Source organism: Oryctolagus cuniculus, chromosome 2 (assembly GCF_051225735.1).
Source record: "Oryctolagus cuniculus isolate XC-2025 breed Fujian yellow rabbit chromosome 2, ASM5122573v1, whole genome shotgun sequence".
In the NCBI taxonomy this organism is placed as follows: domain Eukaryota; kingdom Metazoa; phylum Chordata; class Mammalia; order Lagomorpha; family Leporidae; genus Oryctolagus; species Oryctolagus cuniculus.
Window position 1 is genome coordinate 110,457,765 of NC_142868.1, and position 72,089 is coordinate 110,529,853.

General features: G+C 40.0%; 2 long non-coding RNA genes across 2 annotated transcripts; both read right to left on the bottom strand.

Annotated features, from left to right (window-relative positions):
* Positions 1-11,939: 11,939 nt before the first annotated feature.
* On the bottom strand, positions 11,940-15,638 carry LOC149127987 (uncharacterized). Its single transcript, XR_016230188.1, has 3 exons — positions 15,451-15,638; positions 15,190-15,380; positions 11,940-12,544 (listed from the first exon to the last, which is right to left on the bottom strand). It is a non-coding gene; the product is annotated as an uncharacterized LOC149127987 (long non-coding RNA).
* Positions 15,639-22,905: 7,267 nt separating this feature from the next.
* Positions 22,906-32,610, bottom strand: LOC149127988 (uncharacterized). Its single transcript, XR_016230189.1, has 3 exons — positions 32,502-32,610; positions 29,317-29,392; positions 22,906-23,260 (listed from the first exon to the last, which is right to left on the bottom strand). It is a non-coding gene; the product is annotated as an uncharacterized LOC149127988 (long non-coding RNA).
* Positions 32,611-72,089: the final 39,479 nt, after the last annotated feature.

The window sequence follows — 72,089 nt, forward strand, 5'->3', positions numbered from 1 at the left end:
TCCCAGAATCGAATCTACATTCCAAGTAGGACAAAAGGCAATAAGCTTTCTTTCAATGAGATTTTACTTTTTCACTTGGGATGCAATGGCTTCCATGGCAGCTTTTGCCTACATTTTTTTGTCATGATGAATTATTTATTAGTTTATTCAATAATTAATCATTAACTCTCCATCCAGCTAACTATGATGCAATCTACTTATGATTTAGTAACAGCTAAAACACAGCAGACCCTCCCATTAATAAGATTACAATCTAAAGATAGAGGCAGATTGTTACATAAATAATCACAACAAAATGTAATAAATTTCACTGTATTGATGAATAGAATTTAATGGGAGAAGATAGTGGGGGTCTAACAAGCTAAGAAACAGTCCCCTGCTGAATTGAAGCTTAAAATACTATTCAAGGAATAAATAGGAACAACATCTACTGAGAAAAAAGAAAGGTATATGTAAAGTCCCCAAGTGAAATGAGTATATATTTGAAAACAATGCTTGGTGACATGACTCTTGGATGAGACACTGGTGTCTATGCTGGACCACTGTCAATTCACTTAGATGCCGAACAGAGAGGAGACACATACTGAGATGGCACCAGCCTGAGTGGGTTTGAAACGTGAAGTTTGATCTGTATCCGGGATCCATAGGGATCGATATATTCCAGTTGGGAAATGAGCAGAGAGCTACATATCAGCTTTGGAACCTTGCATAGTTAAGGAATGAAGGTAGAATTTTAGGGCTTTTCTGGATTTAACTAGGTGTTAAAGTCACAGAAATAAATGAAGTCTCTTGGGGGAGTGCAGGTGAGGGAAACTTGTGGAATGAGGACAGATCAGGGCTGAAGATGGATTTTTCATGAGCACTAACTTTAAGGAAAAGATTCTCAAGTAGATTGCCTAATCTAGTATCAAATCAATGCTTGTTGCATCTACAAGAGAATATCTTACAGTGGGACCCATGCAATTTGTATTCATATTAAATCTTAGGAATCAATGACCTGAGGATTAGCCAAAAGAAAAGAATTTGGAAGGGGTTTTGAAGAGAACAAATGGAAGAATGTAAGGAAACATGTTGCAGGGTGAGACGGTTTCAAAAAGAAGCAGTGGTTAATTGTGAAGAACGTGCCTGGGGTTTTTAAAGAAGGATAAGTTTGGAATGGCTATTGTATCACATATGGGGATTTTGTTGGTATCCCTGATAAATGAAGATTTAGTGCTATCAGAACATGAGAAGACAGACTGACCTGATGGAGTGTGGGGATAGTTCAGGAGGTGGTCAGAAGAAATGACTAAGCAGTATGGCTGTGCAAGGTAGACCAGAGATCCAGCAATGGAAGTGAGGGAGCCTTCTTACAGGATGGGAAAGACTTGAGTGTCAATCGTAAGAAGTGGAGAGAAAGTAGTTAAGACATGAGGGATGGATCCTGACCTGATGTGTGGAAATTGTTTTTTTGGCAATAAGGAGGATAGCTCATCTGTTGTGACAACAGGGAAGGGAAAAAGAGGTTGGACCCTCAGGCTTTTGGAAATTTAGAGGTAAAATTTTCCACTTTTCTCTTCAATCAGAATAATCAATTATTTTGAAGTTCTTCTTCTTTCTCATTTTGTTGAGTGGTTGCTTTTTCCCTTGTACATGTGGTATTTATATGAAGTTTTAGTATCCAGAATTTGAATTGGGCAGCTTTTAAAATGAATCAAGTTACTTGAAAAAAAAGTACTTTGGAATAAATTATGTAGCATGCAAATTGTCTGTTTCTGTTCTGTTTGTTTCTGTTTTTGTGGAAGTCAACCATAGGTCAGAATATTCTTAGCATTGCAATATGTGCTTTTTACTAATTCTCAAAATAGTCTTGATAATCTACTTTGTGTTAAAAGAAAATCTGGACTTGTTTCCAATCTCTGGCAGAGGAAAGACACTCAATGAGCATTTTGAATGAGTAAAGGAGCAAATCAACCTCGCTTTCCAATTCTTCCTTGAAATGCACCCGCCTCCTGCTTTTACAGCTCATTTTTCTACCCGAGGAGGTGCGGAACCATGCAAGGAACATTCATTGAGCCTCTTCTACTTGCCAGGCAACTTCAGATAAAATTAAAATTATCTTCTCCTCACCCTACATGCCCTCTGTGCACCTGTGCTTCCAAGGTCAGGACCTGCACTCATGAAAGCCTTGGATTTCTGCTTTTCCTTCTATGCCCTCAGATCCTGCTTTAGTCCTCTGCCTGATGATCTCTTGTCTGGACACCTGAGCAGCCACCCAGCTGAGCACCCCTGCTGCCAGTCTCGCTCAATTCTTAAAGTGATCCTTAGCAATTTTAGAAGAAAAATCCAAACTCTACTGCTGGCTTTCATCAGGTTTCTGTTGCTTTAACAAATACCTGGAGGTTAGGTACTTGATAAAGTAAAGAGCTTTATTTTCCACAACATTCTGAGCTACTACTGGGCAGATTCCAGCACTGACTCAGCTCTGGTTGAGGACCCCATGGAGGATATCCACAAGGCAAGAATACCTGTGAAGGTGATCTCATTAGAAGACAAGAAGCCACAGAGTGGGAACAAACTGAGATCCTGCAAGAAGTATGCTAATTCCTTTTTTAAAGATTTATTTATTTATTTATTTATTTGAAAGTCAGAGTTACACAGAGAAAGAAGGAGAAGCAGAGAGAGAGAGAGAGAGAGAGAGAGAGAGAGGTCTTCCATCTGCTGGTTCACTCCCCAATTGGCTGCAATGGCTGGAGCTGCGCCGATCTGAGCCAAGAGCTTATTCTGGGTCTCCCATGTGGATGCAGGGGCCCAAAAACTTGGGTTATCTTCTACTGCTTTCCCAGGCCATAGCAGAGAGCTGGACTGGAAGTGGAGCAACTGGGACTCGAACCGGCACCCGTGGGAGATGCTGGCACTGCAGCTGACGGCTTAACCTGCTATGCCACAGTTCCATCCCTAGCTAATTCCTTTTGAGAGCAGCACCCCTACTCCCAATGATCTAACAAACAATCCTCATTAGACGCCCATCTCTTAAAGATCCCACCACTTCTCACATCATTCCACTGAGGACCAAACTTCCAAAACGTGAGCCAATAAGGGACAAACTACACCCAGATAGTAGCATCTGTCTCCTCTTCATTCTGGTCTATCTGTACCTGTCTTCATTTCTCAGTTCTCTCCTATCACACTTCTTTCTGCCTCTTACTTACTTTCCTGTTGTTTCCTAAATCATTTCAGGTTCCATGTCCTTGCCTCTGTTTAGAATGTCCTTTCCATCTTTTACTTCTCATAAACTTCTGAAAATGCCAGCTCAGAAATAACCTCTTCAGGGCAACTTCTCTCATGTCCCCAAGTACCGTTATTTCATTTTTCTATAGTGACACTCATCAGGCTAAATTTTTATTTGCCTTCAGCAAGGAACATCCTAATCCCATTGCATTCCCAGTATCTAGAAGATTTGTTGCTTTCAACGTTGTATTATCTGTCTAGGGCTTCCAAGAACAGCGTCTCTCTCTCTCTCTCTCTCTCTCTCTCTCTCACACACACACACACACACACACACACAAACACACTGGGTGATTCAAACAACAGAAATGTATTTCTCAGTTGACTACAAGTCCAAGAACAAGGTGCGGACAGAAGCAATGCCTGCTGAAGGCTGCGAAGGGAGAATCTCTTCCAAGCTTCTTCTTTCCTTGGCTTGGAGAAGATCATTTCATACCTGTGCCTCTCATGTCATCTTTCCTTTGTTCATGTTTGTCTGGCCCCACATTTCCGGTTTTTATAAGGACACTAGTCATACTAGATTAGGGCTCATTTCATTCCACATGACCTCATCTTTACTTAATTCTTTACATCTGCAAGGACCCTAGTTCCAAGTAACGTCACATTCTGAGGTTCTGGGAGTTAGAGCTTCAGCATATGAATTTAGACAGGAAATACTTTAATCCATGACAAATGCACTCAATAAATGTGTGTTGAATTACCGAATGAAGGCACAATCAAGAATTAATGAAGTGCTGCCATTTTGTTGTTTGAAACATATCCCATTGTTTCCTTTCCTTCCTAATCCCACTATTTTCTTTATTTTATCCAGATATTTTTATATTGACACTTGTTATGTTTTCTGTTCTCCAACCTATTCCTCATAGCACTGTTTAATTACTTTTTTAAAGTGATTTTTGCCATCAGCTCATTTATCTGCTTCAGGCTCTTTTGTGGCTTACCAACTACTGCTTTATCACATCTAAATCTGCCTTAGTTCTGAGAACCACTGGAATCTGAATTATCTACTTCATTATATTTTAAGCAGTTTCTGAACTTGGACTCTATAAACAATCACATTGGGATGGATGGAGAAGTCTTAATGGAAATAATGATATAAAAATTAACTATGTATTTAGGTAGACATCATCTAAAGTAGGCCTGGAGAATATCTGGGGACCAATAGACAGAGAACTATCTCATAGATATTTGATGATGAAGAAACAGAAAAATGTCAATGTACCATCCGTAGGTCCAGCAAAAGTGGCAATGGGTACCAAAAATGGATGCAATCTAGAAACAGGAAACCTAGGTATAAGCAATATCCAGGTAGGTAGGCCAGCCAAGAAAGTATGTCAGTGGATTATAAAGCATGAACTGGGGGTGGGCTTTTGGCCCAGTGGTTAAGATACTTGTTAAGATGCCTGAGTTTGATACCTAACTTCAGATCCTAACTCCAGCTTCTGACTAATAGTGTAAACCCTCGGTGACAGTGGTGATGGTTGAAGTGATGAGAACCCTGCCTCCCATGTGGGAGACCTGGATTGAGTTCTTGGTTCCTAGTTTTGGCCATTGTGAACATTTGGGGAGTGAATTTAGTAGATGGGAGTTCTCTCTCTCTTTTTTCCTCTCTGCTTCTGAAAATAATAACAACAATAAAAAGAATGATGCATTGGGTTAAAGTGTAGGAGGACACTCCAGGTTTTCTGGAAGAGCCACTGGGCTCATTAGATCCCGGTGTTGGAATCGAAGTAGGAACAGTAAGTACAGAGAAATGAAATTAGTCCATTCCATTCAAGTTGACCACAACCAGAATAATGGAATGGCACAATAATGTTAATGAAAACTATGTTTATATAATCAATCTTCCCTTCCAACTAAAAATGAAAAAGATAAATTAAAATCATCCTTTTGTGTTAAATTTTTGAAAGGATTACAGAAGTTTTCTGGTCTTAAAAAATTGCCACATGGGTGTCACATTTCTGATATGAGAGCAAATGTTTCTCTAAATATCAATAGTTTTTCTCAAAAACCAGTGATTACTGATGAGGAGAAACACAGCAGTATAAGAAGAATGGGCACTGATTTTGAGACTACCTTTCTAGCTCCTGTGTAAACTATTAATCCTTTTTGGCCTTAGGGTCTTTTCATATAAAAAGTGGTAACAATCCTGAGCTTTACTCTTAGCTGATAGGGCAGTCTTATGAACCCAGTGAAATAAGGTGTGAAAATTGCTATGCTGACTATAAGACAGACACTCTTCAAAAGCAGGTCACCCTCATGGATACTAGCATATAAGTAGCAATATAAAAGTATCTAAGAAAGTCCATGGCATAGATACAGAGAAGTTTATTTCAGTATGAAAACATCTTGAAATTTGTGTATGATTTCTGTAATACACCTTTTCCATGAACACTGTGAAAACTGCATGGATACTACTAAAATCCTAGTGGCACCAGTAGAGGATTAGTATTTGAAATCTTTGCTGTTTAATTCAACCTCACAGAGGTATGATTTTCTGCCATTCTTCGTTAGCGCGATGCAAGTTTGGCCCTTGTCCAAGTGGCGGAGCAGATTTGGAAGGATGACCGAGATTCACAAAGGCAGGATGTGTTGCAGAAAGATGACGCACACTGTGAGGGCTCTTTCCCTCCCTCCTGCCTCTCCCCATTCCCATCTCCCTTGAGTGCGTCTCTCCCAGCAGGAGCTCCGCTGCTCTGCCAGTACCACAGTGACAATATGAGATATCGCATCCGAAGAAGCGCAGCCAAATATTTGATTTGGACGATTGCACTGAAGATGCCTCATCACAACTGTGGGTGCCCAGATTACCAACTCCTTGCTCTTGGCTTCGGTACATTTTGCAGTGAGTACAAACTGCATAGAAGAGCTCGTTACAACACTGATGGATGAGATCCCAAATGGCTGATGTGGAGTGTCTTGTTTGGGGAAGAGTTCACTGATGAGGAATAAGCTGAGGAGGCAAGATGCTGTTGTTTTTCCTGTCAAGGCAAATGGTACTAAGAACATGGCAAGCGTTTTTTGATTTTTTTTTTCCTTTCTAACTTGGATTCAGAAACCGTTGGCGATGATAAGGCAATTGCTTTTCCGGGGAGATCACAGAAGAAAGAAGAGTCACAGTGACTCTTAGCCTTCCCTCTTTGGTGGGGATTGTCTCCATTTCACTGAGCATTTGTGGTCAAAATTACAGATCTGGGAAGGATGTCGTCTTAGCTGCTTCTAACATTCTGCTATGTTCAGCTTCTACTCCAATTGAAACAGAAGCCATTATGCATAATTAGCACCAAGTAGTACCTTATTTATGTTTTCCTTCTACAAAGGATAATGACTCTTAAAGTCTATGCAGAAAACTTTAGAGCTCCCCAGAGAGAAAAGAAGGCCTGTACTTCCTTTATTTCTTCATTATTGATTGAGAAATGAAAGACAGAGTATTTCCCCCATTATCTATAGTTTCAGTTTTTGCAGTTTCAATTATTAATCATTATCTGAAGTCTGAAAATGTCAAAGGAAAAATCCAGAAATAAGCAATTCTTAAGTTCTAAATTTTACACTGTTCCAATCAGAGGGATGAAATCCTTACCCAGGATAGGATTTATCTGGCTATCCAGTGTATCCACGATATATACACTACTTGCCTGTTAGTTACTTGGTAGACATCTCAGTTACCATCTAGACTCGCAATATTGCAATATTTGTGTTCAAGTAGTCCTTGTTTTATTTCATAAGGGTCCCAAAGCATAAGAGTACAGATCCCAAGGAGACACCAGGGTATAGAACATGGAAGGACAGATTAATTCCAGCATTAAATAGCTATACCATGAGGAATTAGAAAAACCATAGTATATATGAAGGTTCACTAGTATCCACAGTTTCAAGTGCCCACTAGAGTTCTTGGTATGTATCTTCTGCAGATGGGGTACAGGGTGGGCACTGTGTACTGTATTTTATTTTCAATGCATAAAAGTGTATTTTTATTTATCAATATCCATTAATGGGACTAGCATTTAGCCTAGCAGTTAAAATCTCCATATCCCATATCACGGAACCTGGTTTGATTTCTAATTCCAGCTTCCTGTTAATGCAGAAAGTCATTGCTGGGAGGCAGCAGAAATGATGCTAGTGATTGGGTTCCTGCCACTTACATGAGAAACCTGGATATCATTCCTGGCTCGTGATTTTAGCCTCAGTCCAGCTCTGGCCAGTTGTCAAAGGCATCTGGGAAATGAAATGCAGATAAAAGTTCAGTCTGTAATAATTGTTTTACAAATATGCAGTCCTTTTATCATTAAAATTTCAGTGGTAATTTTAGGAATTATATAACTTAGAAGATTTATAAAATTGCAATATTGGTTTGGTCACTATCATATTTATACAAAGACCTTGCAGTCTTTGTATATTGACATACAAATATACAATATTTGTATATTTGATTTATTGATATCAAAACAGAAATAGAGGTGCTTTTATCAATGCACAGTTATGATAAAGTTCAAATTTTATAACTTTGGTTATTTGTGTTTGCACTTATGGTTATATAAGTACATATCTTCGTGTGTACATACAAGCATACATGCACATGAAAACACACACATGTATATATAGGTATGTGTGTAAATACATACCAAAGTTGAAGTCTCCAGAATGATCTAGAAAAAAATGGAAGTTTTGTAGTATGTGTGTATTTTAACAGATTTTCCTATTTGCCTTTTATAATCTGCCTTGAAAAAATTAAATCATATGAGATGAATCTGAATATTATGCTTCTGCTGTCAACTAGCTCATTAGCTATGTGCTAATCTGCAAAGATCATGGGTTCAGACACCAGGTGGTTCATGTCTGTTTGCACTGCTCCACAGAGTGAGACTGTAGTTCTAATCCCACTAAGAAAGGCTTAGGGGTTTAGAATGTGAGCTCTGGAAGTAGGTTTCATAGATTCAAATTCTAGCATTCCACTTTCTAGATGTGTGATTTCCAATTAGTTACTCAACTACCAGGTGATGGCTAATTTTAGATATCAATTTAATTGGATTATATATCTAGAAACCAAGGAGCTCATTACTCTGAGTGAGTCTGTAAGTGTGTTTCCAAAGGGATTAGCATGTGAGCCTGAGTGTATCAAGTAGAAGTCCTGCCCTCAGTGTGTGTGGATGCCATCAATTGGCAGAGAGTCTGGAGAGAACAAATGTAGAATGTGAATGAATTCTCTCTCTCTCTGTCTTTCTCTCTCCTTCTCTTCACTTCACTCCCTCTCTCCCCACCCGCTTCTCTCCCTGAGCAGAAATATGCTTCACTCCTTGCTTGGATATCAGAACTCCAGGAATGTTGGCCATTAGACTCCAGGACTTAGACCAGTTTCCGCATTGCCATTTCTCAGACATTCAGCCTTGAATTTATATGCTTAGCTTCCCTCATTCTAAGGCCTTTGGATCTGGAAGTAGCCATGCTACTAGCATCCCAGAATCTCCAACCATAATTATGTGAGTCATTTCACTAACAGATCACATATATGCATATCTGTTTCTTTATCTACATATTTCTACATAGAAATACATATGTGCTACATAGAACACTGAATAATACATACCACAAGCTTCCCTACGCACCTCTGTCAAACTGAAATAATAATCATATTTATCTCATTGAACACTGGGGAAACAAAATGAAATCACATGGAGCAGGGCTCAGAGTAAAGCTTAAGTGCTTAAATTGGGGCTATGTGGAGATGCAGTGATAATAATTTGGTCACATGAAAACTAAGATGTGATGTTAAATGGGTCATATAACTTCTGCTCAGAAACCATGACTTTGTTGGAAAAATTAAACTCAGAATCAGGAGTTTGAGGAATTTGTTCATATACACCAAAACTAATGGAACAATATTTAACTTATTTCCCAGATTTCAACTCCCTATTATTTAAAAATTTCCCAAGATGAGCTCCATTTGTCTAATAAATGCCAAATCCAATCTATTGTTAAAAAGTAAGAAAACATGCTATATAGTGTTCATTTGACATATGTGTGTTAACATTATCAAACAAAACTATGTGATGATAGAAAGTTAATTAACTGCATCCTATGTGCAATGATATTTTAATTCTACCTCTCTGTTGAAACTTTTCCATCAAAATTGCTTGTCTTATTTCAGTGACTCCTACAAAAGGCTGGTTCTAGATATTTTAGTATGAGATATAGTCAGGTTTAATTACTTTATCCAAAGTTTTAATTCATGATAGCCATGCTATAGTCATAAATAAGACAACTGCTGAGTCTTAATGTTCTTCAGACAAGTATATAATTTTTCCATATGTTAAGTTTCTTGATATCCTTAAAGAAAAGTCTATGTTTGTTTTCAGTTTAAGATGTACAACAAACGCATATCTTTATTTTCTTCCTGTGTTTACTAATGCTTCCATTTCATCTCATAATATTGAATTGTGATTCTTCCTAAGATAAATTTTCCCATAGGTTTTTGACTTCTCCTCCAGAGAAATCAAGATCACATATAAACAAAACCTCAATTTACTATACCTGAAAAATTAAATGAATTATTTTCTACCCTTAATTTTGTTTCTCCCATAGAGTTAATCTTAAATAAACTCAACTTGTGATCACTCAAATCATCTATTTTATGGACAGTTGTAACACAAACTAAATCTTTTAAAAAAAAAGTCTTCTGATAAAAACTCTACCTTCTCTAAGATATTTGGAAGAAAATTTTTCTAGCATTTAGCAGCATCTTTTCACAGAGAACAACCTAGAAAATTGTTGACTCTAAAAGGCTCAGTCTAATTTAAAATATGCTCACACGACTGATTCATCCTGCATTTCATAGCTACATGTGGTGTTATCTATGCAAATTTTACCTCCTTATATTCTTTCACTATAATTTTACCTAAGTTTCTATTTATTCATTCCAACTCTTTTCCTTTTTAACATAGCAATCAAATGAAAAATCAAAATTTAAACAAAAGAGAATCTCTGCTCCTTGTAACAGGAATAAAATCAAATAATGAAGTGGTGCTTTAATTCTTGCCTGATACCAAAATACCAAAATGTTTAAATCTGACAACAGACAGTTTTATAAAAGGATTATACCTGTTTTAAAGCAAAATATTATTCCCTGCATTGCTGCTAAGTGTGATATCATTAACATTTAGCTCTGGTTGTAGAAATGAGAAAAATTTCCGAGTGAGGCTTCGTCTTCAGTTTTTAAAGATAGGAGAGAAATAACACTACCATGAGATGCTATTTGGTAAGATGCTGATTATTCCTCTTGGGGGTTTTCCTGACAGTTTTAATGAGGCTTCCTGAAAATAGCAGCTGGCATATTAGATTGATACTGGCCACACAAGAGAGCAAAGCACTACATCCTGGGATAAAGAAGGCCAGAACTCTCCACCTCCCTCCTCCATAACTCCACCACTGCTTGGCTAGGATGATCTGTAGGTTTCTGCCATCATGAGCATGTTCCTGTGAATTGCACTGTGAATATAATTAAGACAGAACTCTGAGCCTACAGGGAATCCACAAAGGGTGCTCAAGAATTTGAGAACACTGCCGAGGTCAAGTCAATACCTCTTCTGCCTTTTTTGGTTACAGATCATGATTTCAGGGCCCACCATCTGTGGTAGACTGTATATACTCTTCCACACATGCCAGGTTAAGAGCACAGAGTTTTATAAAAAGAATATTTTGGGGACCAGCGCCGTGGTGTAGTGGGTAAAGCTACTGCCTTCAGTGCCAGCATCCCACATGGGCGCCCATTGGAGTCCTGGCGTTCCACTTCCAATGCAGCTCTCTGCTATGGCTTGGAAAAGCAGTAGAAGATGGCCCATGTCCTTGGGCCCCTGCACCTGCGTGGGAGACCCGGAAGAAGTTCCTGACTCTGGATCGGTGCTGCTCCAGCCATTGCGGCCAATTGGGGAGTGAACCAGCAGATGGAGGACCTATCTCTTTCTCTCTCTCTCTCTCTCTCTCTCTCTCTCTGCCTCTGCTTTTCAAATAATAAATAAGTAAATCTTAAAAGAAGAATATTTTGTTAATAATAATTTGATATCAATTTGGGGACTGGAAGAAACAGAAATCTAGCACAAATAAAAATCCTTCCTACTAGTACAATTCAATCATAGGCCAAGGTTGAGAAACAAGGTTGTTATTTGTATCAGCCTTGGAGTGGATTATTTTACAGCTTCACACTTCAATTTTTAACCCATAAATTTTGCACATGGCAAAAAAGAATGAATATATAAATAGTATTTAATGGTGAATAATAGTCCGAGGGAGAGCATAAAGCTACAGGGAAGGTGGAAAAGCTTCTCTTAAGATTGAATGATTGGTGGGAAGTAGATTCTAAGTGTTCAAAAAGACAAGGAATTACAGAAGTCAAGAGCTGCTGAGGAGATGTTGTCTGCATCATCAGTGGCTGAAGTGGGTTTGTGTGATCGTCCCTGCAGTACAGCACCTACCATATTTTGATGCTTGATAAATATTAATCAAAGATGAAAAATGCATGAAGAGACAGACTGCAGCCTAGTGCCAGAGAAGAAGAACTTGAGAACTTGAGAATGCATGCACTCCCATTGTAAGTTAGATAAATAGAAGTCGTTGGAGGAGCATAAGGAAATTCTCAAGACTGAAATATGGGGCTGGGTAGGGGTAGGAAATCGAAAATGATTTTTAATTATTCTAAGCCTGCTTATCACACTCTGCTTTTTGAGAAGAGATTCCTGATGAGTTATTCTTTCCAACAATGCTGTGAAGAAGAGGAAGGCATGCAAATCAAAGGGCAACTTAGATCAAAAGTATTCAGGAGTTAAGTCCAACTTTGGAGAAAACACAATGAAGACACAGAGAAACATAAAATGCATAATATTCTTAAGTATGATAAATAAGATTCAAAATACAAACATCAGAAGATAAAAGAGAACATAGAATTAAACAGTTTGCTTTTAGCTCTTGTTTTTCTAATTGGCACTAAAGGCCATGCTTAGTTAGGGTTTTGGTTGTGGGAAGAAAACATGTGTACTGTCACTTCAAGAGACACTGTCCAAGAGATAGCCAAATCTTTGCAGTTTTGCTGATTGCATTTCTTGTTGTCCCTCTGGTTGAAAGAGGCCCTGTGATCAGCTTTGACTGATGATGCATGGCTCCTTGGGGTCAGGGCAGTTAAGTACAGATGAAATACCCTGCTGAACTCTCTGCCAATGGAGCTGATGGCTGCTTTGTCACACAGAGTCCTGCAGTGAGGTGGCCAGAGCCTCCAATCATGATATTCTGCCTAGGAATCATGAATAGGAAAGAAAACAACTCTGTTTTAAAGCAGGTAGATCAGCTTATTTACCACCACAAAATAACCTGCTCTGATCAAAGACATCATTCAGAACTCCATCATGTAGAGGGAAATTATCATAATGACAATTTTAATATGTAAAAGTACTAATAATTACTCATTAATTGTAGCCATTGAGATTCTACATTGGAATGAGCAGCAGACATTTCACCTGTCTCTATTTAACTTAACCCCTGTATTTTACTCTGTGTGGTTTGGCTGTTTGGTCTAGCCTCTGCTGAGGTTTCCTCTTCTCTCACCAGGTCTGTTATGTACCCCAAAGGTTGATGTGTTGGAAGTGTAGCAATGTGGAGAAATGATGGGGTCATTTAAGACATAGGGCCTAAGTGAAGGTGGGAATGCCATTGGGATATCACCCTCAGAAGGGATTAATGGAGGTCAGTGCTGTGGTGTGGTGGGTTAATGCCCTGGCCTGAAGCGCCGGCATCCCATACGGGTGGTGGTTCGAGCCTCTTCCTATCCAGCTCTCTGCTATTGCCTGGGAAAGCAGCATAAGATAGCCCAAGTCCTTGGGCCCCTGCACCCGTGTGGGAGATCCGGAAGAAGCTCCTGGCTCCTGGCTTTGGATCCGTGCAGCTCCGGCCATTGTGGCATGAACCATTGGATGGAAGACCTCTCTCTCTCTCTCTCTCTCTCTCTCTCTCTCTTTCTCTGCCTCTCCTCTCTCTGCGTAACTCTGTAAAATAAACAAAGCAAACAAACAAACAAAATGAGGGGATTAATGCAAGTCTCACAGAATGAGTTAATTCTCCTGAGAGGACGAAAGAGAAAGATCGCCACGGATGTCTCACTGACTTTCTGTGTTCCGTGTGGCCTCTTTCCTTGGTGCTTCCACCATGGTGTTGCCCTGCACGGTGAGGCACTCACCAGAGGCTCAGTCAATGGGATCACCTAACCTTGAACTCTGTTCCAAAGCTGGGAGCTAAATCAATCTGTCTTCTATATAAAGTAACTAACTCCAGGTGTGTTATAACAATGGAAAACAAACTAGCACCTAGCCTCATCATTTCTATTTTTAATTTTGTTACCCTCATTTCAACCTTTATACTATCCTCCATCTTTCAGTCTTTCTTGGACAAGAGCAGAGATCACATCAATTGCACTGGAACCCAGCATATAGTATAGACAAATTCCCTCTGCCCCAGATCTCTGCCCACTGGGTGAGACTGAGTCCTCATATCAAATGGAGACAGGAATATTGTGCATAGTTCCCAAACCTCTGATCCACTGCAGGGATCAAGTGATAAGCAAAACAGCTCAACACTTCAGAGGTATCCCCTCCAAACCTTGACCTGATTCTCTGACACTTTAGAAAGAATGACCTGATTCTATGAAAATCTCAATCCGCCTAGTAGTTCCAAACAGTCCTCCTCCTCCCTCCACTCCCCGCAACAACTCCATATCCCCTCTTAGACTATGTTCTTTATCACCAGCCCCTCCTGGGAGAGGAAGTCCTATCATACTTCTCAATCTGAAGAAGGGGATTAGCAAAAAGTATGTTGTTCTGGGGTTGAATTGTGTCCCTTTAAAAAAAAAAGCTGGAGTCCTAACTCTCAACACCTCAGAATGTGACCTTATTTGTAGATAGGGGCCTTATAGAACAATCAAACTAAAATGATGTCTTTAGGGTGGTCTCTAACCAAAAGACTGACGTCATAGATATACAGAAGACAGTGGAAGGAGATACATGGAGGAGAGAAATGTGAAATTCAAGGACAAAAAACTGGAAGAGATTCTTCTCCAAGAGCCATTGAAGGAACCCAGGCACTCGAAATTTTGTCCTGGGAGAAAACACTGGTCTGCTGTTTAAGCCGCTTTGTTTCAGCAGGCCCAGCAAACAAATAACTCATGTTCAGAATTTTATATCACTATAAAAACTCATGATTAGAGAAATTACATCAACTCAGACCTTTAGTTGTGTTATTCAGTCTTGGAATCAGGACCGGACAATGACTTTCATGGTCATTCCCAAAATTTGCATCTTGGATTCTCACAGCATCTCTGCTGGATTCCCCTAACACATCCTGTTCCTTGTGACAGGGACCCTGCAGTCCTCTGGACTCCCACAGTGTCCATTGTCCTCAGCCTACCTCAGCAGTTTCTCTGCTTTAGATGGAAAGCAAGCCCTAATAAAACATCTCAGATTTTAAATAAAAAAAATTCACAATATTCCCCCAGCTTCAGTGCCCCAGATACCTACAGAGTCTATTGAGGATCCTGAGACAAAATGAAGGTTTAGCTATTTGTAAATCCTCAGTCTAATAAGTACGCAAGAAGGCGTGTACTTGCTGGACAAGGGAAATGTGGGGAGCAACAGGACTAAGTTGTTCAAGGGACTGAGGTAGCAGTTACTGAATATAAGAGGTTAAAGTAAGTTATCGCTAGGCAGAGAAAAAACCAGGTCAAGATGGCAGAATAGTGAGGGCGCGCACCGACAGTCCGGGAAAAGATAGTTTAATAAAAGTGGAGTTACGGTAGCTTCAGGAAAAGGATCAGGGAAAAATTGCAGAGGAAACTCTTCCGATCTAGTGGCTGTGACTCGGAGGACCTATGGGGAGAGCAAGGTCGCCCACCTCATGGAAGCTGAGCCGCGGGAGCCAACGGGGCCGCAGGACCCGCTGGAGCCGCAGAGTCTGCGCGCCAGCGCTGGAAGGGGAGGTGAGCTAAAAACCTCTCGGTAACCCAAGACATTGGCAGGGAAAGGCAGAAAAAGGCTGCAGAGAACGAGGCCTGGAACCCCATTGGGGAAAGTTCACCAGGCTGGCTGGAGGAGAGAAAAAAATCGATTAAATAAGGGGAACCAGCATGGACATTTAGCCTCTCTCCCCACTCACCTTACAAAGTTGAGCAAGACAAAGGGCAGGCTCCATTTTACTTAAGTAAAGTGGTGCACGACATTTTGCATATGTAAAGCGGGTGCCCCTCATTAGCCAAGCAGAAAAACCTGACTCTGGTAAGCAAACGAATACCCACAGGGGCCAGATTTCATACATCAACTACTCTCAATTCCACTCAGCTGTGTGGAATTACTTCCCAATTGAGTCAAAAAAAAAAAAAAAAAAAGAGAGAGAGAGAGAGAGAGCGAGAGCGAGCAAGAGAACAATCAGGGTGAATCACCTTTGGCACACCCTTAACCCTGTAGAACCAGAGCTCTCTGGCCACACCCATCACAGCCTCTAAGGATCCATCAAAAGCAGACAGTCCTCTTAATCTAGAGTCACAGTATAATGAGAAAAAAAAGAATATCTCCAATATGCCAAACAAATGCAAAAGCTGAGGTAACAAGAACAAGGAAGACACTATGACGCCCCCAAATGAAAGACACCCCAGTGCAAGATTGTGAAGATGATGAGATAGAAGAAATGCAAGAAACAATCTTGACACAGGATTTCCTCAAGGCACACACGATGTGTGCTGTTTCCCAGTTGCAGCTCTGAAATCACCTGATTTAGCAAATTGCAGAATCTCGTGATGCCTCAGTAAATTATTATTGTGAAATTCTACAAAGAAAATATGTCATAATTTCCAAAATGCAAAGGGCACTTTTAAGTGTTGACAAAATGTAATATCATTTAATAAAGTTTTATTGTCCACTGCTTTGAAATTGCAAATATCAACATTCTAAGTAAAAGATCCTGTACTTAGCCTAAATTCAGAAAATGTTCAGCCCATATCAAATGGCATGTATGTTATTTAAACCCTCTGATAATACAATAAAAATAATGTCATAGTAGGCTGACATAAAGTTTTGTATCACTCTCATCTTTTTGCTCCCTACAAGAAAAACACATATTATATATGTATATGCACTCAAGTAAGAGTAGAATAAATACCGCTACCCTAATGTGATTGTTATAAAAGTTCAGACACAGAAAAAAAAATTATTTGCTTAAATTTACTTAGCACAGTCTTGCAGAGGCAAAAATTGGAACAGAATTCTGTGTCCCCCCCCCCCCCATTTCACTGCTCAGCAGTAGATTTTTTTTTTTTTTTTTAAATTTTTTTTTTTTTGACAGGCAGAGTGGACAGTGAGAGAGAGAGACAGAGAGAAAGGTCTTCCTTTGCCGTTGGTTCACCCTCCAATGGCCGCCGCGGCCGGCGCGCTGCGGCCGGCGCACCGCGCTGATCCGATGGCAGGAGCCAGGAGCCAGGTGCTTTTTCCTGGTCTCCCATGGGGTGCAGGGCCCAAGCACTTGGGCCATCCTCCACTGCACTCCCGGGCCACAGCAGAGAGCTGGCCTGGAAGAGGGGCAACCGGGACAGAATCCAGCGCCCCAACCGGGACTAGAACCCGGTGTGCCGGCGCCGCTAGGCGGAGGATTAGCCTAGTGAGCCGCGGCGCCGGCCAGCAGTAGATGTTAACATCACTCATCATCATTCTTGGGCGAAGCACCTCAAAGATAAGAATAAAGTCAGCTTTGATAACACAAAATAGTTCTATTCTATTTTTAAAAAATGGGAGGGGAAAAAGGAGCCCTGAGAAGACATCATTGGCTGATGTGCTGTGTCCCTAACACGTTTTTCTTGAAAGCTACCCTGATAGAGTGTCACTGCTTGACAGCCGAAATGCCTCTTGCTGTGTAGGATTGAAAGAGAAAGATAACCAGGTAACTTAGCTATGTCAATGGCAAAAAAAAAATAAAAAAAATTAAAAAAAAAAATCCTGTATCTCTTTCACCTCCAAGTCTGAAAGCCCTTTGAATACATGGGCTAAGATCTCCTAAGAGGAATCTATTTTCCATGTAATGGTGTGAATTACCCACATTGAAACTAAATATTCATGACTTCGTGAAAAAGCTAAGCTTCTGTAGGAAAAAAATAGATTCTAAGTCCGTCTTATACATTTTGGACAAGCTAGTATTTGACATACTCTATATGTTCTGAATAGTATTATAATTTCAAATAAATCTCTACTGACATCATTTCAGTAATGTCATATCCTTACAAACCATCTGATAGGTGAAGTGCCCTTTTTCGTGGATTAACCAAATAGATGTACAAGAAAGGATGTAGGAGAGACAGAAGAAGAGGCAAGCCAAGAAGGCAGCTCTCTCTCATGTTCTATGCTGAGATCGCCCTCACGTTACAGCTTCTTTTCTCTCTAAGCTGCTCAAACAACTCCCAAGGAACTCCTTTATGGCTGGATGCCTGCGGCGTTTCTCAACACACGTGTTGAACAGTACAGAGCAACACATGCTCTCCTTCTCCGTCTGGGGAGAAATATTAAGCAAAGTATATTACACAAGCCAAACCTATCAGAGGGCTATCTTCTGGCCCCATTGAGTCAGGTAGGAAATGAAGTGTGGCTTAGGCAGGCAGCCACCAAAATGCTTTCATGAAAGCCAATGGCTTTATTAAACTATATCAAACTGTCAGAACCTCATTAGAGTATACTTTGCATGTAGAGAAAAATACTTGCTTCTCTTTGCAGCACTCCATCCCCCAGGAACTAGTCTGATACTCCCTGTAAATATAGTCACTGATGTTTTTTAAGGATTACACAAATTGCTCATTTCCAAAATATGATGGTTGATGTGATGTTGCTGAATCTGTAATTCTTTGATGCTATGTTTGACAAACACTATCAAGAAACTTAAGAAACAGTGCATTTATGTTTTTAAAACTACAATCTCAAAATTTCATGGGTGGGAGAAACCCACCTGAAAACTGGGGAAAGCCATTGTTTTTGGTTAATTCTGTATGAGCCTCCTGGGAGATCTCTGTTAAACAAATGTATATGCTTCTGTTATTCCTGTTTCACATTCACGAGGTTTCATTCACAACTTCTTTTTGGCTTCCAAAAAAAATTCTTGTACTAGAAGCAAATAAATGATATTTGGAAACAAAAACCATTTTTTTTCCATTTTGGGATTAGAACAGAGAATAGGAGGGAATTAAAGACATGAGCAACTGCATTGACAAGCAAGGAGTGCTGTGATAGGTAAAACGTTCTCTTATTCCTGCTGGTAAGAATTGAGAGGTGGTTGTTTGCTTCCAGAGTCCAGATCTGACCACTGAAGTCTGGACACAGTGTGAGGAATGATGAAAATTGAAGACCTACCAGATGCCTGTACTGTGAGTTCATGTTCTATGTGAGACCAAAGACTCCCAGCAGACAGTTTGAGACGCTCTCTGTGACTGCAGCTCCAGGTACTTAGGCCCCCTCAAGCCTCTCATGTAAATGATTTTCTGTCTTTCTCAAACCTACTTCCTCTATCTATTCCTTCTGGCCCTACCTTCTTTTTTAACGGCCTCTTCTCCGGTCTTATAGAATGACCAGTGCCTTAACATTCCAACATCTTTAACTCCCTCATCCAGACTTTGATGTCTCAAGTTTCATAAATTCAGAGGGGGAAGGGGTCAGATTGGAACCCAGAACACCCAAGTGAAGCGAGTAGGTAGGGCCTTTGGAGAAGACAGAATATGGCTGGATCGTTGACAGGAGTGGCTGTGGGGGATAAGAAGAGGTGAAAAGTCCTTCACTTCAGATTGTAGCTTCCTTTATTCTATGAGCATTGAATGAAGTCTGTGTGATGTAATTCACACCTGCTACATCTGAAGCCATAAAGCCTTATCCTAGAAATACATTAATAAAAGGATGCTGTTGTTAGTAGCTCTTTTGTACTTTCCAACCCTCCTTTCTAAGCAAAAAACAAGCTAGTTGTATAGACGGGGCTTTGCGAGGGGACAGTTTTATGGCAGAATCTCCAAAGATAATGGATTTGGGAGTCATCAGATGATAACTGAAGTCAGAAGAGCACATAAAGTATTCTTCTCACTCAACTTAGATCTAGAGAAGAAAAATACTCCTCCAATAGAATACTGATGACAACATACCCATGGATGGCTCAGAGAAAGCAATGCCCTGACCGGGGAGGTAAGAACTGTCTCAGGATATGCAGCCTCTGATAAGTTGAGGGGAAGGAAGGCATGAACTTGCTCATCTGATTTAGTAACCCAGTCTGATTGGATGGATTCACTGGAAGCAGTGTGTGGGGCAGAGGAGTCAGAAGGCCTGTCATGGTGGGTGTAGGCATGAATGGAGGTCTTTGAAGTCTATGGAAACCTAGATAATGTGGCCGGCCCTCCCTCATGCCACTATTCACATTATGGTTACCACAAAACCTAAAATGGAAAACAAAAACACAAGAAAACAAAAACTCCTTATTCTTTAAGCACATTGTTAAGCTGAACTAGTATTAAAGAATTTTCATATTGCCAAAATGAAGCGAACACAAGCACCCCAGTAGATGGGTGATCTAGCTTCTTCCTGAAGAATTCTGTAAAATCCTGAAACCTTTCTACAAAGCAATCTTTGAAGCGTGGTTTCTGACACAGTAACCGTTTGAGATGCCTCCATTCCATATCGAACTGCTTGGCTGGAGCTCTGGCTCTCTCACTTCTGATCTAGTTATCTGCTAATGCACACCACAGAAGGCAGCAGATGATGGTTTAAGTACAATGGTCTTGGCCACCCACGTGGGAGACCCAGACTGAGTTCTGGGCTCTTGACTTTGGCTTGGCCTAGCCCAGGTGTTGCAGGAATTTGGAATTCAGCAAATGAATCAATGGAGGGAAGATCTGTGGGGTGTGTGTGTGTCTGCCTTTCAATTAAAAATATTTTTGAGGTAACATTTTCAATATATATTGTAGTCAAAACGTTGGTACTCCACAAAATAAAGAGTCCAACAAGCAAAAAACAAAATGACTGTAATTCAGTGGGAACGCATGTAACAATCAAATGAACTTCACTCATATACAGTAAAGTTCAAGATAGTCACAGATCCTCAAAACTATGCTAATATACAACTCCTGATAATTTGCCTGACAAAGATTCAAAGCAAAGTTTGACAAGACACATGGAATATTATTGAGCTATAGAAAGAATGAAATTCTGTTATTTGCATCAAAATGATTGCAACTGGAGGATATCATGTTGAATGAAATAAGTCAGACATGAAAGACAAATTCTGCATGTTCTACTTTTTAAGTGAGGGAAGTAAAATTTAAAAATAAAAAGAGAAAAAATAAAATAGCCTTTAAAAATAAAAATAAACTAATGTAAGCAAAGAAACAAGACCCTAGTAGTGAGAACCTCCAGGAAAACAAATGCAGTAAAATTCTGAATATATTCCTGAGGATGACTCATGAGGGTCACAGAGCATTCAAAGGAATGCCACGGGGTGCTTTAGTTTTTTAAATTAATTATTCAAAATGTACAGAGACAGACAGACAGAGTTTCCACCTACTGGTTCATTACCCAAGAGACCACAAATTCTGGGAAAGGCTGGGGTCATTGTCAGGAGCTGAGATTTCAAAGACCTGAGAAACCCGCTGTTTCTGATGATGTACATTTTTGCAGAAAGCATAGCCATGCCTGACATCTGTTGGACTCTCCTTGAATTACTAACCAGTGACTGTTTCAGTATTAGATCACACCACATTTTTCCCAATGATTTGTAAAGCTGCTATGACAGAAATGCAAGTGAGATGATCATAGACGTGGAACAGCGACAGAGGGATCTGTGTCCAATATTTTCCCAGTGTATGTAAAATTGCAGACCACCTAATACACAAGCACAACTCATTAGTAATGGTTGTGGTTTTGAATTGTGGAATAACATTATTTCCCTTCTAATGTATGTGTATTATTTTTTCAAACAGTCCATAGATTGTTAGAACATAAGTACTTAATAAATGGTTTCAACCTACTTAATGGCAGACATTTCTTTTGGGCTACAGCAGGGGTGGGGAACATCTGGCCCATAGGCCACATAAGGCCTGCAAAATCTGGTCTGGCCCTTCCAAAACAATTGCAGGCAGGGCTAAAAATGCAATAAATCTATAGAAAGTTAATCTTTAAGTTGATAATTTTGGATGTTACTAATACTCAAGTGACCCTTGGAACAGACAGGTTTCCACCCCTGATCTAGAGAGCAAACTAATCACAGGTATGAGTTTGGAAAGCTGAGAGCACTCTAGGTTTATTGTTGTTTATAATTTTGTAAATTTATTTATTGGGGGCAATGACAGAAAAGACCAGGAGCCATCTGGGCAAGCCCTGAGACTCGGGCAGGACTACAGACTTATGGAGAAGGCAAGAGAGGAAAGGGTGAATTTGAGAAAGGGAGACACAAACTGTTGTGCATTGTTGAAGTCCCTCCTAGCCCATAGGGAGCTTGGGTACAAGACTCACCCAGCAGAGGAGTACTGTGTTGGGCAGTATTTGCTTACCATGCTTAGCCACTGGTAGAAATTCAACTGCCCAGGGAGCCTGGGACTTGGCTGTCAGCTGTCCACTCTCTCAGAGCAGTTCTCATCGACAGGGATATCCATACCTTGCTTTCTGCCCCTCGAGCTTCAGAATGCGTGGAAAATTCCACCTCACCTGTGGACAGGGGAGTTTCTCCGCGGTATCCCCATGTTTATTTCCTTCAACTGTTTAGAAGAAGGCAGCTGATTAGGAGGACCTCCACACACCACCATTGCATTCGTTTTGGGTCACAACTTATACTTGCCCTCTTCCCATTACGTCCTGTCTGAATTTCACTCACTCTGGACTCTCACCTATGTATCTTCGGGTGGCTAAGGTGGTGGCATGTGCCTTACTCCCATTGTTGAGCACGTGAGCCCTTGGTAGGCATTCCCTTTCAAGCCCACATGAGTGTACTTTTCTATTCCATTACCACTGGCCAAGGTTTCTGAAAGGTGCCCAGATAGGTTACCTGAGTGCCTTCCATGTTTTTCTTCTCCAGTTGTGTGAAAGCAGACCTGCCTCTCACACTGATCATTGAAGCATATATAGATTTTCTTTCACATAGGTAGAGAAAATGAAAATAGAACAAGAAAAAATTAGCAAAACAAATATAGTAAAAAAGCATGTTTTCTCTTTTTTTAATTTTTTTGACAGGCAGAGTGGACAGTGAGAGAGAGAGACAGAGAGAAAGGTCTTCCTTTGCCATTGGTTCACCCTCCAATGGCCGCCCCGGCTGGCGCACCACGCTGATCCGAAGCCAGGAGCCAGGTACTTCTCCTGGTCTCCCATGAGGGTGCAAGGCCCAAGAACTTGGGCCATCCTCCACTGCTTTCCTGGGCCACAGCAGAGAGCTGGACTGGAAGAGGGGCAACCGGGACAGAATCTGGCGCCCCGACTGGGACTAGAACCCGGTGTGCTGGCCAGTGTTTTCTCTTTATAACAGATAAACTTTCAGCAAAAGCTGAAGAATGTTAGGTCTCTAGGTAATGAACATGACACATGAAATAATAAAGAAAGCTTGTATAACTGTGTCAGTTGCAGATCAAATATTCTTTATTACAAAAGCTGTATTAACAAAATAATAATAAAGGGTTTAATTTACCAGGAATATTTAATAATGCTAAACTAACACATACAGTAAAACAAGCTCAAAAATAAAGTATGAATTTACAGGCTTCAACAGCAGGTGTTTTGCCTAGCAGTTAACATTCTGCTGGGAACACCTGCAGTCCATGTCTGAATGCCTGGTGTTGCTTCCTTGTTCCTGACTTCATGTCCCAGCTCCTGACTCCAGGTTCCTGCTGTTGTATACCCTGAGAGGGAGTAGGTAGGAATGGCTCCAGTGTTTAAGTTCCTGCTATCCACGTGGGGGATTTGAACTGAGAAACCTTCAGTATAAACATAAAAAGCAAATGTGAACAGAACAATAAAAAGGTCAATTTGACATTTGCATGTAGATGTACATAATTATAAACAAAAATTAACAAATGCAATTCAGTATTATATATTTGTATATATTTTAAAAGATTTATTTATTTATTTGAAAGGCAGAGTTACAGAGAGGCAAAGAGAGAGAGGTCTTCCACACACTGACTCACTCCCCAGAAGGCCACCATGGCCAGAGTTGCACTAATTTGAAGCCAGAAGCCAGGAGCTTCTTCTGGGTCTCCCATGCTGGTGCAGGGGCCCAAGGACTTGGGCCATCTTCTACTGCTCTCCCAGGCCATGCAGAGAGCTGGATTGGAAGTGGAGCAACCAAAACGCGAACCGGTGCCCATATGCAATGCCAGCACTGCAGTCAGTGACCTTACCTGTTTCGCCACAGCGCCAGCCCAGTGTTATATTTTTAAAATTAGGAAAACTCATTATGACCAAGTTGAGAAAGAGGTTTTCTAGAAGAGCAAAGTGGATTCAATACAGGAAATATTTTCATATAATTCAATGTATTAGAGATTGATGAGTTTAATGCAGAAGGAAAGTAACCTGTTTATTTTCAATTTCCATTAACAGCTTTTAGAAAAGAGAAAAGGTTTTTGCAAGTAATGATTTGAAGAATTTTTCTTAAGACAACAAAAGATCTTGTTGAGAAACTATTACCAACTGATTTCTCATGTGTCTGCACATCTTGTGGGCAGAGGCATTGGCTGTCCTTGGTCTGTAGTATTTCTTCAAATATTTTTGTATTTCAGAGGGCCAGAGAAGATAAATGTATTTTTGCAAAGGGCAGATTTCTTTACAGTTCAGTATAATAATGTCTCCCAGTTTGTAAACTTCAAATAGACCCATTATGTCTTATACAAGATCTGGGCTGCCTCAGCTTGTAGTTCCTGTCCTGTAACACAAAGCACTATGTATACAGCATAACCTGGCCCTCTGCATTCTCTTACAGGAAATGCAGTTTGTACAACCAGCACAAAAATGATGACATACTGGCTAACTCTATCGCTGTGACAAATAAGATGCCCTTTGTCTCTGACCCATAGTTTAATATCTTCTGTCAACATCTGTGTAACTATGACAAACTAATTTGTTAACTTGCAAATAGGTTATTCTTAAGGGAGAAAATGAAAGTGGATTGTTACGATAAACTACGCATCAAAAATCTATACCAGGCTGATTAAAATCTTAAATGCAGATTCCAAATAGGCAAAACTTTAAGAAGATAATAAAAGGGAGTCTTCATTACTTTCAGAAAAAGGAATTTAGATCAGAAAATAAAAGTGAGAAATGTAACAAAAATTGCTAAATTTATATCCTTTAATATTGAAAACTTCTGTGTATTAACAAAAGCCATAATGAAATAAAAAAGAGAAGACATACACTGGGAGAACATATTTCTAACACATACAATTCACAAAAGATTAATAGAAGAGAAGAACACTTCAAAAAGTTAATAGAAAATTCATATTATAAGAAAATGGCATGGATTTCAAATTTTCTTTGGCACCAAAACCAATGTAGTTTTAAATTCCATGGGAACCCTCATGAAATTTGTTCTCTGCACCTGCAAGTTCTGCACCTTCAGATTCAGCCAGGAGTGGATGGAAATTACTTGGGAAAACAAGTACATCGGGACTGACCATGTATGCAGTATAACACAGATTTACTTAGCCCTTACATTGCATTAGGTGTTACATGTAACGTGGAGGAGATTTAAAATATACAGAAATTAAGATTTGCACAGGTTCTATCTAAACACTACACCATTTTCCATAAGGGACTTGAGCATCCACAGATTTTAGTTTCTAAAGGGGAGTCCTGTAGCCAATCCCCCTTGGAGACCAAAGGAGGACTGCATTCAGAATGAAGAAAGAACTCCACAAATTATCAATAAGATTAAGAAACCAAGTCAAACAAATGCAAAAGTACTATGGAAAGGCATTCAACAAAAGGTAAATGAAATGCTTATAAACATATAAAAGATGCTAAACTAATTGGTAGTTATGAAAATGCAAATTATGATACAGCTTTTCCCATTCATTGGACTGTCAAATATTTTCTTGAAAATATGTCAATATTGAACATTTGTTAGAATGTGAAGCAACATAAACTATCCTTTTCTGCTAGTTGGAGGGTAAATCGATACAGCTTTCATTGGCTAATGTTTGGCATTGTCACTGGAAGTTGAACATACATATTTCTTTCTATCTAGCAAGTCCAATCCTTGGGATATACTCTAGAGAAATGGTTTAATATGTGAACAAGGAAACATTTAAAAAGTGTCCTTAGCAACATTGTTCATATTAGTAAATACTAGCACTAAACCAAATAGCCTGAAGTAATAACAAAAGACAAGTAAATGGTACCACATTCACAGGATGAAATACAAGAGTATAAATCACTGAACTCCCTCCTTGTTTTTTTTTAAAGATTTATTTATTTATTTATTTATTTATTTGAAAAGCAGAGTTTCAGAGAGCAGAAGCAGAGTGAGAGAGAGAGGTCTTCCATCCACTGATCCACTCCCTAGATGGTCGCAGTGGCTGGAACTGTGCTAATCCAAAGCCAGGATCCTGAAACTTCCTCTGGGTTTCTCATGCAGTGCAGGGGCCCAAGGACTTGGGCCATCTTCTACTGCTCTCTGAGACCATACCAAGGAACTGGATCAAAAGTGGAGCAGCTGGGACTTGAACCGGTGCCCATATGAGATGCTGGCACAGCAGGCAGTGGCTTTATCCACTATGCCACAGTACAGGCCCCCTACCTCCATGTTTTAACATGAATGATTTAGCATTGAGAAAAGGGAATACAATATAATAAGGTTACATTGACAGAAAACTCAGAAATATGCAGCATAAATATAGTAGTGTTTGGGGATACATATATATCTTTACAGGAGTGTAAAGTAGAATGAAAAAGCAGATAAAGAACATAAAATCAGTGTGAGATTATTGTTATCTCTGTGAGGAAGTGGAAACTACTTCTGGTGAGGAGCATAGATGAAGGCTTTTGGGAGTGATAGTGCCTTATTTTCTAATTGTGATTGTGGGTTCAAGAGCATTAATTCTATTATTGTTCTCTAAAAAGTTATGCAGCATAAACATTTTGGATATATAATAAATTTTGCAGTAAAACTTTAAGAGCATCTTAAATTCAAATAGAACACTGTGACAATTCCTTCAGCACATTCAGTATGGTGTATAAAAAGTCTAATATGTCCCCTGTAGTCAACATAGATAAAAGTATCTTTTTAAGTGATGTATATACATTATTCTCTTTAGTAAGTAAGTCACGTCGCACTGCACTGTAGCCTTTATCTCACACACTTGTCTTTTCTTGCTTCCAAAAAGGCTCAATGGCACAGTGAAATTGCCATTAATTAATGAATCTATTTTTTGGCAGAGTGAAGCTATGAGATATGTGCTCTTTTGCACGCAAAATGTATGAGAGAACTACAGTTCTAATGCTTTAATTTTTAATGGTGTCAACTTTTCTGAATACGTATTCCATTGTAAGTTAATATTAGAAGAGTTATATGATGAGTCGAGTAGGCAATACTAGTGGATCATGCGCAGATGGCAGGGTTATGCCAAATGCCAATAGCATTGGAATATTGATTTTCTGAAATGTAGACAAGCACTAGTTCAATTCCATCTCCATATCAACACTTCCACTCCTATTAGGTCTATTGTCAACTCTCTTTATCCTGAGATACTTATCCTTCCTTTCATTCACACACTCAGAGAAAACTTATAACCAAGGGGTTAAAAGGACATATCTGAGAGAGAAGTATGTAAAAGAGACACTGGATTGCTCAAATGAATTAGAAATTTTGATTACTACTGCTAGAGGCCAGCAATATTTGTGGCGTCTCAGGCCCAAGGGTGCCAGACTGCCTGTGCAAAAGACAAAATTAATTAATGTTTTCTGAGATTAATTAGAAAATTAAATGGAAGTATAATGAAAATCAGCATGGCCTAGCTCACTGGATTTATAAATGTGTATCACTAAATTTCACAGTTATTCAAAATACCTATGTATTACTGGACTTAAAATATGGTAAGATCAGCTATCATTGATGTGTTTTCTTATTTTTAACCTCAAGCACATATTTCCAAGTAGAACTGCTGGGAACTTCATACTATGAGGGCATTTACAAAATTTCATGGAAAATGAAATTAAAAGATAAGCTTGTTTTGGTGAAAACAAGCTTGAAATCTATTGTTAATAGAAGTCTTCAAAATGTTTATTAAAATGCATATTATGAAAAAAGTATGCAGGGATATCAAAATTTTTTGGCCTAAAGTAAATATATTGGAATTTCATTTTTCATGAGCTTTTTAAAATGTCCTCCTATTATAAAGCATAGAAGAAAATGACAGCCCTGGCATGAGTTAATTTTCATCAAAGTACCTTTATGTGATACAAATGAAAATATCCCCAAGTTTTCAGTGAATTTTGGGTAGGCTGCCACAGATCACTCTGTTGGGCTCTCTACTTAATGATCTCTCCAAATTCCATTGAGTTTTTTTCCATGTGAAGATTTTTGGTCAATGCATGTATGTCCTGTCAACCAGAGGAGGAGTGAGCAGGAAGACAGGTGAAGGAAGCTAAGGGGAGCGTCGAAAGTGCCAAAGAGCCACGTCTTCATATCCACAGCATGGAAGTGACATGACCAGTGTTTTTACCTTCTTTGAATCTGAATCTTGTTCCCTGGAAAGTGAGTATATATTAAATGTTTTCCGTATGACCCTATTGTGCTGTTAGGTAATTGAAATGGAATGAGAATTAGCCAACTATCATATGACACAGATCTTTCAATGGGTATCTTATTGTAGCTTAATGTAGCTGGCAGTCAAGAATATTCAATAAATGAAAAATGTAAGGAAAGATTTTAAGCAAATGTGACTCTTAGCAAATGAAAGAGTCTTTTATTAGGCTCCAGATGCATCCTAAGAGTGTTGCCAAACGACATCCCAAAGAATTCCAAAATTGGGTCCACTCACTTGATGTGCAGAAATCCCAATCACTGACACAGTGGTGGTGGACGAAAGTAGATATTTCATGCAAACAGCAGAGCAAGGAGCCAGGCAGCTGTTGTTTAATTCCTGGGCTCTCTGAGGAGTTAAGGATGAAGGTTCTTACACATTGAAATTGGGGCAGAAAGTGCATAATCAGCTCATGTCCAAGATCCTGGTTGGTCAGTGGACCTCATGAGATTCCTTTGATTGCACAGTGATATCATGCTCTTTAGGGAATTTATGATGGCTAGGGGGGCTCCAGATGGTCTGTGGGTTGCATGAAAGTAACAGTCACATTCTGCCCAGACCTGGAATTCTCTTACACATGTTACTCCAGGTCATCACTGACCATCAAGGCTCTCATCTATTGGAGAAGCAAATGACTCCTTAAGTCCAGTGACTAGGACCTTGAGAGGCAAGTTGGACCACTCCCTTAAGTCAGTGAATTCCGTTTGAAAAAGGGCAGGCAAGCTTTCTCTCTGTCTCTCTCACTGTCCACTCTGCCTGCCAAAAAAAGCTGGCGCCGCGGCTCACTAGGCTAATCCTCTGCCTTGCGGTGCCGGCACACCGGGTTCTAGTCCCGGTCGGGGCGCCAGATTCTGTCCCGGTTGCCCCTCTTCCAGGCCAGCTCTCTGCTGTGGCCAGGGAGTGCAGTGGAGGATGGCCCAGGTGCTTGGGCCCTGCACCCCATGGGAGACCAGGAAAAGCACCTGGCTCCTGCCATCGGATCAAGCGCGGTGCGCTGGCCACAGCGCACCGGCCGCGGCGGCCATTGGAGGGTGAACCAATGGCAAAGGAAGACCTTTCTCTCTGTCTCTCTCTCTCACTGTCCACTCTGCCTGTCAAAAAAAAAAAAAAAAAGGGCAGGCAAGGACACCTGGGGCTAAGGGAGACAGACAAGAGGCTGGGTCCAGCTTTTCAATTACATGGGTTTGACTTTAAGACTTTCACGACAAATAGTAAGAGTCTCATTCAAAACTTACCTCTGCCAAGTTTTCCAATCCAGTTTCTCTGAACTTGTTTTCTTACTGGTCTCATTATATTGCTGGATCTTAGATGCTGCGTGATAAAGTGTACATTGAGAGGAACAATAGAGTAATGAAAATCATCATCTTGATATCGCTAGGCAATCACTAGATGCAACAAGATACAACTGATAATTGATTGTGGAATATATTATGTTTCAAAACCCTTCAGATTAATAATAAACTAGGAAATATCACTTATTTCCACACCTAACTTTCCATTTCATATCCCTCCCCCCTTTGAAGAGAACAGCTGTGGTATTTTTTAAAGCACAAATGGAACATTATCAAGCACAGTCACTATTAGAAATGTTCTTAAATTTTAAGATGATTGGTACCCTTCAATTTAAATAAAATTCATCCTCTCTCATTCCTAATGTCACTTGTAAAGGTTGTCCTTTTAGTACAATGGCTACGATTTCCTTATTTAAAGATTGTGATCATAAATAACAACTAAATTCTACCTCCTTTTGAATAGATGAAAATTATTTCTCACAATGCATTGTTAATGGTTTTAGTATTTAGAATAGTGTTTACCAAAGAGTCCTCAGTGGAGTCTGATTTCAAAAGATACGTTCTTTGAAGAAAGTTACTGTTATGAAATACATCTGAGAGACACTCCTTTTTACTGGATTTATTCAGCACATCAGAAACATTAAGTCCCTGAAATTCTTGCACAAAAGACTGGCTTAAATCTGTGCAAACATGTTTATCTATACACACATTTTAAATGTACATCCACACAGATCTATTATATATCAATTCAAACTCTACATTCCCCACTGCAGGAATTGGACTAATTTTTAAGATTGCTATCCTAGAGTCTCATAGACCTATAAGCAGTGTTTGGCAATATGTGATTAAATAATTCAACTAAACTCTAGGGAAAAGAAAAATTTAATGCCATGATACACGTAGAAATATAATAGTATCCAACTTAACATATCATGTATCACATCAAACTGAAATCTAATTCCAAGTAATTATAAGTTTATTAAGTAATTTGTATATTTCAGTTCCTTGAGCAAATCATGTTGTTAAGCAAAAGTTATAGGAAGCTTTGTTTTAGACTGGGCTCCTGCACAAGGCCCCAGCTAAGCAGACCAAACCAAAATGAAGTTACTTATGCTAAATGCCCCATCATCAAATTCAAACTTTAAGGAAGCAATAGATCTCAATTCAGACCAATTTTCTAGACACAAGGAGACTCCATTCGACTTGAGTCAGCATAAGGAAGTCTTAGGATGGATGTCTGGCCTAGAGGTTAAGATGCTGATTAAGACATCCACATCTCATATCATAGTGCGTGTGTTCTATACCTGACTCTGCCTCCTGACTCACTTCCTGCTACACAGACCCTGGGAGGCAACAAGTGGGAGACTTGGATTGAGTTTGAGCCCCCTGTTTTCAGCTCTGGATCAGCTCCAGTAAATCAGTGGATGAGAGCTCTCTCCTTTGTCTCTCTCTCTCAACTAAAAAAAGAAAAAGAAAATGGTCTCTGCCTTAATCCTTACAGAAAAGGAATGTGAGGTAACCCAATGCCACCCAATCGAGTTTTCCCTCATTGTTCTCTCTCCATGTCCGTGTCTTACAAAACCCACTGTTCCACTATTGCCCAGTGGCAGCAATTCATTCTATTTTCTAGAAGCTATTGCCTGAGTCATTAGCGTCCATTAAATCTAAAAGCAATTTTGCTATAATTTTGTCTTTTGACCTTGAGCTACTTCAACAGTGTTTCCCTCAACGAGCTTTGCTGTGGTTCTCACAACTTAGAGGTGTCAGCATCCCCTGGGGGTCCTCAGAGTCCTCAACTTTTTCCATGCTCCTGGCCAGCCCGTCCATCATTAGCTCTGCAGGTGACTCCCACAGTCACCATACTTCAGACGTGCCCCACTGTTGCAACTGGGGTTGTTTCATTTGATATTTTATCCCTCATCTCCCATTCCTCATCACATCCCTGTCCCAAACTTAAGATACAAAAATAAAACAGTGGGCAAAGTGCTAACCTATTAAAGAGGTGATTCTCTCACCATACACAGAGTATGGGTTTAGCTTACAGAGGGTTCCGCTACTGACAGCAGCAAACTACACCACTACCTGTTAGATTAATGATACAACTTAATTTTAATGTATGAACTATTTTTTTTGCTTGGTTTTAGTCAGGTACTCACCTCTGTCCAGTTCATCCGGGGAGTGAGCCAGTGAATGGGAGACCTCTCTTTCCAACTCACACACACATTCATTCACTTTTTCTGTTTCTCTGATTTTTAAATAAGCAAAATAAGTAAATCATTTAAAACAAAATAGTAGTGGAGCCGGCACTGGGCCATAATGGGAAAAGCCACCGCCTGTCATGCCAGCATCCCATGTGGGAGCCAGTTCGAGTCCCAGCTGATCTACTTCTAATTCAGCTCTCTGCTATGGCCTGGGAAAGCAGTCGAAGATGGCTCAAGTTCTTGGGCCTCTACACCAGAGTGGAAGACCTGGAAGAAGCTCCTGGATCCTGGCTTCAGACTGGTCCAGCTCTAGCCATTGCAGCCAACTGAGGAGTGTACCAGTGGATGGAAGACCTATCTCTCTCTCTCTCTCTCTCTCTCTCTCTGCTTCTCCTTCTCTCTGTGTAACTCTGACTTTCAAGCAAATAAATAAATATTTAAAATAATAATAATAATGTCCACTTCAGAAAAACAGATCCTACAATATGGATGAGGATAGCAGGTGGTTGGGGGCAGAATTAGATGAACAGACTCCAGGGCAGAAGAGGAAGAGCACACACCATGAGGGACAACCACACCAGCATGATGTCTCTGTGGGAGGAGGCGAGAGGGAAGGACCCAGAAGCGGGGCTTTACTGCCCATTTAAGTCACACCACCATGAAGTGAACCCAAGTAAAGGGAAGTGTTACGTGGAACAAAGGAAGAAATAGCACCACTGGGTGTCAATTTCACATGGATCTAGTTGAATCTTGGTCTGAAATCCATTTCCTAACTTGTTTAATTCCCCTTACCCAAGGAGTAGAAAGCTTTGCTGCCAGCGTTTCTTTTAAGAGCAAACTCCCAACTAACCTGGAGTGACTGAATGCTTTACAAGCCCTTCATTCAGATTTAGCATCAAATAAAAGCATCCTGGTTAGCATACAAACCTCTTCAACAGGAAGCCCTTCAACAGCCTTGCTGAGAAATCTCCACTTCGGTAAAACCAGGCCTGCAAAAGCATACATACAAACGTGGATTTTCTGAAAAACAGTCCTTCTTGTTCTAAGATAAAATGTAATAGCAACAACAAGAAGCAGATTTTACCGATTTTCCCTACTGCTTTCCACTTTTAATGTGCTCTCCCATGCACAGGTCAGTGGCACCCATTGGATGCCTTTTTGCTTGCGTTTTCCTTTCCATTCCCCACCACACTCCTAGCATGAGTTTTATTTCATTATTGTTCAGGTAGTGCTATGGATAAAGACCTCAGGAAAAAAAATTGCCAGTGCCCAAGACACCGTGGTGGCCTTTTCACTGTGTAATTATGCTCACCCGTGATAACACTCAAGGCATGCCTTGTTGGTGGCAGCACGCAGGCCTTCTGTTCACAGAAAGATGGATTGTTCCTGCAGGCCTGATGGTCTTCAAATTATCTTAGTGCAGAAGAGAGAGCAAAGTGAATTTTGTTTTAACTCATTTTATTTCTGAATGTATTTCCCAGTAGCTGGGAGGTTGTGACTGCACTAGCAGTCAAGTCAATTGTTATCTGTGGGACTTGATTATGTTTGGACCTGGTCGCTCGTTTTGAGCAAGACACAGTTAATGAGGAGAGAAATGAAAAGTGCATTGAGTCACAGTGTGTTTGTGGTAATTTGTGACACATTTACACCACTCAGTTCTTTGTTTATTCCTCCTCCTCACGCAGGTTCTGCGGGAGAAGGAGCAGATAAGCGAATTCACTGGTAGACAGTTAAGGGTGTTGAAGGTAATGAATCTCTCTCTTTCTCTCTCTGTCTCTGGCTTCATTGTTGGCAGTAACTGGGGCACCGTTCATCTCTTCGGTAAAATGCTAGGGAAGCTCATCTTAACGAAACATCTTATTTTTCCATTACTTCTCAACATATTTTTCATTGACATTGCATGTTTTTATTTTCGCCATGTACTTTGTGTGTGTGTCTGTGTGTTCTTTGCCACTTTTCTAAATTATAGACCATTAAACAGTTCACAGTGTGTGTTCAGTAGAAATGTAAAAAAGTGATTGGATGATTCTAATTAAGGAGAGATTTTGTTTCCACTGACTGCAGATCAATGGTGGGTTACATTAAAGCTGCATTATGTGATGAGTTTAACACAAAAGAACAGCTGTGCTAAATACATATTTCAAGACATACAGGTAGGCAAAATAACTATAAATTCTACTTGCAGAAGTGTGGGGAAACATAAAGGCTAATTATTCACTACAATCATTATTAGTTTCAGTAGAAACTATTAAGAGTAAAACTGGGGAATGTTCAGTTATTTCAGGTTCTCACTTTTTTCTGAGTCCTTCAATATTCTGGTTTTAAAATGATATCCTTGCAGTCTGATTTTCAATAAAATTTATAAATGAATCAGCTTTTCTTTTTACTTTATTTCTGGATAAGGAGTTCTAATTGAGGAATAGGGATGTCAATGTAGTCTTATAACATACATAACTCTTTGTCATTCTCTTTAATCTACTGCCAGATAGGATTAATTTCCCAGAAATCTGATTTCCTCTATCCAAGTTTGAGGTAATATGGTACAGTTTTCTGAATGATAGTCAACAACACTTAATGACTATTATAAACTCTGAGGGACATGGAACCAGTGATTAATAGACATACAGAGCAGAAAGAAGGAACAGAAAATATTTACAACTGCCACATAACTTTATTATTATTGTTGTTGTTGTTGTTATCATTATTAGACAGTGAGAGAGAGAGAGAGAGAGGCCGGCGCCGTGGCTCAATAGGCTAATCCTCTACCTTGCAGCGGCGCTGGCACACCGGGTTCTAGTCCCCGTCGGGGCGCCAGATTCTGTCCCAGTTGCCCCTCTTCCAGGCCAGCTCTCTGCTGTGGCCCGGGAGTGCAGTGGAGGATGGCTCAAGTGCTTGGGCCCTGCACCCAAATGGGAGACCAGGAGAAGCACCTGGCTCCTGGCTTTGGATCAGCACGGTACACTGCCCGCAGTGCACCAACCGCAGTGGCCATTGGAGGGTGAGCCAACAGTAAAGGAAGACCTTTCTCTCTGTCCCTCTCTCTCTCTCACTGTCCACTCTGCCTGTCAAAAATAAAAAAATAAGAATAAAAAAAAAAAAAAAGAGAGAGAGAGAGACCTATAGGAAGAAGGAATTTCAGTAAGTTCATAGAAACTGGAATTAAAAGATAAGTTTATTTTGGTGCAAAAATGCATAGTTCTTTTGTAATATGTGTTTTCCCCGAACTTTAAGAAGATGTCTTGTATGCACAGATTTCAATGTTTTTTTTTTTTTTTTTGCACCAAAATAAACTTCTTTCAATTCTGTTTTCCACAAATATTTTGAAGTATCCTTAAACTTTCTGTGCTATGGTTTTTAGTGTGCACCTTGTTCCTGTATTTATTTTGAGGTTTTCCTTTATTTCCCAAATATGTGAAATCTGCATATGTTACATCATCTATAAATTTGGACAATTTAAATTTCCTTCTCCTTACACCAGATTTCTTGTAAAGGTTAGCATTATTTACAATTTATGGGAAAAATTTTTGAGATGCATACCACTGTTTTAAAATTACTTGCCAGTCTCTCTTTGCACAGATTTAGTGGAAATTGGTACTGGGTATACATAGGGTGTTGAATTAGTTTTAATTGCTTTTTTCAATAAATATGTATTGAACACTTGCTACACGCTAGGCAATGTTATTGACTCTTGGGATATAGCCAACAAATGAACAAAGGAAACAAAAATTTCTACATTCACTGAATAAATATTTTAGCGCAATGACCCTGCTTTTTTTTAAAGATTATTTATGGGGCCAGTGCTGTGGCGCAGTGGGTTAAAGCCACAACCTGAGGTGCAGGCAGCCCATATGGGTGCCGGTTCTAGTCCTGGCTGCGCCACTTCCAATCCATCTCTCTGCCATGGCCTGAGAAAGCATTGGAAAATGGCCCAAGATCTTGGGCCCCTGCACCCACGTGGGAGACCTGGAGGAAGCTCCTGGCTCCTGGCTTTGGATTGGTACGGCTCTGGCCATTGCGGCCATTGAGGAGTGAACCAGCAGATGGAAGACCTCTCTCTCTCTGTCTCTACCTCTCTCTGTCTCTGTAACTTTGACTTTCAGATAAATAAAATCAGTCTTTAAAAGATTTATCTCTGTGTAGCTCTGAAAAGATTTATTTTATTTATCTGAAAGAGTTACACACAGAGAGAGAGAGAGAGAGAGAGAGAGAGGTCTTCCATCTGCTGGTTCACTCCCCAAGTGGATGCAACAGCCAGAGCTAGGCTGATCTGAAGCCGGGAGCTGGGAGCGTCTTTCTGATCGCCCACATGGATACAGGGGCCCAAGGACTTGGGCCACCTTCTACTGCTTTTCCAGGCCATAGCAAAGAGCTGGATAGGAAGTGGAGCAGCAGGGACTCAAACCAGTGCCCATATGGGATGCTGGCACTGCAGGTGGTGGCTTTACCTGTCATAACACAGCGCCAGCCCCCAATGTCTCTAGTTTTGCAGTAATTGTTTTTGTTCAACAGGCAAAAGTTTTCTTGGGCTTCATTTATGTATGTGTGCATTTCTGTATTGTTACTTGAAAATACAATTAGCATGGAAAAAAAACCTTTTCTTTATTAAGCCCTAAATAAGAATTCAGTGAATGCTGATGAAGAAATGAATATAAAGTCATGTCAGGAATTCTGAAGTCCAGAATTAGTTTTTTTCCTGTGTTCTAATGAAGCATCATCATAAATTCTGCATTTCCCATTCTAGTTGGACTCTTTGGCTTTCAGTGTATATGGGATGGTTTTATCTTTAATGAACTGGAATAGGCGACTTTGGCATCTTCCAGAGTAAAGTCCATAGTAATGCACCAGGAAGCATCATGAGTCAGGAATTTGGGATTAAAGACTGAGACATGAGTGTGTGAATCATGAGGATCCAGGTGTCCTGGGGTGGGTAGTATGATGAAAGGAGACAATAGAAACATAAACTCAGTGTTATGAGGACAACAATTTGATTTGAACGATGCTACCAAATGATTAAGAATTTTCACAATAGAAACGAGAATTGGCAGACATGAGAACTAGAAAGTTCTCAGATCTCAAATGGGAAAATCTAGCATTGAGGTTCTAATCTTCACTAGCTGAATCCCTGAACAGATTACTTAAAACTGTGAATGTCATTAGCTTTATGTTTAGAAAATTGCAGAAGCCCAAACGCGTAAGATAATTGTAAAGAATCAAATATGCATAGGAGTACTTTGTAATTAATAGTTTTCTATGTTCATGCATGGTCTCACTACTACTATTTCGAAGGCCTCTGAGACCAATATGAGATGAAAATCCATAGCTACAAATATTGGGGGAAAAGAAAAAAAATCAGTATTTTTAACATCATCCCAATGTGCTGTGGATGCTCATTTTCTGAGTATTTTTAACGAATAAAAACATTCATCTCCCACTACCATGTACTCTTTCTGAGGCTTATCCTTATTGCCTTTAAGATACATTCTCTAGCCGGTGCCGCGGCTTACTAGGCTAATCCTCCGCCTTGCAGCGCCAGCACACCAGGTTGTAGTCCCGGTCGGGGCGCCGGATTCTGTCCCAGTTGCCCCTCTTCCAGGCCAGCTCTCTGCTGTGGCCAGGGAGTGCAGTGGAGGATGGCCCAAGTGCTTGGGCCCTGCACCCCATGGGAGATCAGGATAAGCACCTGGCTCCTGCCATCGGATCAGCGTGGTGCACCGGCCATAGCGTGCTGGCCGCGGCGGCCATTGGAGGGTGAACCAACGGCAAAAGGAAGACCTTTCTCTCTGTCTCTCTCTCTCACTGTCCACTCTGCCTGTCAAAAAATAAAAAATAAAAAAAAGTCCAAAAAAAAAAAAGATACATTCTCTAGATGAAAATTCATTTGTTGTTACATAATCTCAATAGTTTTATTCTTTCAAGATGAGAAAAGCATTAAAAATGCATGTTTGGAGCCAATGAATATTTGTAAATACTTATCACAAGTATATAGGAAGGTGATAACTGAAGATCTTATTGTGAGATTTTCATGAAGTAGAATTTGTCAGATAGTTTTTACTCAGATCCTTTAGGGGAAGCACAATATAGATTTACTGAGAAGCGAAAGTGAGCCCTGGTTGGACTTGGTGGTCTGTGTGTACCCATGACCTCCAAGTTAAAGTGAGTTTTCATTGGAGCAGGATCTTATAGAATTGTTTTCCCAGGAGACCATAGCCATGGTCAGTATGGTAGTACTTACAGGACAATGATGAGCACCCTTTCCAGTAAATATAGTTACATGATCCTGTGTTGTCCTTAGTCAGGCAGAAGTAATATGGATTTGCTCTAAAATGAGATAAATGATATTTAGCCCAGTCAACACGATTATGTGAGCAGGCCTGGGTGAAATCAAAGTACAGAGTGATAGGGCCTGCACAGCCCATGATAGGGCAGAAAGTTGCATTAAGTAGTTTAGCAGGAGTGGAAGCAGAGGTGGAGTAAATCTGAAATTGCCATGCATAACGTGCTCCTGGGGCCAGTGTGGATGTAGGGCAGACACAAAGGAGTAGAAGAGATGAGATTATCGAGAGTCATCATGGTATATGAAAGAGGGAGTGAGACAATAAGACAAGGTATGGAGAAGTGAAGATCTCAGAGGGAGTGAATTCTGAGAAGGTTACCTGGAGGTGTAAATCTTCAATATCCAAAAGGAGCCGGTAGGAGTGGACGGGCAAGGCGTGTGCTTGATATTCCTCCCACAGAAGTTGTAGGAAGAGCTGGTAGCCATATAAGAGACAATCAGTACCTACCAAGTGTTGTAATGTGGAGTTCAGTTATGAGTAATTAATTCAAACCATAAGATAGTTTAGATTAAGTACAGTGTGACGCCTAGCCCCAAAGTTGCTCAAATGCACCAATAAAATGTATAAATTTAGGTAATTGCCATATAAGGAATAAGGAACTTGCCTACATGTATAGTGATGTATGTACTTGTTTACTCAAGTGCATAAAAATGCTAGGAGGGGAGGGATGGGGATTCTTGCCTCAGCACTGGCTACGTCGTATGTGTCGGTAAGAGCCCCAGCTAGCTGGTAATAAAATTCTCTTGCTGTTGCATCCAGCCTGCCTTTTGGTCCCATACCGGACACAACAGTAAATGGTGGGTGGCTGCGTGATTACTGTTTCTCAGAGGCAGTTCATCAGGGCAGAAGAGACTGAGTTTTTGGGCACCACTGGTACTGCAGCTTGAGTCTGGGTCAATTTGTGAGTGGCCCTGTGGGAGTGACTATATAATGAGAAGGGAGGGAATCGCTTAAGGTAGAAGTGGACCCAGTGAGGTTTCCCTTGTAGCTTTGCTGCAGTAGGAGTAATGAGAATAACCCGATAAGGCCTGGTCCATTTGGCCCGTAGTTTAGTGGATGTAGGGGCAAAGAGGGGTGTGAAGAGGACAGGAAGACCTTATATTCCACTATAATAAGAGGGAAGCTGTCTGAGGTGGTTGGATCTGGAACCAGAGAATAGGTATCTGCATGTTTCCATAACTCTGTTCTCAGATATTTGAGGAGAGGCAAGACTAGGCGGGGTGGCAAGATGGAGATGGAGAGTGCATAGTCAGAGGAACCAAGGGACGTCCATTTATCAGTTCAAAAGGCAAAATATCAAGAGGGTTTTTTTCTGAAGTGCCTTCATATGGAGCAGGGCCAATGAGAGTAGTTTAATCTAGTCCACGTGGAGCTTAAGGGAGAGTTAAATAAGAACATTTTTAGTGTATGATTTGCCCTTTCTACTTCTCCTGAGTATTGAGGGTAGTAAGGGATGTGGAAATGCCAGGGGATGTTAAGCCTTGTTAAGTAGCTGAGTTACCTGAGATGTAAATTTGGAGCCATTGTCTATCTGGAGAGAGTCAGGGACTGCAAAATGGGGGATAATCTCCTGAGGTAGGATGTTGGAAACAGTTAGCACCCATTTGTTAGTAGTTGGGAAGGCCTAGACCCACCCAGAGAAGGTATCTACCAGTACCAAGAGATATTGAAAACGCCATTCTCTGGACATATAAATGAAGGCAATCTTCCAGTCAGAGGCCAGCAGGTGTCTTCTGGCTTGATGGGAGGTAATGGGTGAAGGCTGAAGGTTAGAGGTAGGGCTTGTTTTTTTTTTTTTTTTTTTTTTTTTTTGGTTTGTTTGTTTGTTGTTGTTGTTGATATATAGTACAAGGAGAGGTGAGTTTGAAGATATTTGGTATCTTCTATTGAGAGAGATTGTTTAACAAATGATAAAAAAGAAGAAATGTTGGGATGAAACAAATGATGGAGGTAGAATAAGACAGCCTGAGTGGAGGGCTTTTGAGATAGTTGGTATTGAGGGTAGTTTTTCAGTATAGCAGATGGACTGGAAGAGGAGCTGAAGGAAAAGGAAGATAATGCCACCTGATGGGCCACCTGATCTGACCTGTTATTACCAGCCATGATGACAGAGTTATCAGTCTGATGAGCCTTACAATGGATATGTCCAATTCATGTTGGAAGACAAGCTGCCTCTAGGAGAGGAGTTATGAAGGTAGCATTGGAGATGGCTGTCCACTTAGTGCTAAGAAGACCCCTCTCTTTCCAAATTGCTGAGTGGGATAGGAGGATATGGAAGCATTTTTTTTATTTTATTTTTATTTTTGGAGTTAGACAGTGAAAGAGAGACAGAGAGAAAGGTCTTCCTTCTGTTGGTTAACCTCCCAAATGGCCGCCATGGACAGAGCTACACCAATCCAAAGCCAGGAACCAGGTGCTTCTTCCTGGTCTCCCACATGGGTGCAGGTGCCCAAGGCACCTGGGCCATCCTCCACTGCCCCCTCCGGGCCACAGCAGAGAGCTGGACTGTAAGAGGAGCAACCAGGACTAGAACCTGGCACCCATATGGGATGCTGGCGCCGCAGGTGGAGGATTAGCCAAGTGAGCCAGGGCACTGGCCCCAAGAAGGCGTAATTTTAGTTGGTATAGACAGTGGTAGTTTTATTTTTTGCCAGCATAAGAGCATGGGTTAGAGCCTAGAGCTCAGTGTGTTGATTAGTAGTATTGAAAGAGAGCAGTCCCATCTCAATTGTATTGGTCGTCAATACCACAGCATATCCTGCCCTTTTTATTCCCTTATGGAAAATGGAGCTACCATCTGTGAACCATACTAGAGTAAGATTAACGAGGGGACCCTCCTGGATTTTTGAGGGATGGGATAGTAAGTGTTCAATAGTCTCAATGCAGGAGTGAACAGGAGCCATGTGACCTAGAGATGGAGGGGGAGGGGGAAAAAGTAGCTGGGTTAAGGGGAAGACAGAGTTTAAAAGTGAGGGTAGGTTCCTCAATTAGTGCAACCTGAAAGGCCAGAATATGATATGGTGGGATTCACTGGAGGCCCTTGTAAGTTAGGTGTTCTTATAGATGATGTGAAGGAAGAATGTAAGTGGTGAGGTGAAAGTGAGTTTTTTTTTTCTTTTGTATTTGAACCACTGCTGAGGCTAGCACCTATAAACAGGGCATCCAACCCTTGACTGTGGAGTCTAATGTTTTTGAGAGACAGACTATAGGATCAAAGAAGGGACAACCTAATGGTTGAGAACCCCCAAGGCTATTGATTGGTTTTCAATGACATAAGGGTCATGTGAGATCTGGTAAGTGTAAGTAGGAACCATGACTGGGGCTATGAGGGATTCCTGGAGGGATCTCTTTGTGTCTTTGTAGAGTGGTCATGTTTGAAGGGAGAAGTTTGGAATCCATCAATGTCGGAATCCTGTCAGGTCTAGAAAGGATATAATTTATTCCTTGGTAGAAAGATGGGAGGTTAGTTATGAGGTGCACCTGTGAATCTGATGGGATGGTTACTCCTGAGACTGAGTTACATTAGGTGACTTGGCTGTAACCAGCTGAAGAGTCTCCTGCTGACTTTAAAGAAAGATGCTATACTGTGAGGGAGTTTTATGATAGCAGGGATTTAGATTACCACTTAAGCTGCCAGTTAAGATGGTTTTGTCCCATCATTGAGTGCCTGGGTTCAATATCTGGCTTCAGCCTGTGACCCCAGCCTCCTGCTCAATGCTGACCTTGTGAGTTGGTGGTGATAACTTAAGTAGTTGTCACCCACATGGGAGACCTGGATTGAGTTCCTGGCTCCCTGCTTTGGCCCCTGGCCTATCTCCATCCATTGTGGGCATTTGGAGAGTGAGCAGATGGATGGGAACACTCTCTCCCCCTGTCTCTCAGCAATATTTTTAAATCTTTAAGAAAAATAAGAGGACTCCATGGATATGACTTAAAAGTAGCTGGGAGATCACTGACTGATAGCCAACAGGCAAACAGCGACCTCAATTTTCCAACCACACTCTAACAATCTAAGTGGGCTTTAAAAAAGACCCTGAGGGGCCAGTGCCATCATGTAGCAGGCTGGACCACTGTCTGCAGTACCAGCATCCCATAAACCTGGAAGAATCTCCTGGATCCTGGTTTCAGACTGGCACAGCTCTGGCCATTGTGGCTATTTAGAAAGTAAACCAGTGGATGGTAGATCTCTCTCCCCCTCTCTTTAACTCTGTCTTTCAAATAAGTAAATAAATCTTCAAAAAAAAAGTGATGGGGGCTTGACTGGCAGATGAGAACACACATCTGCCAACATCTTGATTCTAGACTTTTTGTGCCCTGAGCAGAGAACCCTGCTGTGCCATGTGGACCACAAGGTTTGTGAAAATTTATTTCTTAGCAATAGAAAAATCATATAACGTCTTAAAAGACAAAAGTGTAGTTTTAGTGTCAACACTGGTGTTACACTAGAGAGACTGCATGCTCAGAGACAGCTCACCTGAACACAGTTCATACACTGATGGCACACTATGTCCTAGTAGCAGTTATTTAATCTTTTTGTTTTGTTTTAATTGGAATCTTTTTTTTAATTTGACAGGTAGAGTTATAGACAGTGAGAGAGAGAGAAAAAGAAAGAAAGGTCTTCCTTCCGTTGGTTCATCCCCCAAATGGCAGCTACAGCTGGTGCTGTGCCAATCCTAAGCCAGGAGCCAGGTGCTTCCTCCTGGTCTCCCATACAGGTGCAGGGCCCAAGGATCTGGGCCATCCTCCACTGCCCTCCCGGGCCACAGCAGAGAACTGGACTGGAAGAGGAGCAACCAGGACTAGAACCCAGCACCCATATGGGATGCCAGCACCACAGATGGAGGATTAACCAAGTGAGCCTTGGCGCCGGCCCCTAGTTGGAATCTTAAACTTGGAGTGCAGTGTCCTATTTAGTAGTCCCAAAGGCCACACTGTTGTTTCTCTCAACAAAAATGACCAAAAAATGTATTTTGAAGGTCATCATAATTTGCCAAATTAGATACCACCCCTGCACAAGAACTATAGTTGTATTTCGGTATCTTTGGCCATAGAGGGCAATTTAAAATATCGGCTAAAGAGCCACCATCATAAAATCCATTATATCCTTAGGAAATATGAACTTTAATTTCAAGCAAAATTAATGTTTTGTTGGCAAAGCCAGTGTCCATGGAGAGAAGTTACAACCTTTTCTACTTCCTGTTCCTCTTCCTCCAAATAAGTAGACATGGTTAGCCTGTCCTGCCTGCAAATGCACTCTGCCCTTCCATGACAAAACAGGTTGCTACAGTATGAACAAAGGGAGGTGTTTGAAATACTTCCCAAGCTAACATTATCCAGGGTGATATTTTCCTTTGAGCTGACAGACAAAGCCTTCATCTGACAAATGAATGTACTCAGGAGATTATATCAATGGCTAATCCAATTAAAAACTTTGATATATTCGGTTATCTCTGCTGTGAATTTGATGAGATGCAGATTGTAGAGAACTGAAAGTTATATTTACTTTTCACTTAAATCTTTATTAATCACTTTTGTATTTAACTTTAGGGAAATTACGACTTCTAATTATTTTTCTTTATCTTTATAATGAATTGAGCTAATAACAAAGAATAATCTTATCCCTCACTTTTTTAGATTAGTTTTTTTTCTTGGTTAACATATTAAGCCTACACAAAATGTTCTAAAAAATTCAGGGAATAAAAACAAAGCAGAGACACATGAGTAGGCAAACCAAGTGTTCTGTCTGGGGTGTGTGTGTGCGTGTGCTTAGTTTATTAGGAATATGCCCCACAATAGAGCATCAATTCAGAATATTGACCCAATTTTCCAATTAGTAATGTTGACATGCTCTAGACAGAGTTACCAAATACACAGGTTGTATGATACAATTTTAGTCTTGCAGAAATGTTGCAAGAACATTGATTATTCTGGAATAAAATAAGTACTTGAAAATATTTCAGAAATTAAGTCATTAATCTAGAGAGGATACAAACTTCAAAGAAGCAAGGGTGTTTGTTGTTGTTTGTTTTGCCAGGCAGAGTTAGACAGTGAGAGAGAGACAGAGAGAGTTATAGACAGTGAGAGAGAGACAGAGAGAAAGGTCTTCCTTCCATTGGTTCACCCCCCAAATGGCTGCTACAGCTGGTGCACTGTGCCGATCCAAAGCCAGGAGCTGGGTACTTCCTCCAGGACTCCCATGTGGGTGCAAGGACCCAAACACTTGGGCCATCCTCCATTGCCCTCCTGGGCTGCAGCAGAGAGCTGGACTGGAAGAGGAGCAAGCAGGACTAGTACTGGGCGCCCTAACCAGGACTAGAACCCCGGGGTGCCACTGCCGCAGGCGGAGGATCAGCCAAATGAGCCACGGCGCTGGCTGCAAGGGTTCTTTTTACTTACTTCAGATTGTGGGATTTAACTTGCTTTTTGGAATTTGTTTTTGTGAAACAATGAGAGTGACAGGCAGTATTTTTTATTTTGTAATACTATCTATCATTTCATTTTATATTTGATATGGGGAATGCCAATCCATAGATTCATGACTTACCCTGCTTTCTTAAGAGATTAATTTTTCTGAATTACAAGGTGCATCAAGTTATCTCCCAAATTGTTCTGATAAACACCACAGTGAACATCCAAATTTACCATAAGAACATTGGAAACTCTAGGAATATCTAGCTATTTCCTAATAGCACCTGAGAGAGCTCTGTCTTTTGCCTGAGAATTTCCAACAATATTTCTCTATGCAGTTATCCAGCACACTCATTCTGAGTTAAGTGAAATCTAGTTTTGCAGATTTTTTGACTCCCCCACTTCTGCCGGAAACCCTGTCTCATGTCTTTAGTTCTAACTTAGAAGACGTGAGAGCCAAAAAACCCACATTCTTTTACTAAGTGCTTCCCTCATGTAGGGGAGAACACAACTGAGATGAGAAGTGAGAATTCTACGCTCCCAGTTGTCTGGCGATCATAAACTTGGCCCTCCTTTCCTTCCCATCCCTGAAGCTTTTCATGTGTGATTATCATAACTCCCTTTTGTGTGGGATTATGTGTAATTAAGTTTTCAATCAGTTTGACTAATTAAATGGAAGTACTGTCTGTGGACTAGATCAGGAGACTAGAAATCTGGGTTTCTGAGCATTACCACTAATTCACTCAATGAATAAAGCAGGTTATTTAACTTTTAATTGTTCTATGAAGGGAATAGAGGAGAAGTATCTAAAGGAAGGTTTGCAGTGTTCTCATTTTTCTAAGCAGTCCAAATTCCCAGTGCTATCCTTTGTGTTCCCTTGAGCCTGAACTCCAAATGCCCAACAGCCTTCTTGCTGGAGAGTGCCACAGCTCTCCAAGTCCAGCAGAACAATCAACCGGAAAGGGCTGAATGCCTCTGAGGGGCAGCTGGAAAGACCACGATGAGTTGCTGACTACTGATGTCTGTCTGGAATTTGTAGCATTCACTGATCAAATAGTGACAGATACATGGAGGAGACCATATAAATTCTTTGGCATAATCATTCAACTTTCTTTTTATTTCTTCTTGAATTAACTATTGTGCTGACAAAATAGACTTTGCCAAATCAATGCTTCTAACTCAAGAACAAGTAAAGAATAACAGGACATCATTTCCAAGAGCCACCTTATGACGACCTAAACTGATCTCCTCACTTCCTACAGGGAGGCTGATGCCCATGAAGAGTAAGGATGCACTCATCACAGAGGGAAATGGAACTCTGATTCCTTCCTACTGCTCTCAGCAGCATTTGCCATGGCGACAGGGCATTCATGACTTTTATTGCCAAGTCTCAGTGGTCTATGCCCCCTTGAGGATGACACTTTGCTACAATAAGGAAATGGTTAGAGCAAAGGTGATTCCTCTTAGTGGTAGTGCAGTTGATCACCATCTAGCATCTGTCAGATGTCCAGAGAAATCAAAAGCACAAGTAGAGAAGAATGGTCAGGTGGGTCCTTATTGTAGACTCACGATTTCCAGAAAAGCAACACAGACTGAGTGATAGGGATGAGGCTATAAATACAATCATCCTATCCAGTGTCCAGAATCCTCCAGGCTGGAATGACAAGCATGGGAGCTGAGGTGAATTTCAGTTAAGTCTTTGAGGGAAATCCACTTTAGGACTGGTTCAGTGAGGCAAGCACGGTGTGTGGAAGTTGGGAGACTGGTATGGGTTCTCATGGAAAAATCCAGCAAAGAGGAAAAGCTGAAACCAAGAGTAAACTTCATCTCAGTCCTGAGAAAAGTTTGTCTCTGAGCAAAGTTTGTCTCACTTTAAAGCCCTTGAATATTTAGAATATAATCTCCTATATACTATCATGCATTATTTTAAAAATATTTTTGAAAGGCAGAGTTACAGAGAGAGAGAGAGAGAGAGAGAAAGAGAGAGAAGGAGAGAGGGAGAAATCTTCCATCCACAGGTTCACTCCCCAAATGGCTGCAACAGCCAGCGCTGGGCCAGGCTGAAACCAGGAGCCAGGAGTTTCTTCCAAGTTTCCCACATGGGTGGCAGGTGCCCAAGCACATGAGCCATCTTCTGCTGCTTTCCCAGGTGCACTAGCAAGGAGCAGGATCAGAAATGGAGCAGTCAGGACGTGTCTACATGGGATGCCGACATCCCAGGCAGCAGCTTAACCCACTGTGCCACAATGCCTGGCCCTATGATCTATTAGCATCTTGCTTTGTATGTGTTCTTCAGTTACTTCTTGTATGATTTTGACATCACACTATAAGTTTTTGAGGAGAAGAGCCTTGGTGTCCGCATCTTTGCAATTTCTAACAAGATTTATTTAATAAGCTGGATTGAGCTACTTTCAATCTCTATGGAGGTCTGGAAAAAGGGTAAGTTTGTTTGTGTGAGCTGAGGCACCGTTTCAATGTTCTTTTTATGGTTAAATAAGAAAATAAACAGCAAGGGCCTCTGCTGAGTTCAAACTGCTTCAGTACCCATAAAACCCTTAATTAAAAGCATTGAAGGTTTCAAAATGAAAATAAAATTATTTAAAATGTTATTTTTAAGATTTAAGATTCTATGTCTATGTCTCAAATTAATCCATATATTTAAAAGTTAATACGAATAGATTAATAACTAATGGAATTTTTATAAATTGGTTTAAAGTGGCCTCTGAGAAAATAGTTTTGATCTAGAAATATGATAAATCTCTGCACTGGAAATGAAATCATTGTGCTTTTTTCTGCCAAACTAATTCTTATTCTGTCATGCTTTCTGCTCACAAATGTTTCAGGGAATAATATACATTAGAGGCACTAGGACAGGACTGCAATGTTAAATAGTAAGCAAGTCAAATCTGACAAGTCTTGTCATTTAATGAGTCAAATATCAGATACTAATATTGTATTAAAGTAAAGTGATGTTCACTCATAGTCTACTTTTCTGTCTGCTTGCAAAGTGCCAGCAGAGAAGCAACAGGAAATAGCAGAATGTGGAAGACAAAAGTTGTCACACTTAAAGGAAGGTGATGCAACAAAATGAAGTTTTTTTAATTGAAACAATGAATTGTTTAATTAAAATAAATTCATATCTTCTATTCATTAAGATATGCATCACCAAGATTCATTTTGGAACAAAAATCTAATATCTGCTCTGTGACTTCAATGCTATTTTCACATACTTTTATTTTCCAGAATAATATTTGCTGTTGGAGGAGGAGGAAAAATTATCTGCATTTATGCTGCTCTATGCACGAGCATATACCGGTGTCTCAAATAAAATTAGCAACTTCAAAAGAACTGCATCAGAAATTTTGATTAATCCAGAGATATAAATGGGAGGTGAGAAGGAACATGACTCGGAGCCCTTTTGAAAGCTTTAAGATTTAAGTCTCTTAAAATTTACATTCATATGCACTGAATAGTGACAGATCAAGGCATTTCTCGGGAACTCTGAAGGCAGCTGGCATCTTGGCTACTGCCTTTTTATGAGAACATTTAGGCGAGCAGAATAAAAATCCCTCTATTAAAAACAAACTGACTGATGGTAGAAAAACTGAATCTAGGATGTAAAATATATACACAACCATACCTTTTTCAAAACCCTAGTGGCTTAAGAGGTCTTACCTCCTGAATCCTAGTGAAGAACTGTAAAATTATGGGGGGTGACATCTGTCTCCATTAAGTAGAGTAATTTCCCAGAGAGGAGCAAGACTTTCAATGCAACAATAGGAGACTTGCCAGTTGACAAGAAAGAGTGTTCCTTGACCTGACCATGGTTGATGGGACTCTGATGTGGTCTCCCAGGAGTGGATGGTCCAAGGCAGTGATTCATTAGTCTGTTTAATCTTCATGCTTGCTAAGAGAGAGATTCCCCTTGACTTCAAGGCTGTCAGGATGTCATTTCAAGAGGTCCATCCCTTGTCACTCTCTCCATCCACAACTGACTCCTAGCCCTATTTCAAAGAATTACCATAAAGAACAAAGCAATCTAGAAAAAACAACCTGAAATTATCAGCAAGCAACTCCTGCATATCTATCCTGAGGTAATTTTATTTCTGCTATGATTTTCAGGCATTAAGGTCTATATTTTCCATCCTCTGTATAATGATAACATTTTTAAAAGTCTCTTAAAAATACACGACATAGTTAGTGTTGAATTGACAATTACAGTTTTAAAGCAAAGTTAAGTGTGCAATCATGGTGCTCTCATATAGAGTTATGATTCTGATACAGGAACGCAGACACATTTTAAGGTAAGTTGAAAAAAAAACAGAATGTGTTGGTGGAAGGAATAGAGAAATGAGAAAGTCCAATAAGATTAACCATTTGAAGGGCTGGTGTTCTGGCATAGTGGGTTAAGCTGCTACTTGTTATTCTAGCATTTCATATGGGAGTGTCAATTTCAGTACCAATTGCTCTATTTCCAACCTAGCTCCCTGCTAATACTTCTGAAAAACCAGCAGAAGATGGCTACTAACCTCCATGTGGGAGACCAAGTGAAAGTTTGACCTCCTGCCTTTGGCTTGACTTAGTCCTGGCCATTGCAGCCATCTGGGGTCTGAACCAGTGGATGGAAGATCAGTCGATCTCTCTCTGCGTTGCTCTGCCTGTCAAATAAATAAATATTTTTAAAAAATGGAAGGGGAGAGGGAGTGGGAAAGGGGAGGGTTGCAGGTGGGAGGGACGTTATGGGGGGAAGCCATTGTAATCCATAAGCTGTACTTTGGAAATTTATATTCATTAAATAGAAGTTTGGGAAAAAAAAAGAAAAGAAAAATTAAAAAAAAAATGAAAAAAAAATCTTTATCACTTGAGTTCCCCAAATGCATTTATCTGAGATAAATAATGTTGGATTGGGTAGGAATTCACACTGTGTTGAGTTTTGCTGAAAAGTTACCATATCTTTTATCAGCTCTTAACATGTAACTAGTTGAGGCCAAGGTAAAATCTAGTATCTAGTAGCTGAATTAATGTAATGAAGATGTTTCTTATTTTAAATACCAGATGACAGTGTTTACCTAGCACTATAAGTGGCAGATACTCATATGTTTACACACAACCATATTTGTAGTTGCTTGATTATCCTTAGTTTCCATCCAGATTATGTTGATTGATTTTGGTCAAGATTTTTTTTGCATACAACATCCTATTTTCAACTATATCCCTCCTGGAGTACATCAGATCTCTGAACTTATTTAACCTAAATTCCTGCAGGTTTGTACCATTTGATTTACCTTCTCATCCCCCATCACCATCTAGTGTAGCAGCCCCTCCATTTCTACATATTCAGTTTTTATTGTTTTCAGGTTCCACATCTAAATGAGTCTATACATTGTTTTTCTTTCTATGCCTGGCTTCTTTCACCTAGCATACTTTCTCCAGGTTCATCCATGTCATTGTAAGTCACAGTGTCTCTGAATCCATTTTAAAATGACAGAATGAGAACTCATTACTTTTCAAGGACTTTCCAATGAGAAAAAAGAAATCTAGATTGTGTGGCCCAGGACAGGACATACACTGACCAGGCCACAGGCCTGACATAAAGAAAACTGAGTTTTTAGAAGCTGACATCTTTCTCCCTGGAGTGTGTAAGGATTTTGTAGCCTGTACTTTCAAGCCCTTGCTCTGAGCCTGATTCTTAGCCATTTCCTTCAATCAAGTAAAAAATGACAGTTAACTTTAAAATCTCATCCTTCTCAGTGATTTCTACATTTTAACAAGAAATCAGCCTTCAAACTTAAGTGCTTTCAATGATATTTCAAACAATCTCTCAAAAATGCGGTAACATTTTGGAGACATCTAATGGGATCTCTCCTATATGGCCACACAGAGAACTAATTTGAATCTTGCTATGTAGAATATCCTACCCCAGTTATACCTGTTTGAACGAGGTGTTATCTTTCATGAGCCAAGAAGCAGTTCTTTTTCAGGCACAATTAGCTTAAGAGCTCTTTGCAATAACTTGACTTCTTTAAATATCTTGTTAACTTCCTCTCATGACTTAACAACTCACTGCTTTGTGATGCACATTATTTGAACCTACTTCAGAAAGACACTAAAGGTTGACTTTGTCCCATTGTCACTAATAGGCTGTTGAATTCCAGACAATTGATTTACAAATTTGAATATAGTAAATATCTTTAATTGACTCTCTTAGAAAGAGAATGGTATAGCGTTTAGTGGCTGGGGAAAAATGACTTTTCACACTTCTTTCAAATGCTATCATTGTCTGGGGCTTTGCTAATTATTCTTAGAAAAATATGATGTTGTAGGGTTCAGAGTCATGCCAAACTTAGAGACCAAAGTTTATTCAACATAGAAAGCAAACAAACAAAACACTGAGTTTATCAATGGTTTTTTATGCAGTAGATGCTGTTCTAGGTACATGTGGAGAACTGGCAAAAAAAAAAAAATGGAGAACATCATGACATTTATGACGCCAGTATTCAGTGTGGAGGTTGAGACTGACTTGATTTCACGTGCTCTGCAAGTAGAACTATTTAACCAGATTGAGACAAAACCTTGGTCAACCTTGGTCAATACTCCATGTTTTGATTTATTTATTAATAAACATGTCTTTTGATTTCACTTTCCATATACTATTTAAAATTTATTTCTCTGAGAGGCAGAAACACAGACAAGCAGAGATTCTTCCTATCTGCCGATTCACGCTTCAAGTGGCTGCAACAGCTCTGGCAGAGTGCCAAAGCTAGCAGTACTGGGAGCTGAGTCCCTCAATCCAAGTCACTCAGTCCCTCAATGCAGATCTCTTATGTGGGTGACAGGAACCCAATTACTGAGCCGTCACCTGCTGACTTCGAAGATTCGCATTGGCAAAAAGCTGGATTCAGGAACCAGAGCTGGGTATCAAATTCAGATACTTTGAGGTGGGATGTGGGTACTTAACTGCTGGACCAAATGCCCATCTACTGCATATTTTTAAATATCTTCAGGGAAAATACACAAAAAAATAATAAGATAAAACATTAATAAGCATCTAATACGCTTTCTGCATGAATGAACTTTGAATGTTCACCTACGTCACTATGAAGGATAGTGTAACAGTCATCATATCCCTGAATGTAAAGGGTTAGAATAGTCATCAGAACTAAAGTGCTTTATCTAGTTTCAGTAAATTAGCCATTAGAATGCAAAAGCAAGTATTTTTCTAATAGTGAAATTTTGTTTCCTCTGAGATAACTGGGAAGGAAATTTAAGTAACTGATAATCCAAGTCCACTCTTTTATGCATCCTATAGTTTTACTAAAGAATTAGGAATTAGTAAATGTATATGGTAGTAATTAGTAAATTTATTTTAAAAGTTGCTCCTTTCTATGACCAAGGATCATATCAAAAAATGTATAAGTTTTCTATTCTTGCAATGAGTCCTATGTGGTCTAGGTTTTGAATAAAAGAAAAATGATATGAGCACATTGTATATTTAATTTAACTTCAAATTATTGTTCTGCTACTTTAAAAATACATGGTGCAAAGCAATAAAACAACAGAAAACAATGCAATATTGTTGAGGATGACAGTCAACAACACTCATACAGGCAGCTATGGTAAGTGAACATTCACTTTGTTCCATGCAGTCCTGCTAATACCCTTGCCCATCCTCCATTGTCTATCGCTGAACTCCCAGGTGCAAGTTAGTCCATTTGAACCATCACTCTGGGTTCAACATCATTAATGTTCACTATCAACTCACCACAAATCCCACATTACCATTGTCTCTCAGGCTTAAAAAATTCATTTAACACCAAGGGCTAATTAATTAACTGGATCTTCTTATATTTAATGGAGAACAATGTAAGCCATTAGAATCTAACCTTGTTCAAATTTAGGTCACCAAAGAGGTATACAGTATGCAATTCAACATAGCCATTTTTTCTGGATTTTATTTCATTAGTAATCAAATTTCTGAACAATATGTTCAAGCACAGCAGAGAGGGGTTTCATAATGTCTATCAGTATGAAAGTCTCTATTATCCAGATACCTTCATCTCTCACACAAAATGAGCTTTTCCTTAAAATAAACAATATTACTAATTCTGCAAATAGTATGAAGATCTGATGTTAATGTTTGCGTATATTTGATTACAGGAGGGTGCCTTGTTTTCTGTGGCTAAAGACAGAAAACAAACTTTCTAAAACCATGATTGTCAATTTTTCCTGTGGGAGCTATCTGATCTAATACAGTAGCTAGTCTTTTATTTGAAGTTGGCAATCTCCCAAAAAGCAAACAAAAGCATGAAGAAAAATAGGGCTTTATATCAGAGTACACAAATAAAGTGACCTTATTTTGTAAAGCTTCAAATTTGCAAATATTCACTTATCAATTTTCATAAACATCCTACCTCTGCAATAAGATCACTTCTCCAATGCAGAACAATGGCCTCTAGTTCCTAAGGACTGGAAACTCAAAGTTCCCTATTGCCATCAGAGATGCACATTTCACCATTTGTATTACTTGCTCAGGTTTATTTAACAACTGTCTTCCAAAATAAAATGCAAATGTATCCTGAGATAAATTGACAATAGAAAGATTCAATCATGAGTCAAGTCATTTGTAGACATTTATCTTCATGGATTATTCCAGCCAACAGTCCTATGAAATCCTTTGGGTTAAGATTTGATGACAATTTTCCAAGCCATATAAATGTGCTAAAAAGAATATAAGCAGAAAATATTTGCTGATGTGATGACTTTTCAAACATCCTACTCCCATTCAAATGAATCTTTCCTAGAATGAAGAGTAGAGCCTAAATCTCCCACAAAGTTTCTTTTCCTGTGAACAAATGGACTATAGACTACACATGTCAACTCAAATGACTCTTACTAGTGGGTGCTCATTCTGGAAAATTTAGACCTAAATAGACAGAGTATCAAAGCCTTCAATTTTCAGCCCAGGAAACATAAAGTGATTCAACTCTTCAAGGATGAGTGAATATGGAGATTGGATGAATTGCCAGGTGACCATAGGTTTTTGATCAACTTTATAATTTTCAGTGCAGATCTTAAACCCTAAAGGTCTCTTCTGGCTGACCAAATAATATATTAACCTTCCAGGAAGGACAATGACTCAATGCATGCTAGGCAATTTTTGAGACTGTAGGTAATCTATGAAATGATCAGTTTCTCTCATTCTGTAGCAATGACTTCTGATCTTACGACATCTGAGGCTCTGGAATTGACCTTGGAACATTTGAAAGCTCTCTGACCTTCTTAAGGAAGGAGTCTTCAACAATTCCACTTACTTCATATGTTACATTTTATATTATCTTATGACATTTATTTAGTAGTAACACTGGGTAATTTTAATGAGATTGAATGTGATTTTGGGGCTAAGAAGAACAGCTGATTGGCTGCTTAATGCAAGCCCTTGCTATGTGACTGTCTTCCAACTCATCCCTCTGTCCTTAGTAGACAAATTTGACCTCAGAAAAAGTAAAAATTTCTGCATGCCAAGGACCTTCAGGGACTAAGTCATGAAAGCTTAACAGGAACATGCAATCACAAATTGCATCATTTAGTCTTTAAGGACAGGGTCTATAGAATTCTTTGATCTGTTAAAAAAACTTAACAAAGTACCTTGCACTGGGCATGCATTTCTTAAATTCGTGCCAGGTAAATTTAAAAGTGAGTGGATACATGAATTTATTACTAAAAACAATAATACTCAACATGGTTGCTTTTTGCATCTTTTCTCTCGAGTGGCTAAAAGTACCATAAAAATATCTCATTTGGACATTACAGAAAGCCTAGATCCAAGTACCACTTCTTTTAATTCATCTCTTTTGTGTACAGTATGACTCTACTAGTAAGCATGATTTAATTGCTTCTAATGTATTTCATCACCAATTATATCTGAGAATAAATTACAAGTGTTGGTGCCAAACACAAGTGCCATTAACAAAATTTGTAACATCATGAACAATAATAACATCATTTAAATGGTGATGATATTGGAATATATTTAAAATACTGAATGCTTCGGCAAGATAAACATTGAAGGGACATCATTATGTATTGTTTCAAATTTTTAGAAGAATATTTAAATTAAAAATCTCACATTTACATATAGCCATCATATGTTACTTTGCTCACATATTTAATTACAAGGGAAATTAATAATTGAGAAAACCTTTTATATCTATCTGTGATAGTGATTTTATGGACATTCTTTATTACATCCAAAAGTGTATATTCTTTTTTTAAATTTGACAGATAGTGTTAGACAGTGAGAGAGAGAGAGAGAGAGACAGAGAGAAAGGTCTTCCTGCTGTTGGTTCAACCCGCAAATGGCCGCTACAGCCGGTGCACTGCGCCGATCTGAAGCCAGGAGCCAGGTGCTTCCTCCTGGTCTCCCATGTGGGTGCAGGGGCCCAAGCACTGGGCCATCCTCTGCTGCCCTCCTGGGCCACAGCAAAGAGGTGGTCTGGAAGAGGAGCAGTTGGGACTAGAACCGGCATCCATATGGGATGCCTGCACCGCAGGTGGAGGATTAACCAAGTGAACCACGGCACCGGCTGTCATGTTCTTTTGAGAAAAGAGGAATATCAACAATACTTCAGATATAATCGATTATTTCAGTTTAGAAAATTCTATAAACATAAGAGCTTCTTAACATTTTATAAATGAAAGAAGGGAAGAGAGATTGGGAGATCCCACCAGCAAGAGCTACCTTCTGTTGGTTCTCTCCACACAAGCCATTAATAGCAGGGGCTGAGCTGAGGCCACAGCCAGGATTTAGGAATACAATTCTGATCTCTCATGTCAGGTGGCAGGAATCCAACTACTTGAATTATCACCCACTTCCTTCCAAGGTCTCTCAGCAGAAACTTGGAGTCAGGCTCTGAAGATAAGAATTCAGCTCAGGCACTGAGCTGTGATCTGGGACACAGGCATCTAGATGGCGTCTTAACTGCTAGGTCTCAGCGCATTGAAACTACTTAAATGCTCACATTTAAGTGATATATCCACCTCAGTAGTTTTTGCACATCTTCTTAAAATACAACATAGTTATTCTTTTCTAAAGCAAGATGTTTTACCCTTTATCTATTGCCTGTTATCCAACCTGTTAGGGTGGGTGTTGAAGAGGAAAGAGGTTGGCTTCGTTGATCAGCTTGTGTTCTTCAGCTCCAGGAAGAGACAGGTTGTGAGCAGGAGAACAGAGGCTGGTGGGGAGAAAAGCGTTTACAGTGACATGCTAAGTCTGAGATGGGAAGGACCAAATGAAGTGAAGAGGTAAGCAGTGAAAAAGGTGGAACAGAGCCACACCACGTGGCCCCAGTCACGACTACCATCTTTATCTCACTTGCTGGTGGTCATGCTACCTCAGGAGGGGTGGTAGTAGAGGTTTCACTGCAAAGGGGTAAGATTACAATATTGGGACTAAAACTGTAGGATTTGGGTCATTTTTTATTCCATATTTTCCTCTATCCCCATCAGTGAAATCTAGCTTCTATCAGTTTACTTACATTGTCCTTAAGCATGTGTATATTCCGATATATGAGTATAATCTAAGTGCATTTTTACCTAGTCAGTTTTAACGGTACTAGGTTAGAACATAATCTTGGTGAAATCACTGCCCTTGTCATTTTTTTAATTATTCTTAAATACTCTTCTCCATTTCTGTACATCACAGCACCAAGATTTTGAGCTTAGGGTCTCTCTGCAGAGGCTGTAGAGAATGCAAATGTGGTTTTTACCCCCTTATTTCTGTGTTTGTAAGTAAGTATAAATATATATCAGTATATATTGATACACACATCAACATATTGATATACATATCAATATATAATGCAATATATATCACCAAAGAGAACACATTGATTAAAGAAATATGAAATTTGGCATCATTTCCAAACTTAAATAGTAAAAGTAAAAACTGCAAAAGGAGCTGCTTACCCTAATGGGAAACAACAAGAATATTTAAAAATGTAAATTTACATCCAATTTCTCGGGTCTTATCATATCACATGAGACCCATTTACAATGGCAAAACCCTAAGGTACTGCTGTAAAGGACCCTGTTTGCTCACTCTTGGGTGTTCTGCAAATAGCAGAGCCCAAAGCAAAAGCCGGTGAGGCCTCCCACGCTGGTGAACAGCAGAGTTGAGTCTTCTTGCTGGGGCTTGAGACAACAGGTTACCCATCGACAGACACTCATTTGGACCTCAGAGTACAGGGTGAGAACCACAGCTTCACATTTAAGACATACTCCCTTCATTCAAGTGAAACAGAATTATTGGAACAATAGGCCGGTTTGCAACCTGGGAACAAAGAGCTGGTTCAGATCGATAAAGCTACAAATGACTGAGTCAAGTCAGTGAAGAACAGCAGTCTTAGAGCGTTAAAAGTGCCCAGTTTAAAAAGCCAAATGTACCCCTTGACCCTAACCAGTGTGGGAGTGATATCAATTGACGTTTAAAACCTTTGGTCCTTCAGAGTCCATTTGGTACAATTTTTTCTATTGCTGCTACTGGGCACTTCCTATACGTTGTGTTCACTGTCACCTCAAGCACGCCATGACCTTGCTTGTTGCCTGGGTTCAAGTCCTGTGGACAGCCCAGCTGTGGAGCACATGCTTCAGGTTTCAGGTCAATTTTTGGATTCCACATGGCTAAGTCCATGGTGCCCTTAGCATTGTGATTGAGCATCAGAGGCATCCCTTATACTTACGATGTGGAGGTTCCCCCACAGCTTTACATCCATAATCTTTCACATCCTTGTGCCTCCACGGTGAGATACATGCCTGGGCTCCTGGGTACCCTGTGGGTATTTCTTGGTTGGGGAGGGGGCTATTGTTTTAGCAGGGAGGTTAACCGGGAAGTTGGTTCTAAATTCTTCCCTTAACATCATCCTTTCAGCTTCGTATCTGACCTTTCTTTTTCTTTTTTTTTTTTTAAACATTTGTATTACATCTATCTCCAAATTCCTAGCACTAATTCAGGCATTTCTTTTCAAATTTTGTGTTTTCTTTCTTTTTCCATTTCTGAGGAGGCAGATATTAGAAGATCTTAATCACTACGATTCCTCTGTTTCACACCTTCGGTTCTGATAGCCTATCTGGCTTATATTTGAGTTTTAGTTCAGGATGTAAGTCCTCTCTGATTCAGGCTAAAGTTGTTCTTAAAGGAACAACTATTCTGTTTCTAAATTGTAACTGGTTTATTACCTGGACACAAAAGCTTGCTAATACAATTGCCTTTTGATTTGAATCCACTTTTTGAGATGACCTAGAACTTTGTTCATTTGCCAATGGGAATAGCTTCCCTCTCTGATGCACACTTTAGCTGAGTTAAAAAAAAATTGGCCGGTGCTGTGGCTCACTTGGCTAATCCTCCACCTGCGGCGCCAGCACCCCGGGTTCTAGGCCTGGTTGGGGCACCAGGTATTAGTCCCAGTTGCTACTCTTGCAGTCCAGCTTTCTGCTGTGGCCTGGGAGGGCAGCAGAGGATGGCCCAAGTGCTTGGGTCCTTGCACCTGCATGGGAGACTGGGAGGAAGCACCTGGCTCCTGGCTTCGGATCGGTGCAGCGCTGGCCACAGTGGCCATTTGGGGAGTGAACCAACAGAAGCAAGACGTTTCTCTCTGTCTCTCTCTCTGACTGTCTAACTCTGCCTGTCAAAAAATAAAAAAAATTAAAAATTAAAAAAATTGTTGCATTACTTATATATACCATTAATAAATAATAATTCACAAATAGGTAAGGAATAGCTGTAGCCACCACCATTTGGAGCCTCTGATAAATTGGAGATGCAGATGGACAAAGTAGATAATGTTTCACAAGCTTTAAGTATCTGCACATTTGATTAAATTCTACATTATTATGAAATTTAGAGGGAAGAGTCAGAACATCAGATTCAGATTGTCACTTGACTTTTTTTCATTGTAAACTATTAAATTCCTTACTATTTTAATCCAAGTGTCTCTGTATATCAAACTACTGTAACAATATTTGCCTTAGGCTGGCGCCGCGGCTCACTAGGCTAATCCTCCGCCTTGCGGCGCCGGCACACCGGGTTCTAGTCCCAGTCGGGGCACCGGATTCTGTCCCGGTTGCCCCTCTTCCAGGCCAGCTCTCTGCTGTGGCCAGGGAGTGCAGTGGAGGATGGCCCAAGTGCTTGGGCCCTGCACCCCATGGGAGACCAGGAGAAGTACCTGGCTCCTGCCATCGGATCAGTGCAGTGCGCCGGCCGCAGCGTGCCGGCCGCAGCAGCCATTGGAGGGTGAACCAACGGCAAAAGGAAGACCTTTCTCTCTGTCTCTCTCTCTCACTGTCCACTCTGCCTGTCAGAAAAAATAATAATAATAATATTTGCCTCATAGAGATTTTAATTGCAAATTGAAAAATATTTTCAAATATAAAAGTTTAAGTCTAAAGTAATTCTTTTGATTGGCAACTTCTGTGTCTTAGTAATATGATTCCATTGTTGTGTATATACTTCAGTTCAAAAGCACCTGTACTTGCCCATTGGATGTAGGCTCATTGCAGATGGGAGGAATGTACACTCTGGGCACCCGGGGGCACCCAGTGGAAGAGCATTGGAAAGAACTGATTAAAATGAGTTTGCATTAGGTGAAATTGGGAAGAGCTCCAGGAAATGAAGCTTTGGTCTGCACTGAGTTCTGTCAAGAATCATTGGTAACACTGTGACTGGTAATCTTAATAAATCCTCTATAAAAGGAATGAAGACCAAACTAAAGCTAACGATCCAAGTAATTGCTTAAGAAGCAGTAGTCATTCGTCTAAGCCAGGAGAGAGAAATGTCTGGTCATTTTTATGTTTTAAACAATATTCATAAATTTGTCGATGTTCTGGTATGTTTTTGCTGTACTCTTATTTCTGTATCGATTCATCTCAGGGAGGCCTTGTCTAATGTTGATGTTTTCTGAATTTTTTATGTTCAGCAGAACACCAAGATGCAGCTGTGAGTACCAGGCAAGCTCCTGGATATTAGAGTCTGTTTTTCTGTTTCCCAAAACAAGAGTGTATGTGGAGGAGGAAGAATAGGTACAGATATGCACGTGTCTAGACATGTAGTGTTAGATTAAAATTATTTAAACCTAAATAAATGAAATTACTAACATACATTGATTAGTACACAATAAATCACTTTTATTAAAAAAATTTTTGTTTAGGGGCCGGCACTATGGAGTAGCAGGTAAAGCCGCGGCCTGCAGCGCCAGCATCCCATATGCGCGTCGGTGCAAGACCTGGCTGCTCCACTTTCAATCCAGCTCTCTGCTATGGCCTGGGAAAGCAGTAGAAGATGGCCCAAGTCCTCGGGCCCCTGAACCCTCATGGGAAGACCCCGAGGAAACTCCTGGATCTTGGCTTTGGATCGTTGCAGCTCCAGACATTGCAGCCAATTGGGGAATGAACCAGAGGATGGAAGACCTCTCTCCCTCTCTCTCTGCCTCTCCTTCTCTCTGTGTGTAACTCTGACTTTCAAAAAAAAAAAAAATGTTTAAAAAAATCAGGAGCCAGTGTCATGGTGTAATGGATAAAGCCTCTACATGTGATGCTAGCATCCCATATTGGTGCTGGTTCATGTCTTGGCTTCTCCATTTCAAATCTAGCTTCCTGCTAATGGCCTGGAAAAAACAGTGTATGATGGTCTAAGTGCTTGAGACCCTGCTACCTACATGGTAGATTAGGAAGAAGCTCCTGGCTCCTGGCTTTTTTTCACTCCTGGTATCTGGGGAGTGAACCAACAGATGGAAGATCTCTCTATCTATCTCTCTGTCTCTACCTCCATCTCTGTCTCTAGCTCTATTTCTAGCTCTCTCTGTCTTTTATTCTTTGTATGTAACTCTGATTTTCAAATAAACAGGTAAATCTTTTTAAAAAATCAAACCAGTGTTTTGTAATTTGTATTTTACATACTGATTTTTATTTCATTTATTTTGCTTTAAAATTGGAGGTCTGTAATACTGCGCATAATAAATGTACTATTGTCAGATAAATATATCTGGAATGAAAAGCATAGCTAAGCATTAAAGAAATTAAATAAATTAATACCTTTCTTCTAAGATGGAGAAAACTTTAAAACTTTACTAATGTAAAAAGATAAATAAATAAGGTTCACATTGATGTATTTCTGAGTTCTAGTTTTGATTATGTCTTACATTTCCTTGCCTACCCACTGGCAAAGAAGAAGAAAAATTGTATTTGTGAGGCAAAGACAAAATAATTGTTATTTCCGTAACCTATTTATTCCAATATGCGGCACTCAGTGAGACTGATCAGACTTAACAAATCATCCCCATTCTTAGCCAGGCTTGCATTTTGCATAGAACTATCTATGCCAAATGGTCATTTTTCTCACATTTATTATGTTAACAGGATAAATGCCAACATTTGTCAACATCTTGTAAATGATGAGTCTTAATGAGGCAAGCTACTGTTTCCCTCCTCTGAGGAATTCCATGGTAAAATAAGCAAAATATCAGGTTAAAGCAAGTGGGTGGGATTCCCAGAGAGCAAACCTTTCTATGAACATATATTCCTTGATGTTTTGCTGAGAGTGAATTCTAGGATGCAGGCCAACTTGGCCTAAACCTTCATACAACACTTTAATTATATTTTTGACAAATCCTGCAAAATGAGGTTCACATGTTGATTCAGCCAAAAAGAAGCAATATCTACAGAAAGCAGCAGAGAGGGAGTGATTTAGAAGAGATGCCAAAAGCATGAATACAAGTGTTTTTTTGACTACAGGGCCATGTTCCACTTGCATTGGGAGAAGGCATAAAGAGTGAAGGAGATACCCTTGCACTAGAACAAAGGAACCAATCCGTTTTGATTTAACAGAAGTGTGCGAGACTCAGAAGTTGAACATGTGGCATTTACAAAAACACTGTTTACAACATGCAAATACAAGGCTTTATCTGAAGTAAGATACTCCCTGGGCTTGCCAAAGTACTCTGTCAGAAGCCTGGAAGTCACAATAGGATTATAGGTAAGATCACAGGTGTGGAGGTCAGAAACATTTAGTCACTGTGTTTATTTCCTGACTACAGACATTACGAAATGAAACACACTTGAACACATCACTTCATTTCCCTGTCTCTATCTGTAAAATGCCTGATTGTTGCAATACTTAAATGTGTGATAACACACTTAGAAAGACAATTAATAAAAAGCAATTCTTGTCATTATTGTATCTGCTCTTGAGATTGAAAATTGGTAATCTCCAATGTTAAGAGTAAAGAGTGGGTGTCAGTCCATTAACAGTTCTACAAAATAACATGCCTTCTTGTAGGTAGCTTTGAATGGCATGTCAAGTGAACTATATTCTTGTGTAAACCCCAGAATGCTTTAGAAACTAGGAAATTAAGATTTCAATACTCTTTTTGAGAACCCCCTTTTGGAAATATTTGCTAGTCTCTATCAGTATTGTGCCAGTGAAGAAAGATCTTTCAATGGAACTGGCAATGATGGCAAAAATCCTTACCAGCACAATTCTCTTACAGTCAAGATGGCTGCTGCAGCTCCAGGCATTTTGTCTGAATTTCAGGCAAGAAGAAGCAGAGCAGCAAGTATATCAGGAAAATAACATTTTCTCAGAAATCATAGGTATGTTTCCCCAGACTACTCTCAATTTTTGTTTGTTATCTAGTTTAAGTTCAAGTTGAATATGTTGCAATCACAAACAAAATGCAGACTCTGCTGATAAGGAAATGAGAAAGCTGAATAGCTGGGAGATAATTAACCAAACTGACCTGTGTGTACTGGGTGGGTGGTGTAAGGGAAGCTAAGTGGAGAGAAGAAAGAAACAGCTTCATGTGTCTGTCCCCAAAAGCAAGAGGGAAAATGACATTTTCAAGTCTTATTCTGGTGGGGACTTCAAAGAAAGGGAAGCAGAGTGTAGGATATCAATGATGTAACAATGTATAAAGGAAGCAGAGCATTCATATCAATTAAGTAACACAATTTCTATTTTTTCCTGAGTCATGGGAATTCACGGAAATGACATGGATAGATAAATGCTCTCCATTCAATGTGAGACATTGGATGTGTGTGGACCATGGAGCATGCTGTAGTTCCTTCAATAGAGTCAACAGAGGAACAAGTGAAGGAAGAATATCGTGGGCCACGTTTTGGGTATATAGAATTTGAAGAGCTCTTTAAGTTATCTGAGTGAGAACATTAAAAAGGCAGTTTGAGTAAATAGATCCAAAGATCAAATGAAAGATTTGGACCGTACAGAGAGATTTGGCAATATTCAGCTTTGAACATAGATGAAACTGGGTAGGAAAAGAACAGACAAATTCCACTAAATGAGGTCTTTAGTGACTTGAGTGAGAGCAAATTCAAAGCAGTGATGAAGGGAGACGGTAATAAGAAATGGGCTGAGGTGCAGGTGGGAAACAAACCGGAAATGCCAGAGCAGTGATCTCTTCCTAAATACTTGGCTGTGAAGGTCAAAGACATGGGTCACATGGGAATAAAGTCAAAGAAAGAACTGAAAAATAACTAGGAAAAAAATTTGCATGTGTTTAAGTGAGAAGAGATTTCTGTGGGGGGCAGCCCTGTGGTGTAGTGGGCTAAGCCTCTGCCTGCTGAGCTGGAATTTCATATGGGTGCTGGCTCATGCTTTGACTGCTTGCTACTCTTCCAATCCAGCTCTCTGGGATTGGTTAGTGAAAGCCACAGAAGATGGCCCAGGTGCTTGGGCCCCCACACCCATATGGGAGACCCAGAAGAAGCTCCTGGCTCCTGGCTTTGGATCAGCCCATCTCCAGCCATTGTGGCCATTTGGGGAGTGAACCAGTGAATGGAAAACCTTTATTTCTGTCTCTCCCTCTCTGTAACTATGCTTCTTAAGTAAATAAATACATCTTTTTAAAAAGAGAGAGAGAGTGAGAACTATTTTTTTTTGGATATAGCAAGAAAGGTATTCAGAAATCAGCTACTTAGAAAGCTGAAAATAATCTCAATCCAAAAGCAGGGGACAGAAGAACAAACTGTGTGAGTACAAGCAATTGTGTAGGTAATATAAATGGAAATTTAGGAAAATATACTACAAAATCTAATTTTCTTCCTTCAATAAGAAGACCACATACTCAGAAACGGACATTTGAATATTATGGAGAATATTTGAATTATTTGCTTTTCAGAAAATCAGTATAATTAAAATAAAGTAGTGTATTGTACTCTTGAGGGCTTTAGATACCAGATATGCAGTGCAATCTTTTAAAGGTATTTAACAATATTCTTACCAGGTTTAGCAAGAAGTAGACAGAAACTTAACCAGATTGATAAACTTGCTAATTAATGAGAAATGGATGTAAGGTATAAAACTTAGCTTTTTTGAAGTTAGTACTTCTATCCATCATTCTCTGGGAGTAATTCAGAAAAGTTCATGGAAAAATGGAATTTTAAAAGTATATACTTATTTTGGTACAAGATATTTTAGTGCAAAAAGTTTTCACGCAACATGGGAAAATTGTTCAAAAATTGTTTACCAATTTTACTACTGTTTTTTCATCAAAATCAACTCATACTTTAATTCTACTTCTCCATGACTTTTTGAAGCACCCTCATGTAATGCCTGCTAGAGTAGAATGTAAGGAAGACCTAATGAGGGAAAGATAGAAGGGACAGATACTATGAAGTTAATATAGCAGATTCTGCCTAATCCCATAGTCATCTTAAGGCAGTACAAAATTAATTGTACAAAGACTGATGAAGACATCTACTGCTCTAAAAGTCTGCTACAAAGGAGACCATTCCCTGAATCTACTTTCTTTTCAAATTCCAACTGTTTTCCTTAAGATTTATTGTAAGATATGAGTATGTAAGAGCAAAAGTATATTGACATATTTCTTCTATGTCTTTTGGGGCACAAGCTCAACACCACAAAAGTCAAACAGTTCAGCCAAGAAAAGTTGTGGTAGGAAACATACAAATAGGGTAACCCACACATACAGGGCAGGAAACACAAAAGGTAAGCACTTGAGGGGATTGGACACTAAATGAAAAGTATACTCATGAACCTGGAGTCAACATCATGAAAGCGTGAAGCACAGTACACACTGTTCATTGAGCAGCTAGGATGTGCAAAGCACTGAATTCAGCCATATGGATAGGCTACTGATGGCAAATTGGAGGGATGTTTCATAAGGAATTTTCATAATTGAAGAGGAGAAATCTATGTACCACGCAACTAAAATACAAGACAATGGAACCGATCAAGATGTCCCTCCATAATCATATTGAACCAAAGTGAGTCATCCACATATTTCCAATCATTTGCGTTAGACTCACAGACATGCACACACACACCAAACATTTGGCTTGCAGCCCATGAAGAAGAAAGAAGAAAATAGCTCTCTTTCTTTCTTGTTTAATTTTATACCTTCAGGATCAAAATAATCTTGCTTCTGAATTAATCCTTCAGTGTCTTCTCCTTACAGGAGAATCACTCGCCTTGATGGCAATGCATGACCACAAGTGAATTTCAGCTTTTTTTTTTTTTTTTTGACAGGTGGAGTTAGACAGTGAGAGAGAGACAGAAAGAAAGGTCTTCCTTCAGTTGGTTCACCCCCCAAATGGCTGCTACTGCCGGCGCGCTGCGCTGATCCGAAGCCAGGAGTCAGGTGCTTCCTCCTGGTCTCCCATGCGGGTGCAAGGCCTAAGCCCTTGGCCATCCTCCACTGCACTCCCGGGCCACAGCAGAGAGCTGGCCTGGAAGAGGGGCAACCGGGACAGAATCCGGCGCCCCGACCGGGACTAGAACCCAGGGTGCCGGCGCTACATGTGGAGGATTAGTCTAGTGAGCCATGCCGCCGGCCTAATGCATGACTACAAGTGAATTTCAGCTATTTTCAAAAACTATTTTTGCCTACAGAAGATGCCAGTTGTTCAATACGAGAATTGAAAAAAATGTGTTCTAGGTTTTGAGAGTGAATACCTGGCATTAAATTATTTTTTTAAAAGATTTATTTATTTATTGGAAAGACAGATTAACAGAGAGGCAAAGGCACAGAGAGAGAGGGAGAGATGTTCCATCCACTGGTTAAATCTAAATTCTTTCTTGAAATGTCATTTATTTAGTAGTAAATTATATAATTTTTCTTGGTTTTCTCATCTATCACATGTCAACAAAAGTACTATCCCTCTCATAGACTTGTGTGAAGGATTATTTAAGAAAACTTATATGAAGCATTTAGCAAAGCACCTAGGACATTCTAAATACTCAGTAATTAGAGCTGTATAGCTAGTGTAGATACAACTAGCAATACTGGCTTCCTCTAACAAAGTAGTTATGCACTTTGCCTAATAATTTTTTTCAGTAGTATGAGTTATTGGTCCCAGAGGTCAAAACCAACCTTTGACAGTTAGACCACCTGTGGGAGCACTGCACGGCTGCTGAAAGAAGCAGGATGTAGGCAGACAGCATCCTCAGCCACAGAGAGAGAATCCCCGCCGTGTCTATTGATCTGGAAACTGCTGTTGAGTTTGGACTGTAACTCACTACACGGATCTTCCGAAACTTCATTCAGCGCTAGGACAGGCCAAAGCCAAGAGCTTCAGAGCTTCACCTGAGTCTGGCAGAGGCCCAAACACTTGGGTCATCTTCTGCTGCTGCTTTATCCAGGCCATTAGCAAGGATCTAAATCATAAACGGAGCAGCCAGGATATGAACTGGTACCCATATGGGATGCTGATGTCTCAGGCAGAGGTTTTACCTGCAATACCACAAGGATGGCCCCTTTCATGAGTTTTTTGAAGATGCCTCATGAATTTATTTCAATAGTATTTTGCACCTGAATAAACATCTTTCAGTTTCATTCTCTATTAAGTTTTTGAAGTCCCCTCATATGTTCAGCTGCTGGTACAAGCACACAACTAAATGTTATAGTAGTTTAAGCTTCAGCAATAAAATCAAAATCATATTCAGAAACTGTTGTTCTCTGAGAAAGAATACACACATATACAATAATTTTAGAAAGCTGAAAACATGCACAAGCTAAATCTCTAGTTTATTTTGTTGAAGAATCACTTAAATTCCTTGCCTAATAGCTAACTTGGGGGTCAAAACTGAGCCACTCATCCACTCTGGATGTTTGCTTGTGTTGGTTTGTGCCCCCTACTGCTGCTGTGTGCTGGCAGTTCCCACTGACTCCGGCAGAGAGAATTGCAAGAAGCCAGCTTCATGGAAGTAGAGAGGGAAAAGGCTAGAAACCGATCCTGGGCTGACAAAAGAAGGAAAATAATGCTGAAATGGGATAAAAGACAGCAGTCCCACTCAGATGGAGCTGCCAGAAAATGGAAACAAAACAATTCTAAGAAGGGTCAAGGCCACTTCCTTACAGAGTGGTGAATAATCCATTTGGTGATGGGAATGCATTTGCTTCTTTTTATAAGTGCCTGCTATGTTACGCAGGATTGCAAATTCTGGAAGCACAAGAGATTGCCAAAATGGAAGAGAATAGCATCAGAAAAGGGAGACTGCAAAATTTCTGAGGTTCAAGTGTGGATTCTTTGGCAAAAGACAGACTGTTTCCCTGCTGTGCATACTTACCGAGAAAATAATGCTTTTATGTTAGTCAATATAAGTAACTCCAAAAATGTGTATATATATATATAGACAGGCAGAGTGGACAGTGAGAGAGAGACAGAGAGAAAGGTCTTCCTTTGCCATTGGTTCACCCTCCAATGGCCGCCGCGGCCAGCACGCTGTGGCCAATGCACCGCACTGATCCGAAGCCAGGAGCCAGGTACTTATCCTGGTCTCCCATGGGGTGTAGGGCCCAAGCACTTGGGCCATCCTCCACTGCCTCCCCAGGCCACAGCAGAGAGCTGGCCTGGAAGAGGGGCAACCGGGACAGAATCCGGCGCCCCGACTGGGACTAGAACCTGGTGTGCCGGCGCCACAAGGTGGAGGATTAGCCTAGTGAGCCACGGCGCCAGCCAAAAATGTATATTTAAAAGAGCTTTTTGAAAGAAAAAATGAAATGAGATTATTTGTGAAGTGGAGCCACAATGGAACATGAAGCAGAGAATCAAATAAATATGTTTGCAGCTTCCTGCATCACGTTTCTGATTTTTTTTCCCTGTATGTGGGAGAGGGAATTGCAACATCAGCACCCTTACGCCTTGATGTTCAGGAGTGAGGAGGCGTGGACTTTCGCTGACTGCCAATCAGGCGGACAGAGAAGGACTGAGCACACCTTAGAACTAACGATATGTTGGTCAAGTACAATGTAAGCAGGGTTAGGTGTCCACACTCTTCTCTCTCCAGGTTTTAGTGATTATTTAATCAATTTACCATCATGTTAATCTTTATTTATACTATCATATTTCAAAAGTTTATTATGGAAAATGAAATGAATAGGTAAGCTTATTTTGGTGCAAAAATTTTTGAAATCCATGTAAGTGTCCTCAGAATAAGAGTTTTTCATGAACTTTGTGAGAGGTCCTCATGTATAAAATTTTTAAAAATGTTGGCAACAAAATAAACTTATCTTTTCATTCTGTTTTTCCACCTAGATTTGACATACTTCCCTATTTGTCATGAGTATGACCCAATTTTTAATTGGCTGCTTAAATTTGATTATTACAGTTTTTGGAATAAAAATGCTTATTTTTTAATAAAAAAGTAATGAGTGTCTATATCTGTTTTTTGTTTATACTTGCAAATTCATTGTTCATTTGGAAATTACTTAAATGATCTTATATCTTCCTTGTTAATTTCAATGTTAGTAATATTGTACACATAATCATAATTTTTTTAACATTTTATTTATTTTATTTGAGAGGTAGAGTTACAGACAGTGAGAGGGAGAGACAGAGAGAAAGGTCTTCCTTCCATTGTTTCACTCCTCAAATGGCGGCAACAGCCAGAGCTAAACTGATCCAAAGCCAGGAGCTTCTTCCCAGTCTCCCACGTGGGTGCAGGGGCCCAAGGACTTGGGCCATCTTGCACTGTTTTCGCAGGCCATCGCAGAGAGCTGGATCAGAAGTGGAGCAGCCAGGACTAGAACTGGTGCCCATATGGAATGCCGGTGCTTTAGGCCAGGGCGTTAACTCACTGCACCACAGTGCTGGCCGCTGTACACATAATTCTTAAACCCATTTGACAGCCTTTCTTCAATCATGCTGTTTTTAAAACTGAGATATTGAACTGAGGAGCCAAGATAGAGAAAAGTTTCACTCGCTTCAGACACAGAAAAACACAAGAACAGCAAAGAAAGGACCATGTTTTCAGGGCACTCATTGGGAATAAATTTCAATAAAGAAGTGAAAGGAATGACAAACAACACAGAGACACTGAAAGACAACAGACAGAGAAACAACGCACAATGAAGCTTCCACAGCTTCTTGGCTGGCTTCCCTGAAGAGGACACCTTGCCGGGATAAGGTGAGAAGAAAACACCACCACCCCCTGCTGCCACCATGGACAGTACACCTAACTTGGGAGAATTCCACAGTCCTTACCGACCTTAAATCCATCCTAGGGAGCTATCTGGAGTCCAAAAAGCCATGTTGCTCTGATAAAGGAACTCACATTTTACCCCTCTTTCCCTAAAGTCTCAGACTCTCAGCTTTTTTAGTAAAGCCACTGCTAAATTCTATTCTTATTTAAGGGATAGCAAACAGACCCACTATTTGCCAGAATCACAGATAGTTCACTTTGCAGAGTAGACAACAGGCCCCTGCCCGGTACAGATGGAAGAATTACTGGCACAAGCCCCAGAGCCATGCCGACTCTGCACGGTATAGGGGCATTCACATTAATCTCTTGGGATTCAGAACCAGCAGCAACCCATAAAACATTTGAGAGGACCAGATCTGAGGAAGGCCCCTCTCCATAACCTAATAAATGGTAGCAAGTGTCTATGACACAAGCCCCACCATTAACCTTGAATGCTCTATGGGAATTTGAGGCCATTTCATCTATAACATGCAGATACGTGGCCATTGCTCTCAGTGCTCCAATCTCTGGAGTAACTCACATTCTCCTGAATTATCTGGAAAGCTCTGTTCTTCATTCTTCTGCTTCGGGCTGGTTACTGCCTATCCACAATCCTCAACACAACTGGCTATCATCCTGCAAGACCTGGGTAATGACCCCACTGCACTCTGCATCTCTAAGATTCAGACTATTAGCACTAGACTCCTTGATTCTATCATTTGAGGTGTAGGAAGAACCTACTTACATTATACCACTCCGGATCCACACCTGCCAGAGTTCTTCCCAATGAATCTTATAATCCCCATGTAGGACTGGAGCAAGGTCCCTGTCACATTCCCCCAAGTGCCAGGATGAGGGCTTTTGGTGAAGTAAGAACCGGCACTATTCGCACTCTCCCAGCAGGAACTGAGGAAGGTCAGATCCACATCATAGAGTCTCAGTGCCAGAGCTATTGGTACCACAAGACCCAGCATCTCTCAGTCTTGCCTCCTAGGATAAGGGGAGAGTCCCTTCTATAGTGTTTAGCACTGATAATGAAGCTCCAGCAACCACAAACCCTAGTGTGATTATCACCCAACTCTCTGAACACTGAAGGTACACGTTCTAGGAAGCCTATATCCACTTCAAGATCATACTTCTTTCTCATGAACTTCTGCAAACTAGACAATCTTGGCATCGTAAACACTGACAACACTGACTAAAGATAAAGAAATCACTTCTTGGCTCACTTAGAACCAAAGCCAAACCAGCAAACCAAACAATACCTCAACTTCCATGTAAACAACATCTTTTCCAACTAAATCTACTCCTTAAAGATGAAGGAAGTATTACAACATGTACAGATAGCAACATGGAGATGAAGATCCAGGAAGCACACCACCACCAAAAGAAATCAATAATTCTCCAGAAATAAAACCTGATCTGAAGGAAACCTATGAAATGTTTGAAAAAGAATTCAAAATAATGATCTTAAGGAAACCTAATGATATCAAAGAGAACACAGATATATATGACATAAGGAAATGATGGAAAAAATAAATGATACAAAAGACAAATTCCATAAAGATATAGAAATAATTAAAAAGAACCAAACAGAAAAGTTGGAGCTGAAAACTAGATGAAATAAAAAGTACAACTGAGAGATTCAACAACAGAATAGACCAAGCAAAACAATGAATTTCTGACCTGGAGATCAAGATTTTTGAAATACTTTTGTTAAGATAAGAGTCGGAGAACTCAAAAGGCTTCCATAGCCTTGGAAACTCATGGCTGGAGCATAGGGAGATTACTGATGCCATAAACAAGAGTGTCAATTTGTAAAGTCAACAACAGGAGTCACTGTGCACTTACTCCTCATGTAGGATCTCTGTCCTTAATGTGCTGTACGTTGAGATTTAATGCTATAACAAGTACTCAAACAGTATATTTCACTTTGTGTTTCTATGGGGGTGCAAACTGTTGAAATCTTTACTTAATGTATGCTAAACTGATCTTCTGTATATAAAGAGAATCGAAAATGAATCTTGATGTGAATGGAAGGGGAGAGGGAGTGGGAAAGGGGAGGGTTGCGGGTGGGAGGGACGTTATGGGGGGGAAACCATTGTAATCCATAAGCCGTACTTTGGAAATTTATATTCAATAAATAAAAGTTAAAAAAAGAAATACTTTTGTTAGACAAAAATGAAAAGAATTAAAAAGAATAAAGAAAGCCTATAGGACATGTGGAATACAATTAGAAAAACAAGTATTATATTATAGTGAAACCTGAAGGAGAGAAGGGAAAAGCCACTAAGAACCTGCTGAATAAAATAATAGTTGAAAGCATACCCAAACAAATTCACCCCCCCCCAAAAAAAAGACCTCCTCCAAGGCATATAATAATCTAATTGTCAAACATTATGGGCAAGGAGAGAATCTTAAAGTGAGATGAAAATGTCAAGTTAGATGTAAAGGAAAACCCATTAGACTAACAGCAGACTTCTCAGCAGAAGTCCTACAGTCCAGAAGGGAATGGGACGATATACTAGAATTCTTGGAAGAAAAATATTTTCAAAGAAGTATATTATATTCAGTGAAGCTATCCTTTACATATAAAGGAGATATAAAATATTTTCCACACAAGCAAAAATGAAGGTAACTCATCACCACCAGACCTGTCTTATAAGCAATCCCGAAGGAAGTCCTGTATTAAAAGTAACCATTGTGACAATACAGGACTGTACATCCTCCTCCCTTTCCTATTCTCGCTCTTAATTTTCACAAAGATCTATTTTCAGTTTATTTAAGGATCATAAAGTTAACCCTATACTAAGTAAAAGAGTCTTTGATAATTGATGCTGGCAATCTGGCATACAAAAATAGAATTAAATTGTATCTCTAACTCTAGCCATATAAGAAAATCAACTCAGGATGCATCAAAGAACTAACTGCTAGATGTGAATCCATGAAATTCATGGATAAAAACATAGTGAAAATAAGACATTTGTGTAGTAGGTAGTGATTTTTTGATAAGATCCCCAAAGCACAAGCAACAAAAACAAAACTAGAAAATGGGATAACATCAAACTCAGCAACTTTTGTACAGCTAAAGGAACAGCCCATAGAGATCAGAAGAGTGAAGAGACATCTTCAGGAGAAAATAATTGTGAGCTACTTATTCAACAAAAGACTAATATCCAAAATATATCAGTAATTCAAAAAACTCAACAATAGTAAAAAAAAAATCAAACCAGTAATTAAGTCAATCAAGAAATGGACAAAGGTCCTGTACAGACAATTCTCAAA